The sequence below is a fragment of the Oncorhynchus nerka genome, linkage group LG22 (assembly GCF_034236695.1).
Source record: "Oncorhynchus nerka isolate Pitt River linkage group LG22, Oner_Uvic_2.0, whole genome shotgun sequence".
NCBI classification, from domain to species: Eukaryota; Metazoa; Chordata; class Actinopteri; order Salmoniformes; family Salmonidae; genus Oncorhynchus; species Oncorhynchus nerka.
In genome coordinates this window covers 6,669,892-6,741,980 of record NC_088417.1, presented here as the reverse complement: position 1 = coordinate 6,741,980, position 72,089 = coordinate 6,669,892, and the positions used below count along the sequence as shown (strand labels likewise).

The following is a 72,089-nucleotide window of genomic DNA, read 5'->3' as shown; positions in this document are numbered from 1 at the left end:
CGCTAACCAAAACACAGGGGGTGGTCCGCCCAGGTCTTACCTAGCCTTCAGCACCACCTGGAGCGCTAACCAAAACACAGGGGGTGGTCCGCCCAGGTCTTACCTAGCCTTCAGCACCACCTGGAGCGCTAACCAAAACACAGGGGGTGGTCCGCCCAGGTCTTACCTAGCCTTCAGCACCACCTGGCGCGCTAACCAAAACACAGGGGGTGGTCCGCCCAGGTCTTACCTAGCCTTCAGCACCACCTGGCGCGCTAACCAAAACAAAGGGGGTGGTCCGCCCAGGTCTTACCTAGCCTTCAGCACCACCTGGCGCGCTAACCAAAACACAGGGGGTGGTCCGCCCAGGTCTTACCTAGCCTTCAGCACCACCTGGAGCGCTAACCAAAACACAGGGGGTGGTCCGCCCAGGTCTTACCTAGCCTTCAGCACCACCTGGCGCGCTAACCAAAACACAGGGGGTGGTCAGCCCAGGTCTTACCTAACCTTCAGCACCACCTGGCGCGCTAAGCAAAACACAGGGGGTGGTCCGCCCAGGTCTTACCTAGCCTTCAGCACCACCTGGCGCGCTAACCAAAACACAGGGGGTGGTCCGCCCAGGTCTTACCTAGCCTTCAGCACCACCTGGCGCGCTAACCAAAACACAGGGGGTGGTCCACCAGCTCTTACCTAGCCTTCAGCACCACCTGGCGCGCTAACCAAAACACAGGGGGTGGTCCACCAGGTCTTCCCTAGCCTTCAGCACCACCTGGAGCGCTAACCAAAACACAGGGGGTGGTCCGCCCAGGTCTTACCTAGCCTTCAGCACCACATGGCGCGCTAACCAAAACACAGGGGGTGGTCCGCCCAGGTCTTACCTAGCCTTCAGCACCACCTGGCTCGCTAACCAAAACACAGGGGGTGGTCCGCCCAGGTCTTACCTAGCCTTCAGCACCACCTGGCGCGCTAACCAAAACACAGGGGGTGGTCCGCCCAGGTCTTACCTAGCCTTCAGCACCACCTGGCGCGCTAACCAAAACACAGGGGGTGGTCCGCCCAGGTCTTACCTAGCCTTCAGCACCACCTGGCGCGCTAACCAAAACACAGGGGGTGGTCCGCCCAGGTCTTACCTAGCCTTCAGCACCACCTGGCGTGCTAACCAAAACACAGGGGGTGGTCCGCCCAGGTCTTACCTAGCCTTCAGCACCACCTGGCGCGCTAACCAAAACACAGGGGGTGGTCCGCCCAGGTCTTACCTAGCCTTCAGCACCACATTGCGCGCTAACCAAAACACAGGGGGTGTTCAGCCCAGGTCTTACCTAACCTTTAGTACCACCTGGCTCGCTAACCAAAACACAGGGGGTGGTCAGCCCAGGTCTTACCTAACCTTTAGCACCACCTGGTGCACTAACAGGTCTTACCTAGAGTGCATGAACAGATTAAATACTACGGGCTATGTATGCCCGCAGGCCTCTTACCTAAACACTCCCAAGGTGCGTACCCCCTGGGAACAAATGAAACAGAATCATTTACTAGTACGTGAACAACTTAAATTACCCAAAAACACTAAGTCCTGTTGGCATACACATACCTCTGATGGAGCGGCTACATAATAATATCAACCAAATTGTCAATAACCAACACAGGACATAAAAATTAAAAAAAAGTTATCCTCTCCGACAAAGGAACACTGGCTTTTATCAAGCTGGAGAAGGAGTTGGTCATTGAAGAAACAGCTGTTTCCCCTGACGAGAGGGAGGGGTCAGAGCTCCAATCAGAGATGGGGCCGACCAATCAGCTGCTTTAGGATTGCGGGAGGCCATTTCCTGAAATACACACACATACAAACCCACAACAACACAGAAACTGGGGAACGTAACAATACCATAATCCAATTGGTAGCATATTACATGGGGAATTCATGCTTAGTTTATCGTTTCCAATGATTTAATGTGTGTTACTGATGATTTCTATCCTTTGGTGGGTAAATTTCACAATTTGGTGGCTTTGATTACAGTTCTGAGGTTCAGGTTGCTTGATGTTCATAGCTAGCAGGCAGCACAAGCAAACATTGTTGTGAAAATCTCTCTTCACCCACCGTCAACACCAACAATCTCTGCAATTTTCCACCATGCCACATTGACCTTATGATTTTGTCTCTGTATTCTAAATTGAAAAAGGAGCTATCTTTGTTGTATCATGGTAACAGTTAAATAAAATGAGAAAAAAGAAGAAACCAGAACACTGCTCTTTAAATACACTTTACATATCGGCCTCAAGGCCATCTTTGTAGTTTTACATTTTGCAATGCAAAATCATATAGAATTGGAAAATGAGACACAGTGATGATTGGCTTTCCTCCATCTTGTTTTGGTTGTGCTTGCCTGGAACTAATAACAGGCTCCATCTTGTTTTGGTTGTGCTTGCCCTGGAACGAATAACAGGCTCCATCTTGTTTTGGTTGTGCTTACCCTGGAACGAATAACAGGCTCCATCTTGTTTTGGTTGTGCTTACCCTGGAACTAATAACAGGCTCCATCTTGTTTTGGTTGTGCTTGCCCTGGAACGAATAACAGGCTCCATCTTGTTTTGGTTGTGCTTGCCCTGGAACGAATAACAGGCTCCATCTTGTTTTGGTTGTGCTTGCCTGGAACTAATAACAGGCTCCATCTTGTTTTGGTTGTGCTTGCCCTGGAACTAATAACAGGCTCCATCTTGTTTTGGTTGTGCTTACCCTGGAACGAATAACAGGCTCCATCTTGTTTTGGTTGTGCTTACCCGGAACTAATAACAGGCTCCATCTTGTTTTGGTTGTGCTTGCCCTGGAACGAATAACAGGCTCCATCTTGTTTTGGTTGTGCTTGCCCTGGAACTAATAACAGGCTCCATCTTGTTTTGGTTGTGCTTACCCTGGAACGAATAACAGGCTCCATCTTGTTTTGGTTGTGCTTGCCCTGGAACGAATAACAGGCTCCATCTTGTTTTGGTTGTGCTTGCCCTGGAACGAATAACAGGCTCCATCTTGTTTTGGTTGTGCTTGCCCTGGAACGAATAACAGGCTCCATCTTGTTTTGGTTGTGCTTGCCCGGGAACGAATAACAGGCTCCATCTTGTTTTGGTTGTGCTTGCCCTGGAACTAATAACAGGCTCCATCTTGTTTTGGTTGTGCTTGCCCTGGAACGAATAACAGGCTCCATCTTGTTTTGGTTGTGCTTGCCCTGGAACGAATAACAGGCTCCATCTTGTTTTGGTTGTGCTTGCCCTGGAACGAATAACAGGCTCCATCTTGTTTTGGTTGTGCTTGCCCTGGAACGAATAACAGGCTCCATCTTGTTTTGGTTGTGCTTGCCCTGGAACGAATAACAGGCTCCATCTTGTTTTGGTTGTGCTTGCCCCGGAACTAATAACAGGCTCCAACTTGTTTTGGTTGTGCTTGCCCTGGAACGAATAACAGGCTCCATCTTGTTTTGGTTGTGCTTGCCCTGGAACGAATAACAGGCTCCATCTTGTTTTGGTTGTGCTTGCCCTGGAACTAATAACAGGCTCCATCTTGTTTTGGTTGTGCCTGCCCTGGAACGAATAACAGGCTCCATCTTGTTTTGGTTGTGCTTGCCCTGGAACGAATAACAGGCTCCATCTTGTTTTGGTTGTGCTTGCCCTGGAACGAATAACAGGCTCCATCTTGTTTTGGTTGTGCTTGCCCTGGAACGAATAACAGGCTCCATCTTGTTTTGGTTGTGCTTGCCCTGGAACGAATAACAGGCTCCATCTTGTTTTGGTTGTGCTTGCCCCGGAACTAATAACAGGCTCCAACTTGTTTTGGTTGTGCTTGCCCTGGAACGAATAACAGGCTCCATCTTGTTTTGGTTGTGCTTGCCCTGGAACGAATAACAGGCTCCATCTTGTTTTGGTTGTGCTTGCCCTGGAACTAATAACAGGCTCCATCTTGTTTTGGTTGTGCTTACCCGGAACTAATAACAGGCTCCATCTTGTTTTGGTTTTGCTTGCCCTGGAACTAATAACAGGCTGAACTAGGTTTCATGAACGGAAGATTTTCAAGCTAAAATCTGCTCCTCCCCTGATTGGTTAACGGCAGCGGTGGCAGCATGTTATTTGCATAAAATAGAGCAGAGCTTTAACTTGAATATTTAATATTTTTAATAACTTTTACATTTAATATTTTTAATAACTTCTACATTTTATATTTTTAATAACTTCTACATTTTATATTTTTAATAACTTTTATATTTTATATTTTTATTAACTTTTATATTTTAAATAACTTTTTTCTATCGGTCCGATAGCAGGGTTTGTGCCGCTCACCTTCCCACAATCCCCTCTTCTTTGTCTACACCCATTCAGCATCGTTCACACCCTCTAAAGCTTTAGCCCCACCCATCTCATTAAGGATTCACATGTGAGGCCATGTACTAAACAACCAAACATTTCAAGACTAAAGGCTGGTTTATACTACAAGGAAGAGAGCATCGTGACTGGTTGCATCACTGCCTTGTATGGCAACTGCTCGGCCTACGACCGCAAGGCACTACAGAGGGTAGTGCGTACGGCCCAGTACATCACTGGGGCCAAGCTCCCTGCCATCCAGGACCTCTATACCAGGCGATGTCAGAGGAAGGCCCTAAACATTGTCAAAGATTCCAGCCACCCAAGTCATAGACTGTTCTCTCTGCTTCCACTCGGCAAGCAGGACCGGATCGCCAAGTATAGGTCCAAGAGGCTTCTAAACAGCTTCTACCCCAAACCCATAAGATTCCTGAACATCTAACCAAATGGCTACCCAGACTATTTGCATTGCCCCCCCCCCATCTTTTACACCACTGCTACTCTCTGTTATTATCTATGCGTAGTCACTTTAATAACTCTACCTACATGTACATATTACCTCAATTACCTCGACTAACCGATGCCACCGCACATTGACTCTGTACTGGTACCCCCTGTATATAGCCTCCACATTGACTCTGTACCGGTACCCCCTGTATATAGCCTCCACATTGACTCTGTACCGGTACCCCCTGTATATAGCCTCCACATCGACTCTGTACCGGTACCCCCTGTATATATCCTCCACATTGACTCTGTACAGGTACCCCCTGTATATAGCCTCCACATTGACTCTGTACTGGTACCCCCTGTATATAGACTCCACATTGACTCTGTACCGGTACCCCCTGTATATAGCCTCCACATTGACTCTGTACCGGTACCCCTTGTATATAGCCTCCACATTGACTCTGTACCGGTACCCCCTGTATATAGCCTCCACATTGACTCTGTACTGGTACCCCCTGTATATAGCCTCCACATTGACTCTGTACCGGTACCCCCTGTATATAGCCTCCACATTGACTCTGTACCGGTACCCCTTGTATATAGCCTCCACATTGACTCTGTACTGGTACCCCCTGTATATAGACTCCACATTGACTCTGTACCGGTACCCCCTGTATATAGCCTCCACATTGACTCTGTACCGGTACCCCTTGTATATAGCCTCCACATTGACCCTGTACCGGTACCCCCTGTATATAGCCTCCACATTGACTCTGTACCGGTACCCCCTGTATATAGCCTCCACATTGACTCGGTACCGGTACCCCCTGTATATAGCCTCCACACTGACTCTGTACCGGTACCCCCTGTATATAGCCTCCACATTGACTCTGTACCGGTACCCCCTGTATATAGCCTCCACATTGACTCTGTACCGGTACCCCTGTATATAGCCTCCACATTGACTCTGTACCGGTACCCCCTGTATATAGCCTCCACATTGACTCTGTACCGGTACCCCCTGTATATAGCCTCCACATTGACTCTGTACCGTAATACCCTGTATATAGCCTCCACATTGACTCTGTACCGTAATACCCTGTATATAGCCTCCACATTGACTCTGTACTGGTACCCCCTGTATATAGCCTCCACATTTACTCTGTACCGGTACCCCCTGTATATAGCCTCCACATTGACTCTGTACCGTAACACCCTGTATATAGCCTCCACATTGACTCTGTACCGGTACCTCCTGTATATAGCCTCCACATTGACTCTGTACCTGTACCCCCTGTATATAGCCTCCACATTGACTCTGTACCGGTACCCCCTGTATATAGCCTCCACATTGACTCTGTACCGGTACCCCCTGTATATAGCCTCCACATTGACTCTGTACCGTAATACCCTGTATATATATAAGGTGAATGCACCAATTTGTAAGTCGCTCTGGATAAGAGCGTCTGCTAAATGACTTAAATGTAAATGTAAATGTATAGCCTCCACATTGACTCTGTACCGGTACCCCCTGTATATAGCCTCCACATTGACTCTGTACTGGTACCCCCTGTATATAGCCTCCACATTGACTCTGTACCGGTACCCCCTGTATATAGCCTCCACATTGACTCTGTACCGGTACCCCCTGTATATAGCCTCCACATTGACTCTGTACCGGTACCCCCTGTATATAACCTCCACATTGACTCTGTACCGGTACCCCCTGTATATAGCCTCCACATTGACTCTGTACCGGTACCCCTGTATATAGCCTCCACATTGACTCTGTACAGGTACCCCTGTATATAGCCTCCACATTGACTCTGTACAGGTACCCCTGTATATAACCTCCACATTGACTCTGTACCGGTACCCCTGTATATAGCCTCCACATTGACTCTGTACCGGTACCCCCTGTATATAGCCTCCACATTGACTCTGTACCGGTACCCCCTGTATATAGCCTCCACATTGACTCTGTACCGGTACCCCCTGTATATAGCCTCCACATTGACTCTGTACCGGTACCCCCTGTATATAGCCTCCACATTGACTCTGTACCGGTACCCCCTGTATATAGCCTCCACATTGACTCTGTACTGGTACCCCCTGTATATAGTCTCCACATTGTTATTTTACTGCTGCTCTTTAATTATTTGTTGCTTTTATTTCTATTTTTGTTGTATTTTTCTTAAAACTGCATTGTTAGATAAGAACTTGTAAGTAAGCATTTCACTGTTGTATTCGGCGCCATGCGACAAATAAAATTAGATTTGATTCAATACACGTAACGTTAGCTAGCGAGCCAGACAGCTAACGTTAGCTAGCTACCTAACAGTACGCTTTAACTTGAAACGAAAACAACTTTCTGACAATAAAAATAATTTTAAGTGTCATTTTTGAAAATGACGCTAGCTAGACTACAGTATCTTACCTGTATAAATAGATAGATGGATGCCATGGTAACCCTTAGTCTAGCCCGTCCATTATCTCAGCCAATCATGGCTAGCGGGGAGGTTTCTGGTTTCTTCCATGGATAAACCATCTCGGCATGTAATTTAACAACTTTATTCGTATTTACAGATGGCGTACAAGTTTGTTATTAAGGCACATGAAAGTTCACATGTTCTAGAAGGCATTTCTGCCCTTAAAAAAAAACGCATTTTGATAAAAAGAAGAAGTTTTCGTTCAAACGGTTCCCCTGTGAAGTAGATACGCCTAGTTTCCTGAAACGAGTCGCATATTTTATATCAGGAAATGTATATAGTGAACGAGGTTAATAACACCTGTACACATTGTAAATACATAAATAAATAAATAAATACATAGAATATAGTATTTCAGAACCTCTTGAATTATCAGACACCCATTAAATCTAGTGGTCCAAAACGGAAATGGTTCCAATTGTTTTTTTCACCATTAATTTTTCACATCAGTCTGGCCACGTGGAGAAGACCACTAGAAGTCTGGCCATGTGGAGAAGACCACTAGATGTCTGGCCATGTGGAGAAGACCACTAGATGTCTGGCCATGTGGAGAAGACCACTAGAAGTCTGGCCATGTGGAGAAGACCACTAGATGTCTGGCCATGTGGAGAAGACCACTAGATGTCTGGCCATGTGGAGAAGACCACTAGATGTCTGGCCATGTGGAGAAGACCACTAGAAGTCTGGCCATGTGGAGAAGACCACTAGATGTCTGGCCATGTGGAGAAGACCACTAGAAGTCTGGCCATGTGGAGAAGACCACTAGATGTCTGGCCATGTGGAGAAGACCACTAGATGTCTGGCCATGTGGAGAAGACCACTAGATGTCTGGCCATGTGGAGAAGACCACTAGATGTCTGGCCATGTAGTGAGGGGTAACTTACCAGTTTAATCAGGGCCAGCATGAGGGACAAAGTTTATTCTGTGTCGGTGAGTGTAGCTAGTAAGTTAAGTCTGAGCATCTTAGCAATGCATTGTGTTCTATACAGCTGTCCACATTCTACGAGGAAAGAGACACTTAATAATCAATTATATAATCATTAACCCGATTACCACGGAAACCAGACTTTGATGAGTGATCACTCAGTTCTAGAATGTTGTCATTGTTGAGAATGAATCTAAACATCTTTGGACATTTAGATTGTACTTAGTTTAGACAACCAGCCTGTATTGTCGTTTCATGACCAGAGACACATCTTTAAAGACACAGTATTTATTTATTCAGAGTGGTACGTGCATTCACACAGTCTGGATCTATAGGATCCTTCCCACTATATGACTGATATGTTAAGTGAGAAAATCACAAATTATTAATTAAACTGCACCTGTCCTCATGTAATATTATTTTAATGTAATTTTTTTTACAGTTTAAATGAAATATTCTACAGATGTAATGTCATGAATCAAATCAAACGTTATTTATAGAGCACATTTCTTTGCATTTCAAGTTGTTTAAAGTCTTGAATTAAAATGCGTGAGGCACTTAACCTCCTTCCTGTTTATAGGTCTCTATAGGTGACCACTTCCTGTTGGGAGGTCTCTATATGTGACCACTTCCTGTTGGCAGGTCTCTATAGGTGACCAGGGGATTCTCTCTATAACATGTAACACCTAACCTCCTTCCTGTTGGCAGGTCTCTATAGGTGACCACTTCCTGTTGGGAGGTCTCTATAGGTGACCAGGGGATTCTCTCCATAACATGTAACACTTAACCTCCTTCCTGTTGGCAGGTCTCTATAGGTGACCACTTCCTGTTGGGAGGTCTCTATAGGTGACCAGGGGATTCTCTCTATAACATGTAACACTTAACCTCCTTCCTGGTGGCAGGTCTCTATAGGTGACCACTTCCTGTTGGGAGGTCTCTATAGGTGACCAGGGGATTCTCTCTCCAACATGTAACACCTAACCTCCTTCCTGTTGGCAGGTCCCGGCTGAAGACTACAACTCTCTGTCCCGGGCCATGTTATAGTGGTTAGGACCACGTTATAGTGGTTAGGGCCATGTTATAGTGGTTAGGACCATGTTATAGTGGTTAGGGCTATGTTATAGTGGGTAGGGCCATGTTATAGTGGTTAGGACCATGTTATAGTGGTTAGGGCCAAGTTATAGTGGTTAGGGCCATGTTATAGTGGTTAGGACCATGTTATAGTGGTTAGGACCATGTTATAGTGGTTAGGACCATGTTATAGTGGTTAGGGCCATGTTATAGTGGTTAGGACCATGTTATAGTGGTTAGGACCATGTTATTGTGGTTAGGGCCATGTTATAGTGGTTAGGACCATGTTATATTGGTTAGGACCATGATATAGTGGTTAGAGCCATGTTATAGTGGTTAGGACCATGTTATAGTGGTTAGGACTATGTTATAGTGGTTAGGACCATGTTATAGTGGTTAGGACCATGTTATAGTGGTTAGGGCTATGTTATAGTGTTTAGGGCCATATTATAGTGGTTAGGACCATGTTATAGTGGTTAGGGCCATGTTATAGTGGTTAGGACCATGTTATAGTGGTTAGGGCCATGTTATAGTGGTTAGGGCCATGTTATAGTGGTTAGGACCATTTTATAGTGGTTAGTGCCATGTTATAGTGGTTAGGACCATGTTATAGTGGTTAGGACCATGTTATAGTGGTTAGGGCCATGTTATAGTGGTTAGGACCATGTTATAGTGGTTAGGGCCATGTTATAGTGGTTAGGGCCATGTTATAGTGGTTAGGACCATTTTATAGTGGTTAGGGCCATGTTATAGTGGTTAGGACCATGTTATAGTGGTTAGGGCCATGTTATAGTGGTTAGGGCCATGTTATAGTGGTTAGGACCATGTTATAGTGGTTAGGACCATGTTATAGTGGTTAGGACCATGTTATAGTGGTTAGGACCATCCAGGAGGAGGGAGGGTCTTACCGCCTCTGTGAAGACCATCCTTACTGGCACCAGGTCTGAGGTCAACTCCACATCACTGGAAGGGACATCTGCTTCTTTGTTGGACCACCAAAGCCTCCTTCACCGTCCAGCGTGACGACCTCTGACAGACTCATATCGCTCCTCCTGCTTCCTCTGACAGACTCATATCGCTCCTCCTGCTTCCTCTGATAGACTCATATCGCTCCTCCTGCTTCCTCTGACAGACTCATATCGCTCCTCCTGCTTCCTCTGACAGACTCATATCGCTGCTCCTGCTTCCTCTGACAGACTCATATCCCTCCTCCTGCTTCCTCTGACAGACTCATATCTCTCCTCCTGCTTCCTCTGACAGACTCATATCGCTCCTCCTGCTTCCTCTGACAGACTCATATCGCTCCTCCTGCTTCCTCTGACAGACTCATATAGCTCCTCCTGCTTCCTCTGACAGACTCATATCGCTCCTCCTGCTTCCTCTGACAGACTCATATCCCTCCTCCTGCTTCCTCTGACAGACTCTTATCGCTCCTCCTGCTTCCTCTGATAAACTCATATCGCTCCTCCTGCTTCCTCTGACAGACTCATATCGCTCCTCCTGCTTCCTCTGACAGACTCATATCGCTCCTCCTGCTTCCTCTGACAGACTCATATCGCTCCTCCTGCTTCCTCTGACAGACTCATATCGCTCCTCCTGCTTCCTCTGATAGACTCATATCCCTCCTCCTGCTTCCTCTGACAGACTCATATCCCTCCTCCTGCTTCCTCTGACAGACTCATATCGCTCCTCCTGTCAGTACCTGCTTCCGGGAAACCAATGGTCAAAAAATATTGCACGTTCAGTACCAGTCAAAAGTTTGGACACACCGACTCATTCGAGGGTTGTTCTTTATAATTGACTATTTTCTACATTGTAGAATAATAGTGAAGACATCAAAACTATGAAATAACACATATGGAGTCATGTAGTAACCCAAAAAGTGTTAAACAAATCTAAATATATTTCGATTTTTAGATTCTTCAAAAGTAGCAAACGTTTGCCTTGATGACAGCTTTGCACACTCTTGGCATTCTCTCAACCAGCTTTCATGAGAAATGCTTTTCCAACAGTCTTGAAGGAGTTCCCACATATGCTGAGCACTTCTTGGCACAGACCATATATGAAGTAGTTCTAAAAGCCAAGGAAAAATATTTCCTGTTATTAACGCTAGGTTTTATGACTCATACTGTGTTACTCAATAGCCCAGCTATACTGTGTTACTCAATAGCCCAGGCATACTGTGACACTCAATAGCCCAGGCATACTGTGTCACTCAATAGCCCAGGCATACTGTGACACTCAATAGCCCAGGCATACTGTGACACTCAATAGCCCAGCCATACTGTGACACTCAATAGCCCAGGCATACTGTGTCACACAATAGCCCAGGCATACTGTGTCACTCAATAGCCCAGGCATACTGTGACACTCAATAGCCCAGGCATACTGTGTCACTCAATAGCCCAGGCATACTGTGTCACTCAATAGCCCAGGCATACTGTGTCACTCAATAGCCCAGGCATACTGTGACACTCAATAGCCCAGGCATACTGTGTCACTCAATAGCCCAGGCATACTGTGACACTCAATACCCCAGGCATACTGTGACACTCAATAGCCCAGGCATACTGTGTCACTCAATAGCCCAGGCATACTGTGACACTCAATAGCCCAGGCATACTGTGTCACTCAATAGCCCAGGCATACTGTGTCACTCAATAGCCCAGGCATACTGTGTCACGGTACGTAGGCAGCACGGTACGTAGGCAGCATCGCCAGCAGCATACCACCCTGCATACCACTGCTGGTTTGCTTCTGAAGATAAGCAGGGTTGGTCCTGGTCAGTACCTGGATGGGAGACCAGATGCTGCTGGAAGTGGTGTTGGAGGGCCAGTAGGAGGCACTCTTTCCTTTGGTCTAAAAAAATAAATATCCCAATGCCCCAGGGCAGTGATTGGGGACACCGCCCTGTGTAGGGGGACGTTAAACGGGTGTCCTGACTCTCTGAGGTCATTAAAGATCCCATGTTCACTTATCATAAGAGTAGGGGTGTTAATCCCGGTGTCTTGGCTAAATTCCCAATCTGGCCCTCAAACCATCACGGTCACCTAATAATCCCCAGTTTATAATTGGATCATTCATCCCCCTCCTCTCCCCTGTAACTATTCCCCAGGTCATTGCTGCAAATGAGAATGTGTTCTCAGTCAATTTACCTGGTAAAATAAAAAAATAAAAAAGTAGGAACTATAGTTTTTGTCAGTGTTTCCCCTGGGAACAACGACATTAAAAAAAAGCCCACCTTTTATTCCTGAAGGTTCAACGTAGAGGGTTCTGTGTTATTACTGTGAGGGTGTATTTCGTTGAGAGCAACCATTTCCATTTTTTAATAAATAAATAACTGCCTTTTAAATAGAATATCCTGATATATGACTGTTTTATTTTTCTGTTTCCCAATACAGTGCATTCAAAAAAGTATTCAGACCCCTTGACTTTTTCCACGTTCTGTTACGTTACAGACTTATCGTACATGGCTTAAATTGTTTGTGGTTTTTTCACTCATCGATCTACACACAATACCGCATAATGACAAAGCAAAAACAGGTTTTTATACATTTTTGCAAATTTAAACAAAAAATAAACTGAAATATGACATTTCTATAAGTATTCAGACCCTTTACTCAGTACTTTGTTGAAGCACCTTTGGCAGCGATTACAGCCTTGAGTCTTCTTGGGTATGACGCTACAAGCTTGGCACACCTGTATTTGGGGAGTTTCTCCCATTCTTCTCTGCAGATCCTCTCAAGCTCTGTCAGGTTGGATGGGGAGCGTCAGTGCACAGCTATTTTCAGATCTCTCCAGAGATGTTTGATCGGGTTCAAGTCTGGGCTCTGGCTGGGCCGCTCAGTGGACAATCAGAGACTTGTCCCGAAGCCACTCCTGCGTTGTCTTGGCTGTGTACTCAGGGTTGTTGTCCTGTTAGAAGGTGAACCTTCGCCCCCCAGTATTGAGGTCCTGAGGGCTCTGGAGCAGGTTTTTCTCATGGTCTGAGAGTCCTTTAGAAGCCTTTTAACAAACTCCAAGCGGGCTGTCATGTGACATTTACTGAGGAGTGGCTTCCGTCTGACCACTCTACCAGAAAGGCCTGATGGGTTGAGTGCTGCAGAGATGGAAGGTTCTCCCAGTTTGGCTGGTCGGCCAGCTCTAGTAAGAGTCTTAGTGGTTCCAAACTTCAATTTAAGAGTGATGGAGGCCACTGTGTTCTTGGGGACCTTCAATACTGCAGAAATGTTTTGGTATCCTTCACCAGATCTTTGCCTCGAGACAATCCTGTCTTGGAGCTCTAAGGACAATTCCTTCGACCTCATGGTTTGGTTTTTGCTCTGACATGCACTGGGAACTGTCAGACCTTATATAGACAGGTGTGTCCCTTTCCAAATCAAATCAAATCAAATGTATTTATAAAGCCCTTCGTACATCAGCTGATATCTCAAAGTGCTGTACAGAAACCCAGCCTAAAACCCCAAACAGCAAGCAATGCAGGTGTAGAAGCACGGTGGCTAGGAAAAACTCCCTAGAAAGGCCAAAACCTAGGAAGAAACCTAGAGAGGAACCAGGCTATGTAAATCATGTCCAATCCATTTACGACAAGTGTCCTCCAATCAAGTTGTAGAAACATCTCAAGCATGATCCAAACATGATGCACCTGAGCTCAATTTCGAGTCTCATAGCAAAGGGTTTGAATACTTATGTAAATAAGGTATTTCTGTTTTTGTTTATGCATTATAGAGTATTTAGTGTAGATTGCTGAGGGGAAAAAAATATTTGATCAATTTTAGAGTAAGGCTGTAATGTAACAAAATGTGGAAAAAGTCAAGGGGTCTGAATACTTTCCGAATGCACAGTGTACGGTTCTGGAACCTGTGGTTTTAATAGGTGTTACGGTACTGACCCGAGTCTTCTGTGTGACCCAGAACAAGGTGAATTTGAGAAGATTAGAACATTTGAATCAAGTTCTGTTGGTTTGTGCACAAAGGAAATATTTAAGTTTACTCTTTAATTTCCTTGATCAAATTAATTAGGGTCAGAGTCTTGGAAACTAAGTATTAATATGATGGACAGATAGACAGACAGGCACACACACACACACACACACACACGCACACACGCACACACGCACGCACGCACGCACGTACACACACACACACACACACACACACGTTATGTTTAAAGAATAGTTCTGGCAGAGTGGAGACAGAAGCTCCACCTGAATGTGGACTTTGATTACTGCTGTATGTCTGCAGTAGTTAACTCCTATCAACACACACACACACACACACACACGCACACACGCACACACGCACGCACGCACGCACGTACACACACACACACACACACACACTCACACACACACACACACACACACACACACACACACACACACACACACACACACACACAGCCCAGTCGTTGAATCAATTATGTCATATGATTGCTTGCTAGGTGTGTGGGTTACAGTTAACACTAGGGTGGAGCTATTGTCACATGAGTTTGGAGAAAAGAAAGAGGCTGTGGAGTAGTGTGCTTGGTGACCTGTTTCCCTGACTGTAGACTGTGGAGTAGTGTGCTTGGTGACCTGTTTCCCTGACTGTAGACTGTAGACTGTAGACTGTGGAGTAGTGTGCTTGGTCACCTGTTTCCCTGACTGTAGACTGTGGAGTAGTGTGCTTGGTCACCTGTTTCCCTGACTGTAGACTGTAGACTGTAGACTGTGGAGTAGTGTGCTTGGTCACCTGTTTCCCTGACTGTAGACTGTGGAGTAGTGTGCTTGGTGACCTGTTTCACTGACTGTAGACTGTGGTGTAGTGTGCTTGGTCACCTGTTTCACTGACTGTAGACTGTGGAGTAGTGTGCTTGGTGACCTGTTTCACTGACTGTAGACTGTGGTGTAGTGTGCTTGGTCACCTGTTTCCCTGACTGTAGACTGTAGGCTGTGGAGTAGTGTGCTTGGTCACCTGTTTCCCTGACTGTAGACTGTAGGCTGTGGAGTAGTGTGCTTGGTGACCTGTTTCCCTGACTGTAGACTGTGGAGTAGTGTGCTTGGTGACCTGTTTCCCTGACTGTAGACTGTGGTGTAGTGTGCTTGGTGACCTGTTTCCCTGACTGTAGACTGTGGAGTAGTGTGCTTGGTGACCTGTTTCACTGACTGTAGACTGTGGTGTAGTGTGCTTGGTCACCTGTTTCACTGACTGTAGACTGTGGAGTAGTGTGCTTGGTGACCTGTTTCACTGACTGTAGACTGTGGTGTAGTGTGCTTGGTCACCTGTTTCCCTGACTGTAGACTGTAGACTGTGGAGTAGTGTGCTTGGTGACCTGTTTCACTGACTGTAGACTGTGGTGTAGTGTGCTTGGTCACCTGTTTCCCTGACTGTAGGCTGTGGAGTAGTGTGCTTGGTGACCTGTTTCACTGACTGTAGACTGTGGAGTAGTGTGCTTGGTGACCTGTTTCACTGACTGTAGACTGTGGAGTGTAGACTGTGGAGTAGTGTGCTTGGTCACCTGTTTCACTGACTGTAGACTGTGGAGTAGTGTGCTTGGTGACCTGTTTCCCTGACTGTAGACTGTGGAGTAGTGTGCTTGGTCACCTGTTTCACTGACTGTAGACTGTGGAGTAGTGTGCTTGGTGACCTGTTTCCCTGACTGTAGACTGTGGAGTAGTGTGCTTGGTGACCTGTTTCACTGACTGTAGACTGTGGTGTAGTGTGCTTGGTCACCTGTTTCACTGACTGTAGACTGTGGAGTAGTGTGCTTGGTGACCTGTTTCACTGACTGTAGACTGTGGTGTAGTGTGCTTGGTCACCTGTTTCCCTGACTGTAGACTGTAGACTGTGGTGTAGTGTGCTTGGTGACCTGTTTCCCTGACTGTAGACTGTGGAGTAGTGTGCTTGGTCACCTGTTTCCCTGACTGTAGACTGTAGACTGTGGAGTAGTGTGCTTGGTGACCTGTTTCCCTGACTGTAGACTGTGGAGTAGTGTGCTTGGTGACCTGTTTCACTGACTGTAGACTGTGGTGTAGTGTGCTTGGTCACCTGTTTCACTGACTGTAGGCTGTGGAGTAGTGTGCTTGGTCACCTGTTTCCCTGACTGTAGACTGTGGAGTAGTGTGCTTGGTGACCTGTTTCACTGACTGTAGACTGTGGTGTAGTGTGCTTGGTCACCTGTTTCACTGACTATAGACTGTGGAGTAGTGTGCTTGGTGACCTGTTTCACTGACTGTAGACTGTGGAGTAGTGTGCTTGGTGACCTGTTTCACTGACTGTAGACTGTGGAGTAGTGACTACAAGTCAGTGAGTATCGCAGGGTAGCTTAGTGGTTAGAGCGTTGGACTAGTAACCGGAAGGTTGTGAGTTCAAACCCCCGAGCTGACAAGGTACAAATCTGTCGTTCTGCCCCTGAACAGGCAGTTAACCCACTGTTCCTAGGCCATCATTGAAAATAAGAATTTGTTCTTAACTGACTTGCCTGGTTAAATAAAGGTAAAATAAAAATCCCTTGGAGTTCCAACAAGGACGTGTAATGTGGGGGGAGATGTAAAGAGACAGATGGTTGACTAGCGTGATGTAGAACCATAGTCGACTGACCCACGCGTTAATCTAGTCAGCCTAATAAATAAAAATCCATTAAATCCGTCAGTTTTAAGAACACATATTTCCCACCGATGTCGGAGCTACAGAACGATGTTTGGCAGAACGGTTTGAAAACTAATATGGAATTATGGAATGACGAGACTCTCATGAACATGGTGATGTGCTCCGTTTCAGTTCTCTGACACAAGTGTCCCGGGACTCGTCTGAAGGTAACCCAGTACTGGGCTCATAAATGAATGGAAGTAAATGGATCATTTCACAGTAAAAAAAATAATCATTTTGAAACGTGTTTATTTTTTTCAGATCTTATTTTTAATACCGCGCAGATAGAGGACTGATACTTCAAAGCATACTTCCTTTTCATTATTGTTTTATTTATTTTTTTACCATTTGTTTTTCCGTGTATATGTTATTCAACGTGTTTCTGCGGACTAATAGCAGTAAGACCAAATTCAATGTTTGATCAAATCATTTGAAGATATTTTCTCAAAAGCAAATAGCTAAATGATCCTTGGTAAGACCTTCTTAAAACAATTCCTGTAATGAGGTCTGTGTGTAGCTGGTGTAGAGGAGTCAGGCGCAGGTGTCAGAGTCGTGTGTGTATAGGTGGCAGGGAAGTCAGGCGCAGGTGTCAGAGTCGTGTGTGTATAGGTGGCAGGGAAGTCAGGCGCAGGTGTCAGAGTCGTGTGTGTATAGGTGGCAGGAAGTCAGGCGCAGGTGTCAGAGTCGTGTGTGTATAGGTGGCAGGAAGTCAGGCGCAGGTGTCAGAGTCGTGTGTGTATAAGTGGCAGGGAAGTCAGGCGCAGGTGTCAGAGTCGTGTGTGTATAGGTGGCAGGGAAGTCAGGCGCAGGTGTCAGAGTCGTGTGTGTATAGGTGGCAGGGAAGTCAGGCGCAGGTGTCAGAGTCGTGTGTGTATAGGTGGCAGGGAAGTCAGGCGCAGGTGTCAGAGTCGTGTGTGTATAGGTGGCAGGGAAGTCAGGCGCAGGTGTCAGAGTCGTGTGTGTATAGGTGGCAGGGAAGTCAGGCGCAGGTGAATCAAACTGAGTGTAATGGAGTATTTAATAACAATAAACAAAACATACTCCAAACACTAAATGTAAACAATAAACAATAACAATAAACAATAACAATAAACAAAACATACTCCAAACACTAAATGTAAACAATAAACAATAACAATAAACAATAACAATAAACAAAACATACTCCAAACACTAAATGTAAACAATAAACAATAACAATAAACAATAACAATAAACAAAACATACTCCAAACACTAAATGTAAACAATAAACAAAGTGGGTACGAGGACGCGCCGCGCACCAACACAAAACAACACAACCCTGAAATAACAAACAATCTCTGACAAAGACATGAGGGGAAACAGAGGGTTAAATACACAACAGGTAATGAATGGGATTGAAACCAGGTGTGTGGGAAGACAAGACAAAACCAATAGAAAATGAAAAATAGATCAATGATGGCTAGAAGACCGGTGACGTCGACTGCCGAGCATCGCCCGAACAAGGAGAGGCTTCGACTTCGGCAGAGGTCGTGACAGCAGGACAGCAGATATGAGTAAATAAACGTACTTTACTCAACATGTACAAAAAAGCGAGCCCACATTAACGGAGCCTACTACATACAAACAATTACTCACAAACAGACATGGGGGAACAGAGAGTTAAATAATGAACAAGTAATTGGGGAATTGAAACCAGGTGTGTAAGACAAAGACAAAACAAATGGAAAATGGAAAAAGTGGATCGGCGATGGCTAGAAGGCCCGGTGACGTCGACCACCGAACGTCGCCCGAACAAGGAGAGGGACCGAATTCGGCAGAAGTCGTGACAATTCCATATGTCACTGTAGTAGAACCCCAGCCCTAGGCCCTTAGACTCTTGACCTTGAATTCAGAATAACTTGCCATATGGTTGTTGGGATTGTTTGAAAAGGCTTTAGTTTGAAAAATGACACATCCAACAGAACTAGTTGCTACAGTAGGTTATGGAATTGTTCAGGACAGGGAGAGAGTGCTCAACTGTTAGATGAAACTGATTGGCTGTGAGTGCTCTACTCACCTGTTAGATGAACCAACCTGATTGGCTGTGTGTGCTCTACTCACCTGTTAGATGAACCTGATTGGCTGTGTGTGCTCTACTCACCTGTTAGATGAACCTGATTGGCTGTTGTGTGCTCTACTCACCTGTTAGATGAAACTGATTGGCTGTGTGTGCTCTACTCACCTGTTAGATGAACCTGATTGGCTGTTGTGTGCTCTACTCACCTGTTAGATGAACCAACCTGATTGGCTGTTGTGTGCTCTACTCACCTGTTAGATGAACCAACCTGATTGGCCGTGTGTGCTCTACTCACCTGTTAGATGAACCAACCTAATTGGCTGTGTGCGCTCTACTCACCTGTTAGATGAAACTGATTGGCTGTTGTGTGCTCTACTCACCTGTTAGATGAACCAACCTAATTGGCTGTGTGCGCTCTACTCACCTGTTAGATGAACCTGATTGGCTGTTGTGTGCTCTACTCACCTGTTAGATGAAACTGATTGGCTGTTGTGTGCTCTACTCACCTGTTAGATGAACCTGATTGGCTGTGTGTGCTCTACTCACCTGTTAGATGAACCTGATTGGCTGTTGTGTGCTCTACTCACCTGTTAGATGAAACTGATTGGCTGTGTGTGCTCTACTCACCTGTTAGATGAACCTGATTGGCTGTTGTGTGCTCTACTCACCTGTTAGATGAACCAACCTGATTGGCTGTGTGTGCTCTACTCACCTGTTAGATGAACCAACCTGATTGGCTGTGTGTGCTCTACTCACCTGTTAGATGAACCTGATTGGCTGTGTGTGCTCTACTCACCTGTTAGATTAAACAGATTGGCTGTTGTGTGCTCTACTCACCTGTTAGATGGAACTGATTGGCTGTGTGTGCTCTACTCACCTGTTAGATGAACCTGATTGGCTGTTGTGTGCTCTACTCACCTGTTAGATGAACCAACCTGATTGGCTGTGTGTGCTCTACTCACCTGTTAGATGAACCTGATTGGCTGTGTGTGCTCTACTCACCTGTTAGATGAAACTGATTGGCTGTTGTGTGCTCTACTCACCTGTTAGATGAAACTGATTGGCTGTGTGTGCTCTACTCACATGTTAGATGAACCAACCTGATTGGCTGTGTGTGCTCTACTCACCTGTTAGATGAATCTGATTGGCTGTGTGTGCTCTACTCACCTGTTAGATGAACCTGATTGGCTGTTGTGTGCTCTACTCACCTGTTAGATGAACCAACCTGATTGGCTGTGTGTGCTCTACTCACCTGTTAGATGAACCTGATTGGCTGTGTGTGCTCCACTCACCTGTTAGATTAAACTGATTGGCTGTTGTGTGCTCTACTCACCTGTTAGATTAAACTGATTGGCTGTTGTGTGCTCTACTCACCTGTTAGATGAACCTGATTGGCTGTTGTGTGCTCTACTCACCTGTTAGATGAAACTGATTGGCTGTTGTGTGCTCTACTCACCTGTTAGATGAACCTGATTGTCTGTTGTGTGCTCTACTCACCTGTTAGATTAAACTGATTGGCTGTTGTGTGCTCTACTCACCTGTTAGATGAACCTGATTGGCTGTTGTGTGCTCTACTCACCTGTTAGATGAACCTGATTGGCTGTGTGTGCTCTACTCACCTGTTAGATGAACCAACCTGATTGGCTGTTTTGTGCTCTACTCACCTGTTAGATGAACCAACCTGATTGGCTGTGTGTGCTCTACTCACCTGTTAGATGAACCTGATTGGCTGTGTGTGCTCTACTCACCTGTTAGATGAACCTGATTGGCTGTTGTGTGCTCTACTCACCTGTTAGATGAACCAACCTGATTGGCTGTGTGTGCTCTACTCACCTGTTAGATGAAACTGATTGGCTGTGTGTGCTCTACTCACCTGTTAGATGAAACTGATTGGCTGTGTGTGCTCTACTCACCTGTTAGATGAAACTGATTGGCTGTTGTGTGCTCTACTCACCTGTTAGATGAACCTGATTGGCTGTTGTGTGCTCTACTCACCTGTTAGATGAAACTGATTGGCTGTTGTGTGCTCTACTCACCTGTTAGATGAACCTGCTTGTCTGTTGTGTGCTCTACTCACCTGTTAGATGAACCAACCTGATTGGCTGTTGTGTGCTCTACTCACCTGTTAGATGAACCTGATTGGCTGTGTGTGCTCTACTCACCTGTTAGATGAACCTGATTGGCTGTGTGTGCTCTACTCACCTGTTAGATGAACCAACCTGATTGGCTGTGTGTGCTCTACTCACCTGTTAGATGAACCTGATTGGCTGTGTGTGCTCTACTCACCTGTTAGATGAACCTGATTGGCTGTTGTGTGCTCTACTCACCTGTTAGATGAACCAACCTGATTGGCTGTGTGTGCTCTACTCACCTGTTAGATGAAACTGATTGGCTGTGTGTGCTCTACTCACCTGTTAGATGAAACTGATTGGCTGTGTGTGCTCTACTCACCTGTTAGATGAACCAACCTGATTGGCTGTTGTGTGCTCTACTCACCTGTTAGATGAACCAACCTGATTGGCTGTGTGTGCTCTACTCACCTGTTAGATGAACCTGATTGGCTGTTGTGTGCTCTACTCACCTGTTAGATGAACCTGATTGGCTGTGTGTGCTCTACTCACCTGTTAGATGAAACTGATTGGCTGTTGTGTGCTCTACTCACCTGTTAGATGAACCAACCTGATTGGCTGTGTGTGCTCTACTCACCTGTTAGATGAAACTGATTGGCTGTGTGTGCTCTACTCACCTGTTAGATGAAACTGATTGGCTGTTGTGTGCTCTACTCACCGGTTAGATGAACCTGTTTGGCTGTTGTGTGCTCTACTCACCTGTTAGATGAACCTGATTGGCTGTGTGTGCTCTACTCACCTGTTAGATGAAACTGATTGGCTGTTGTGTGCTCTACTCACCTGTTAGATGAACCAACCTGATTGGCTGTGTGTGCTCTACTCACCTGTTAGATGAACCAACCTGATTGGCTGTGTGTGCTCTACTCACCTGTTAGATGAACCAACCTGATTGGCTGTGTGTGCTCTACTCACCTGTTAGATGAACCAACCTGATTGGCTGTTGTGTGCTCTACTCACCTGTTAGATGATCCTGATTGGCTGTGTGTGCTCTACTCACCAGTTAGATTAACCTGATTGGCTGTTGTGTGCTCTACTCACCTGTTAGATGAAACTGATTGGCTGTTGTGTGCTCTACTCACCTGTTAGATGAACCAACCTGATAGGCTGTTTGTGCTCTGCTCACCTGTTAGATGAACCTGATTGGCTGTGTGTGCTCTACTCACCTGTTAGATGAACCTGATTGGCTGTGTGTGCTCTACTCACCTGTTAGATGAACCTGATTGGCTGTGTGTGCTCTACTCACCAGTTAGATTAACCTGATTGGCTGTTGTGTGCTCTACTCACCTGTTAGATGAAACTGATTGGCTGTTGTGTGCTCTACTCACCTGTTAGATGAACCTGATTGGCTGTTGTGTGCTCTACTCACCTGTTAGATTAAACTGATTGGCTGTGTGTGCTCTACTCACCTGTTAGATGAATCAACCTGATTGGCTGTGTGTGCTCTACTCACCTGTTAGATGAATCAACCTGATTGGCTGTGTGTGCTCTACTCACCTGTTAGATTAAACTGATTGGCTGTTGTGTGCTCTACTCACCTGTTAGATTAATCAAACTGATTGGCTGTGTGTGCTCTACTCACCTGTTAGATGAACCTGATTGGCTGTTGTGTGCTCTACTCACCTGTTAAATGAACCTGATTGGCTGTTGTGTGCTCTACTCACCTGTTAGATGAACCTGATTGGCTGTTGTGTGCTCTACTCACCTGTTAGATGAACCAACCTGATTGGCTGTGTGTGCTCTACTCACCTGTTAGATGAACCAACCTGATAGGCTGTGTGTGCTCTGCTCACCTGTTAGATTAACCTGATTGGCTGTGTGTGCTCTACTCACCTGTTAGATGAACCTGATTGGCTGTTCATTAACTGAGTGACTTACAGGAGCATTAGGGTTAAGTGGACCAGCTCACTGGTCACCATAGCAGCACCCACCTGTATCACGCGCTCCAGCAGGTATATCTCACTGGTCATCCCCCAAAGCCAATTCCCCCTTTGGTCGTCTTTCCTTCCAGTTCTCTGCTGCCAATGACTGGAACAAACTGCAAAAATCTCTGAGGCTGGAGACTCACATCTCCCTCACTAACTTTAAGCACCAGCTGTCAGAGCAGCTCACAGATCACTGCACCTGCACATAGCCCATCTGTAAACAGCCCGTCTATCTACCTACCTCATCCCCATACTGTATTATTTATTTATCTTGATCCTTTGCACCCCAGTATCTCTACTTGCACATTCATCTTCTGCACATCTACCATTCCAGTGTTTAATTGCTATATTATAATTACTTCTCCACTATGGCCTATTTATTGCCTTACCTCCCTTATCCTACCTCATTTCCACTCACTGTATATAGACTTTTCTTTTTTCTACTGTGTTATTGACTGTATGTTTTGTTTATTCCATGTGTAACTCTGTGTTGTTGTATGTGTCGATCTGCTGTGCTTTATCTTGGCCAGGTCGCAGTTGTACATGAGAACTTGTTCTCAACTTGCCTAAAAATAAATAAATAAAGAATTGCCTTGCTCAGGGAGATACAAACCAGTGAACTTTCGGTTACTGGCCCAATGCTCTTTAACTGCTAGAATGCCTGCCACCCCGTCAGCAGTTCATTATCAAGAGTTTACGATGAGAGAAGAGAAGGCAAAGGGTATTGTGAAATCAGAGAAACAGGACACATCATCCGAGCTCAAGTACAGTCAAGGCAATGTATGGACTGTTTTATTTACACGTGAATAGTTTCAGGGTTTAAACATCATTTATGCATGTGACTAAAATTGTATTTATGATGTGTCTGATTTCTGGTCCTAAAATAATTCTGTAGTCTTCTTTTACAGGGTATTGAGATGTTCTCAAACGTTCTCGTGGACTGTATAATCTCGGAAATTCCAGACCTGACGGGAAGTGTTGTTCATATGGGAGGCAGGCAACTTCGCGTGATTAAAGGACGAACCATTCCTTCCCATAGCAACTATGCAAATAAGTAATTCCAGAACCAACAACCCCCCCCCCCCCCCCCCAAAATAAAAAACTAGCTCAATCAATCACCCAGAAGATTTACATTGACAGAATTCTCACTTTAGTCATTGACTTAGCGACTTATTTGCCATTGAGTGAAAACCTGAGTAGCCAAAACATGCTTCAAACAGACTCGGAGTTCACTAAAACGCGATGGATCTGTACCCTCATCGGACTGGGCTTTTACCTGGTGGACATTGTGACAGACGTTGGACTAGCAGTGAATTACTTCCTGGTCGGAGACCTGGTCTGGGCTGGACTGACTCTGCTCTCTGTGGTGGTCGCATCGGCAGCCACACAGGTCTTCAGCTACACCTGGTACAGAGATGACATGAGAAAACCCCTTGTTAACCCAGGTGGAGATGGGCTGATATGTGAGATGAATAGAGGAGGACTGATTGGACTCCATGTCATGCAGACGGGCATCTTCACCAGGTATGTGAAGGTATTAGGTGACTTATATGAATATTGAATATTATATTTATTCTCAACTTCACAGTGACGTTAGATTGACATGTTCACAACATATACACACGATAGTACACTTCCCCGAGGGGGATGACGAAATCATCCAAAACTATTTTCATCTTTGACAATTATTTAGCCTTTGTATCCTGGTATCTTTTGAAATCAGATCTTTAGATGCAGGTTAGTGTTATAAAGTCAGACTTATTTAACACAAAGACAAGTTCAATGACAGATAAGACTGTTCTCTTGCATGGGAATGAAACTCCATGTCCTAATATTCTTTACACATCATCTGGCATTCTCAGGAAGTGCGAGGGAGTTGTCAACAGTCCTTATATTCTCTCTGTCTTTACACATCATCTGTCATTCTCAGGAAGTGAGAGACAGTTGTCAACAGTCCTTATATTCTCTCTGTCTTTACACATCATCTGTCATTCTCAGGAAGTGCGAGGGAGTTGTCAACAGTCCTTATATTCTCTCTGTCTTTACACATCATCTGTCATTCTCAGGAAGTGCGAGGGAGTTGTCAACAGTCCTTATATTCTCTCTGTCTTTACACATCATCTGTCATTCTCAGGAAGTGCGAGGGAGTTGTCAACAGTCCTTATATTCTCTCTGTCTTTACACATCATCTGTCATTCTCAGGAAGTGCGAGGGAGTTGTCAACAGTCCTTATATTCTCTCTGTCTTTACACATCATCTGTCATTCTCAGGAAGTGCGAGGGAGTTGTCAACAGTCCTTATATTCTCTCTGTCTTTACACATCATCTGTCATTCTCAGGAAGTGCGAGGGAGTTGTCAACAGTCCTTATATTCTCTCTGTCTTTACACATCATCTGTCATTCTCAGGAAGTGCGAGGGAGTTGTCAACAGTCCTTATATTCTCTCTGTCTTTACACATCATCTGTCATTCTCAGGAAGTGCGAGGGGGTTGACAACAGTCCTTATATTCTCTCTGTCTTTACACATCATCTGGCATTCTCAGGAAGTGCGAGGGAGTTGTCAACAGTCCTTATATTCTCTCTGTCTTTACACATCATCTGTCATTCTCAGGGAGTTGTTGACATTCTTCAGGTAAAATGAATGGCATCTCAAGTATGTTCCTTGGGCATAGTGGTAATGTTATGTGCGGACTGTAAATACCACATAATGGTCTTTCTGTCTGTCTCTAACGCGCCTTCCGAAAGTGTTCACATCCCTTGACGTTTTCCATATTGTGTTGTGTTATAGTCTGAATTTAAAATGGATACAATTGAGATTTTGTGTCACTGATCTACACACAAAAACCCCATAATGTCTAAGTAGAATAATGTTTTTAGACATTTTCACAAATTAATTAAAAATGTAAAAGCTGAAATGTCTTGAGTCAATAAGTATTCAACCTCTTTGTTATGGTAAGGAGCCTAAATAAGTTCAGGAGTAGACATGTGCTTAACAAGTCATGTAATAAGTTGCATGGACTCACTCAGTGTGCAATAAAAGTGTTTAACATGATGTTTGAATGATTATCTCATCTCTGTACCCCACACATACAATTATCTGTACAGATTTAATCACAAAGACCAGGGAGGTTTTTCAATGCTTTTGCAATGAAGGGCACCGATTGGTAGAGGTGGAAAGAGGAAGACGGGAATACCCCTTTGATCATGGTGAAGTTATCAATCACACTTTGGATGGTATATCAATACACCCAGCCACTACAAAGATACAGGCCTCCTTCCTAACTCAGTTGCCGGAGAGGAAGGAAACCACTCAGGGATTTCACCATGAGGCCTATGGTGACTTTAAAACAGTTACAGAGTTTAATGGCTGTGATAATTGAGAATGTGCGATGGGAGAAAACTGAGGATGGATCAACAACGTTGTAGTTTCTCTACAATACTAAACATAATCGACAGAGTGAAAAGAAGGAAGCCTTTTACAGAACACAAATATTCCAAAACAATACATCCTCTTTGCAACAAGTCACTTAAAGAGTCAATCAGCTGTTTAAACAATAACAAAATGTCCTCCACTGTTTGGGTACAACGATACAGAGAGAAACATAGAAACATAATAACGAGGAATAAATGCACAATGAGTAATGATAACCAGGCTATATACAGTGAGTACCAGTACTGAGTCAATGAGTAATGATAACTAGGCTATATACAGTGAGTACCAGTACTGAGTCAATGAGTAATGATAACTAGGCTATATATAGTGAGTACCAGTACTGAGTCAATGAGTAATGATAACTAGGCTATATACAGTGAGTACCAGTACTGAGTCAATGAGTAATGATAACTAGGCTATATATAGTGAGTACCAGTACAGAGTCTATGAGTAATGATAACTAGGCTATATACAGTGAGTACCAGTACTGAGTCAATGAGTAATGATAACTAGGCTATATACAGTGAGTACCAGTACTGAGTCAATGAGTAATGATAACTAGGCTATATACAGTGAGTACCAGTACTGAGTCAATGAGTAATGATAACTAGGCTATATACAGTGAGTACCAGTACTGAGTCAATGAGTAATGATAACCAGGCTATATATAGTGAGTACCAGTACAGAGTCTATGAGTAATGATAACTAGGCTATATACAGTGAGTACCAGTACTGAGTCAATGAGTAATGATAACTAGGCTATATACAGTGAGTACCAGTACTGAGTCAATGAGTAATGATAACTAGGCTATATACAGTGAGTACCAGTACTGAGTCAATGAGTAATGATAACCAGGCTATATATAGTGAGTACCAGTACAGAGTCTATGAGTAATGATAACTAGGCTATATACAGTGAGTACCAGTACTGAGTCAATGAGTAATGATAACTAGGCTATATACAGTGAGTACCAGTCCCGAGTTGATGTGTTCAGTTATTACCATCTGTTGAAGGCTGGTTTCAGAGCGTCTGTCTGTCTGTCTGTCTGTCTGTCTGTCTGTCTGTCTGTCTGTCTGTCTGTCTGTCTGTCTGTCTGTCTGTCTGTCTGTCTGTCTGTCTGTCTGTCTGTCTGTCTGTCTGTCTGTCTGTCTGTCTGTCTGTCTGTCTGTCTGTCTCTATACCAATACACTTCTCTCCTTCTGTTAGGTACTACGACCTGTTGAGGGTGGGATACAGGGCTGTGTTTTCCAAGCCTCTTGGGCCTGTTGAATGCCCCAGAGATGTGCACCTGGCCCTGTTTGGCCGAGCGACTGATCTGAGCATGCTCAAACTGTTTGAGACGTTCCTTGAGAGCGTTCCACAGCTAGTCCTCCAACTCTACATTATGCTGGGCCACGGACACAGGTCCATACTACAATGTGAGTACTGTAGCAACGATCATCAGAATTGATAAAAGGTTTTAAAAAACAAGGTTTTAAAAACTTATAAAGGCAACAGTTGAAGATTCTCCAAACTTTTAGATTTGTTATAAAATCCATCAGATATTGACAGAATTATATCATATAAACAATTTTACTGGAACAGACAAGTAATAAATGGAGTTATTAAATTGACTGAAACATATATATATATATTTTTTTTTTTTCTGTACATTTGGAAAGTATTCAGACCCCTTGACTTTTTCCACATTTTGTTACGTTACAGCCTTATTCTAAAATTGATTAAATAGTTTATTTCCCTCATCAATCTGCAGACAATACCCCATAATGACATCCCAATACCCCATAATGACAAAGCAAAAACTTTTTTTTTTTAAAGATATTTTTGCAAATGAAACATTTACATAAGTATTCAGACTCTTTACTCAGTACTTTGTTGAAGCACCTTTGGCAGCGATTACAGCCTCGAGTTTTGTTGGGTATGATGCTACAAGCTTGGCACACCTGTATTTGGGGAGGTTCTCTCTTTCTTCTCTGTCAGCTTGGATGGGGAGCGTTGCTGCACCGCTATCTTCAGGTCTCTCCAGTGATGTTAAATCGGGTTCAAGTCCGGTCTCTGGCTGGGCCACTCAAGGACATTCAGAGACTTGTCCCAAAGCCACTCCTCCCTTGTCTTGGCTGTGTGCTTAGGGTCGTTGTCCTGTTGGAAGGTGAACCTTCGCCCCCAGTCTGAGGTCCTGAGCGCTCTGGAGCAGGTTCTCATCAATGATCTCTCTGTACTTTGCTCCTTTCATCTTTCTCTCAAACCTGACTAGTCTCTTCATCAGACCAGATAATCTTGTTTCTCATGGTATCAGAGTCCTTTAGGAGCCTATTGGCAAACTCCAAGCGCGCTGTCATGTGTCATGTGCCTTTAACTGAGGAGTGGCTTCCGTCTGGCCACTACAATAAAGTCCTGATTGATGGAGAGCTGCAGAGATGGTTGTCCTTCTGGAAGGTTTTCCCATCTCCAGAGAGGAACTCTGGAGTTCTGTCAGAGTGACCATCAGGTTCTTGGTCACCTCCCTGACCAAGGCCCTTCTCCCCTGATTGCTCAGTTTGGAGCAACATTTCTTCCATTAAAGAATGATGGAGACCACTGTGTTCTTGGGGACCTTCAATGCTGCAGACATTTTTTGGTACCTTTTCCCAGATCTGTGCCTCGTCACAATCCTGTCTCGGAGCTCTATGGACAATTTCTTCGACCTCATGGCTTGGTTTTTGCTCTGACATGCACTGTCAACTGTGGGACCTTATATAGACAGGTGTGTGCGTTTCCAAATCATGTCCAATCTATTGAATTTACCACAGGTGGACTCCAATCAAGTTGTAGAATTTTTATTTCCCCTTTATTTTATTTAACCAGGTAGGCTAGTTGAGAACACCTTTATTTAACCAGGTAGGCTAGTTGAGAACACCTTTATTTAACCAGGTAGGCTAGTTGAGAACACCTTTATTTAACCAGGTAGGCTAGTTGAGAACACCTTTATTTAACCAGGTAGGCTAGTTGAGAACACCTTTATTTAACCAGGTAGGCTAGTTGAGAACACCTTTATTTAACCAGGTAGACTAGTTGAGAACACCTTTATTTAACCAGGTAGGCTAGTTGAGAACACCTTTATTTAACCAGGTAGGCTAGTTGAGAACACCTTTATTTAACCAGGTAGGCTAGTTGAGAACAAGTTCTCATTTGCAACTGCGACCTGGCCAAGATAAAGCATAACAGTTCGACACATACAACAACCCAGAGTTACACATGGAATAAACAAAACATAGTCAATAATATAGTTGAACAAAAGAAAACAAAAAGTCTATATACAGTGAGTGGAAATGAGGTAAGAAAAGGGAGTTAAGGCAATAAATAGGCCATGGTGGCAAAGTAATTACAATATAGCAATTAAACACTGGAATGGTAGATGTGCAGAAGATGAATGTGCAAGTAGAGATACTGGGGTGCAAAGGAGCAAGATAAATAAATAAATACAGTATGGGGATGAGGCAGGTAGATAGATGGGCTGTTTACAGATGGGCTATGTGCAGGTGCAGTGATCTGTGAGCTGCTCTGACAGCTGGTGCTTAAAGCTAGTGAGGGAGATGTGAGTCTCCTGCCTCAGAGATTTTGCAGTTCGTTCCAGTCATTGGCAGCAGAGAACTGGAAGGAAAGACGACCAAAGGGGGAATTGGCTTTGGGGGATGACCAGTGAGATATACCTGCTGGAGCGCATGCTACGGGTGGGTGCTGCTATGGTGAGCAGTGAGATATACCTGCTGGAGCGCGTGCTACGGGTGGGTGCTGCTATGGTGACCAGTGAAATATACCTGCTGTAGCGCGTGCTACGGGTGGGTGCTGCTATGGTGACCAGTGATATATACCTGCTGGAGCGCGTGCTACGGGTGGGTGCTGCTATGGTGACCAGTGAGATATACCTGCTGGAGCGCGTGCTACGGGTGGGTGCTGCTATGGTGACCAGTGATATATACCTGCTGGAGCGCGTGCTACGGGTGGGTGCTGCTATGGTGACCAGTGAGATATACCTGCTGGAGCGCGTGCTACGGGTGGGTGCTGCTATGGTGACCAGTGATATATACCTGCTGGAGCGCGTGCTACGGGTGGGTGCTGCTATGGTGACCAGTGATATATACCTGCTGGAGCGCGTGCTACGGGTGGGTGCTGCTATGGTGACCAGTGATATATACCTGCTGGAGCGCGTGCTACGGGTGGGTGCTGCTATGGTGACCAGTGAGATATACCTGCTGGAGCGCGTGCTACGGGTGGGTGCTGCTATGGTGACCAGTGAGATATACCTGCTGGAGCGCGTGCTACGGGTGGGTGCTGCTATGGTGACCAGTGAGATATACCTGCTGGAGCGCGTGCTACGGGTGGGTGCTGCTATGGTGACCAGTGAGATATACCTGCTGGAGCGCGTGCTACGGGTGGGTGCTGCTATGGTGACCAGTGAGCTGACATAAGGTGGGGCTTTACCTAGCAGAAACATCTCAATGATGATCAATGGAAACAGGATGCACCTCAGCTCAATTTTGAGTCTCATAGCAAAGGGTCTGAATACTTAGGTAAATAAGCTATTTCTGTTTTTTTATTTTTAATAGAAAACGTGTTTGCGCTTTGTCATTATGGGGTATTGTGATGTCATTATTGGGTATTGTGATGTCATTATGGGGTATTGTGTGTAGATTGATGAGGATTGATGATGTATTTAATCAATTTCAGAAAAAGGCTGTAACATAACAACATTTGGAAAAAGTGAATACTGAATACTCTCCGAATTCACAGTATAACACATTTTCATATTGAATCAGGAATTTGTGAAAACATTTTCTATTAAAATAAAGAAAATTATATTTGCCTCATATATGAAAACATTAATACAAAGGGTTAAAACAGGGCTGAAACCACGAAACAAACACCTGTTCTGTCTACCCTACCTGTATTTACCTGTTCTGTCTACTCTACCTGTATTTACCTGTTCTGTCTACTCTACCTGTATTTACCTGTTCTGTCTACCCTACCTGTATACACCTGTTCTGTGTACTCTACCTGTATACACCTGTTCTGTCTACTCTACCTGTATTTACCTGTTCTGTCTACCCTACCTGTATTCACCTGTTCTGTCTACCCTACCTGTATTTACCTGTTCTGTCTACCCTACCTGTATTTACCTGTTCTGTCTACCCTACCTGTATACACCTGTTCTGTCTACCCTACCTGTATTTACCTGATCTGTCTACCCTACCTGTATACACCTGTTCTGTTTACCCTACCTGTATTTACCTGTTCTGTCTACTCTACCTGTATTTACCTGTTCTGTCTACCCTACCTGTATACACCTGTTCTGTTTACCCTACCTGTATTTACCTGTTCTGTCTACTCTACCTGTATTTACCTGTTCTGTCTACTCTACCTGTATCTACCTGTTCTGTCTACTCTACCTGTATTTACCTGTTCTGTCTACCCTACCTGTATTTACCTGTTCTGTCTACTCTACCTGTATTTACCTGTTCTGTCTACCCTACCTGTATTTACCTGTTCTGTCTACTCTACCTGTATTTACCTGTTCTGTCTACTCTACCTGTATTTACCTGTTCTGTCTACTCTACCTGTATTTACCTGTTCTGTCTACTCTACCTGTATTTACCTGTTCTGTCTACCCTACCTGTATTTACCTGTTATGTCTACCCTACCTGTATTTACCTGTTCTGTCTACCCTACCTGTATTTACCTGTTCTGTCTACCCTACCTGTATTTACCTGTTCTGTCTACTCTACCTGTATTTACCTGCTCTGTCTACCCTACCTGTATTTACCTGTTCTGTCTACTCTACCTGTACCTGTTCTGTCTACCCTACCTGTATTTACCTGTTCTGTCTACCCTACCTGTATTTACCTGTTCTGTCTACTCTACCTGTATTTACCTGTTCTGTCTACCCTACCTGTATTTACCTGTTCTGTCTATCCTACCTGTATTTACCTGTTCTGTCTACCCTACCTGTATTTACCTGTTCTGTCTACTCTACCTGTATTTACCTGTTCTGTCTACTCTACCTGTATTTACCTGTTCTGTCTACCCTACCTGTATTTACCTGTTCTGTCTACTCTACCTGTATTTACCTGTTCTGTCTACTCTACCTGTATTTACCTGTTCTGTCTACCCTACCTGTATAAACCTGTTCTGTCTACCCTACCTGTATTTACCTGTTCTGTCTACTCTACCTGTATTTACCTGTTCTGTCTACTCTACCTGTATTTACCTGTTCTGTCTACCATACCTGTATTTACCTGTTCTGTCTACCCTACCTGTATTTACCTGTTCTGTCTACTCTACCTGTATTTACCTGTTCTGTCTACCCTACCTGTATTCACCTGTTCTGTCTACTCTACCTGTATTCACCTGTTCTGTCTACTCTACCTGTATTTACCTGTTCTGTCTACTCTACCTGTATTTACCTGTTCTGTCTACTCTACCTGTATTTACCTGTTCTGTCTACCCTACCTGTATTTACCTGTTCTGTCTACCCTACCTGTATTTACCTGTTCTGTCTACTCTACCTGTATTTACCTGTTCTGTCTACTCTACCTGTATTTACCTGTTCTGTCTACTCTACCTATATACACCTGTTCTGTCTACCCTACCTGTATTCACCTGTTCTGTCTACCCTACCTGTATTTACCTGTTCTGTCTACTCTACCTGTATTCACCTGTTCTGTCTACCCTACCTGTATTTACCTGTTCTGTTTACCCTACCTGTATTTACCTGTTCTGTCTACCCTACCTGTTCCTGTTCTGTCTACTCTACCTGTATTTACCTGTTCTGTCTACTCTACCTGTATTTACCTGTTCTGTCTACCCTACCTGTATTTTCCTGTTCTGTCTACCCTACCTGTATTTACCTGTTCTGTCTACTCTACCTGTATTTACCTGTTCTGTCTACCCTACCTGTATTTACCTGTTCTGTCTACTCTACCTGTATTTACCTGTTCTGTCTACCCTACCTGTATTTACCTGTTCTGTCTACTCTACCTGTATTTACCTGTTCTGTCTACTCTACCTGTATTTACCTGTTCTGTCTACTCTACCTGTATTTACCTGTTCTGTCTACTCTACCTGTATTTACCTGTTCTGTCTACCCTACCTGTATTTACCTGTTCTGTCTACCATACCTGTATTTACCTGTTCTGTCTACCCTACCTGTATTTACCTGTTCTGTCTACTCTCCCTGTATTCACCTGTTCTGTCTACCCTACCTGTATTTACCTGTTCTGTCTACTGTACTTGTATTCACCTGTTATGTATACCCAACCTGTATTTACCTGTTCTGTCTACTCTACCTGTATTTACCTGTTCTGTCTACTCTACCTGTATTTACCTGTTCTGTCTACTCTACCTGTATTTACCTGTTCTGTCTACTCTACCTGTATTTACCTGTTCTGTCTACCCTACCTGTATTTACCTGTTCTGTCTACCCTACCTGTACCTGATCTGTCTACCCTACCTGTATTTACCTGTTCTGTCTACTCTACCTGTATTTACCTGTTCTGTCTACTCTACCTGTATTTACCTGTTCTGTTTACTCTACCTGTATTTACCTGTTCTGTCTACTCTACCTGTATTTACCTGTTCTGTCTACCCTACCTGTATTTACCTGTTCTGTCTACCCTACCTGTATTTACCTGTTCTGTCTACTCTACCTGTATTTACCTGTTATGTCTACCCTACCTGTTCCTGTTATGTCTACCCTACCTGTATTTACCTGTTCTGTCTACTCTACCTGTATTCACCTGTTCTGTCTACCGTACCTGTATTTACCTGTTCTGTCTACCCTACCTGTATTTACCTGTTATGTCTACCCTACCTGTATTTACCTGTTCTGTCTACCCTACCTGTATTTACCTGTTCTGTCTACCCTACCTGTATTTACCTGTTCTGTCTACCCTACCTGTATACACCTGTTATGTCTACTCTACCTGTACCTGTTCTGTCTACCCTACCTGTATTTACCTGTTCTGTCTACCCTACCTGTATTTACCTGTTCTGTCTACTCTACCTGTATTTACCTGTTCTGTCTACTCTACCTGTATTTACCTGTTCTGTCTACTCTACCTGTATTTCCCTGTTCTGTCTACCCTACCTGTATTTACCTGTTCTGTCTACCCTACCTGTATTTACCTGTTCTGTCTACTCTACCTGTATTTACCTGTTCTGTCTACCCTACCTGTATTCACCTGCTCTGTCTACCCTACCTGTATTTACCTGTTCTGTCTACCCTACCTGTATTTACCTGTTCTGTCTACTCTACCTGTATTTACCTGATCTGTCTACCCTACCTGTATTTACCTGTTCTGTCTACCCTACCTGTATTTACCTGTTCTGTCTACCCTACCTGTATTTACCTGTTCTGTCTACTCTACCTGTATTTACCTGTTCTGTCTACTCTACCTGTATTTACCTGTTCTGTCTTCTCTACCTGTATTTACCTGTTCTGTCTACCCTACCTGTATTTACCTGTTCTGTCTACCCTACCTGTATTTACCTGTTCTGTTTACCCTACCTGTACCTGTTCTGTCTACCCTACCTGTATTTACCTGTTCTGTCTACCCTACCTGTATTTACCTGTTCTGTCTACTCTACCTGTATTTACCTGTTCTGTCTACTCTACCTGTATTCACCTGTTCTGTCTACCCTACCTGTATTTACCTGTTCTGTCTACCCTACCTGTATTTACCTGTTCTGTCTACCCTACCTGTATTTACCTGTTCTGTCTACCCTACCTGTATTCACCTGATCTGTCTACCCTACCTGTATTTACCTGTTCTGTCTACCCTACCTGTATTTACCTGTTCTATCTACCGTACCTGTATTTACCTGTTCTGTCTACTCTACCTGTATTTACCTGTTCTGTCTACTCTACCTGTATTCACCTGTTCTGTCTACTCTACCTGTATTTACCTGTTCTGTCTACTCTACCTGTATTCACCTGTTCTGTCTACCCTACCTGTATTTACCTGTTCTGTCTACCCTACCTGTATTTACCTGTTCTGTCTACCCTACCTGTATTCACCTGTTCTGTCTACCCTACCTGTATTTACCTGTTCTGTCTACCCTACCTGTATTCACCTGTTCTGTCTACCCTACCTGTATTTACCTGTTCTGTCTACTCTACCTGTATTTACCTGTTCTGTCTACCCTACCTGTATTTACCTGTTCTGTCTACCCTACCTGTATTTACCTGTTCTGTCTACCCTACCTGTATACACCTGTTCTGTCTACCCTACCTGTATTTACCTGTTCTGTGTACCCTACCTGTATTTACCTGTTCTGTCTACCCTACCTGTATACACCTGTTCTGTCTACTCTACCTGTATTTACCTGTTCTGTCTACCCTACCTGTATTTACCTGTTCTGTCTACTCTACCTGTATTTACCTATTCTGTCTACCCTACCTGTATTTACCTGTTCTGTGTACCCTACCTGTATTTACCTGTTCTGTCTACCCTACCTGTATACACCTGTTCTGTCTACTCTACCTGTATTTACCTGTTCTGTCTACCCTACCTGTATTTACCTGTTCTGTCTACTCTACCTGTATTTACCTGTTCTGTCTACCCTACCTATATACACCTGTTCTGTCTACCCTACCTGTATTTACCTGTTCTGTCTACCCTACCTATATACACCTGTTCTGTCTACCCTACCTGTATTTACCTGTTCTGTCTACCCTACCTGTATACACCTGTTCTGTCTACCCTACCTGTACCTGTTCTGTCTACCCTACCTGTATTTACCTGTTCTGTCTACCCTACCTGTATTTACCTGTTCTGTCTACCCTACCTGTATTTACCTGTTCTGTCTACCCTACCTGTATTTACCTGTTCTGTCTACCCTACCTGTATTTACCTGTTCTGTCTACTATACCTGTATTCACCTGTTCTGTCTACTGTACCTGTATTCACCTGATCTGTCTACCCTACCTGTATTTACCTGTTCTGTCTACCCTACCTGTATTTACCTGGTCTGTCTACTCTACCTGTATTCACCTGTTCTGTCTACTCTACCTGTACCTGTTCTGTCTACTCTACCTGTATTCACCTGTTCTGTCTACCCTACCTGTACCTGTTCTGTCTACCCTACCTGTACCTGTTCTGTCTACTCTACCTGTACCTGTTCTGTCTACCCTACCTGTACCTGTTCTGTCTACCCTACCTGTACCTGTTCTGTCTACCCTACCTGTACCTGTTCTGTCTACCCTACCTATATTCACCTGTTCTGTCTACCCTACCTGTATTTACCTGTTCTGTCTACCCTACCTGTATTTACCTGTTCTGTCTACCCTACCTGTATTTACCTGTTCTGTCTACCCTACCTGTATTCACCTGATCTGTCTACCCTACCTGTATTTACCTGTTCTGTCTACCCTACCTGTATTTACCTGTTCTATCTACCGTACCTGTATTTACCTGTTCTGTCTACTCTACCTGTATTTACCTGTTCTGTCTACTCTACCTGTATTCACCTGTTCTGTCTACTCTACCTGTATTTACCTGTTCTGTCTACTCTACCTGTATTCACCTGTTCTGTCTACCCTACCTGTATTTACCTGTTCTGTCTACCCTACCTGTATTTACCTGTTCTGTCTACCCTACCTGTATTCACCTGTTCTGTCTACCCTACCTGTATTTACCTGTTCTGTCTACCCTACCTGTATTCACCTGTTCTGTCTACCCTACCTGTATTTACCTGTTCTGTCTACTCTACCTGTATTTACCTGTTCTGTCTACCCTACCTGTATTTACCTGTTCTGTCTACCCTACCTGTATTTACCTGTTCTGTCTACCCTACCTGTATACACCTGTTCTGTCTACCCTACCTGTATTTACCTGTTCTGTGTACCCTACCTGTATTTACCTGTTCTGTCTACCCTACCTGTATACACCTGTTCTGTCTACTCTACCTGTATTTACCTGTTCTGTCTACCCTACCTGTATTTACCTGTTCTGTCTACTCTACCTGTATTTACCTATTCTGTCTACCCTACCTGTATTTACCTGTTCTGTGTACCCTACCTGTATTTACCTGTTCTGTCTACCCTACCTGTATACACCTGTTCTGTCTACTCTACCTGTATTTACCTGTTCTGTCTACCCTACCTGTATTTACCTGTTCTGTCTACTCTACCTGTATTTACCTGTTCTGTCTACCCTACCTATATACACCTGTTCTGTCTACCCTACCTGTATTTACCTGTTCTGTCTACCCTACCTATATACACCTGTTCTGTCTACCCTACCTGTATTTACCTGTTCTGTCTACCCTACCTGTATACACCTGTTCTGTCTACCCTACCTGTACCTGTTCTGTCTACCCTACCTGTATTTACCTGTTCTGTCTACCCTACCTGTATTTACCTGTTCTGTCTACCCTACCTGTATTTACCTGTTCTGTCTACCCTACCTGTATTTACCTGTTCTGTCTACCCTACCTGTATTTACCTGTTCTGTCTACTATACCTGTATTCACCTGTTCTGTCTACTGTACCTGTATTCACCTGATCTGTCTACCCTACCTGTATTTACCTGTTCTGTCTACCCTACCTGTATTTACCTGGTCTGTCTACTCTACCTGTATTCACCTGTTCTGTCTACTCTACCTGTACCTGTTCTGTCTACTCTACCTGTATTCACCTGTTCTGTCTACCCTACCTGTACCTGTTCTGTCTACCCTACCTGTACCTGTTCTGTCTACTCTACCTGTACCTGTTCTGTCTACCCTACCTGTACCTGTTCTGTCTACCCTACCTGTACCTGTTCTGTCTACCCTACCTGTACCTGTTCTGTCTACCCTACCTATATACACCTGTTCTGTCTACTCTACCTGTATTTACCTGTTCTGTCTACCCTACCTGTATTTACCTGTACTGTCTACCCTACCTGTATTTACCTGTTATGTCTACCCTACCTGTATTTACCTGTTCTGTCTACTCTACCTGTATTTACCTGTTCTGTCTACCCTACCTGTATTTACCTGTTCTGTCTACCCTACCTGTATACACCTGTTCTGTCTACCCTACCTGTATTTACCTGTTCTGTGTACCCTACCTGTATTTACCTGTTCTGTCTACCCTACCTGTATACACCTGTTCTGTCTACTCTACCTGTATTTACCTGTTCTGTCTACCCTACCTGTATTTACCTGTTCTGTCTACTCTACCTGTATTTACCTGTTCTGTCTACCCTACCTGTATTTACCTGTTCTGTGTACCCTACCTGTATTTACCTGTTCTGTCTACCCTACATGTATACACCTGTTCTGTCTACTCTACCTGTATTTACCTGTTCTGTCTACCCTACCTGTATTTACCTGTTCTGTCTACTCTACCTGTATTTACCTGTTCTGTCTGCCCTACCTGTATTCACCTGCTCTGTCTACCCTACCTGTATTTACCTGTTCTGTCTACCCTACCTGTATTTACCTGTTCTGTCTACTCTACCTGTATTTACCTGATCTGTCTACCCTACCTGTATTTACCTGTTCTGTCTACCCTACCTGTATTTACCTGTTCTGTCTACCCTACCTGTATTTACCTGTTCTGTCTACTCTACCTGTATTTACCTGTTCTGTCTACTCTACCTGTATTTACCTGTTCTGTCTACTCTACCTGTATTTACCTGTTCTGTCTACCCTACCTGTATTTACCTGTTCTGTCTACCCTACCTGTATTTACTTGTTCTGTTTACCCTACCTGTACCTGTTCTGTCTACCCTACCTGTATTTACCTGTTCTGTCTACCCTACCTGTATTTACCTGTTCTGTCTACTCTACCTGTATTTACCTGTTCTGTCTACTCTACCTGTATTCACCTGTTCTGTCTACCCTACCTGTATTTACCTGTTCTGTCTACCCTACCTGTATTTACCTGTTCTGTCTACCCTACCTGTATTTACCTGTTCTGTCTACCCTACCTGTATTCACCTGATCTGTCTACCCTACCTGTATTTACCTGTTCTGTCTACCCTACCTGTATTTACCTGTTCTATCTACCGTACCTGTATTTACCTGTTCTGTCTACTCTACCTGTATTTACCTGTTCTGTCTACTCTACCTGTATTCACCTGTTCTGTCTACTCTACCTGTATTTACCTGTTCTGTCTACTCTACCTGTATTCACCTGTTCTGTCTACCCTACCTGTATTTACCTGTTCTGTCTACCCTACCTGTATTTACCTGTTCTGTCTACCCTACCTGTATTCACCTGTTCTGTCTACCCTACCTGTATTTACCTGTTCTGTCTACTCTACCTGTATTTACCTGTTCTGTCTACCCTACCTGTATTTACCTGTTCTGTCTACCCTACCTGTATTTACCTGTTCTGTCTACCCTACCTGTATACACCTGTTCTGTCTACCCTACCTGTATTTACCTGTTCTGTGTACCCTACCTGTATTTACCTGTTCTGTCTACCCTACCTGTATACACCTGTTCTGTCTACTCTACCTGTATTTACCTGTTCTGTCTACCCTACCTGTATTTACCTGTTCTGTCTACTCTACCTGTATTTACCTGTTCTGTCTACCCTACCTGTATTTACCTGTTCTGTGTACCCTACCTGTATTTACCTGTTCTGTCTACCCTACCTGTATACACCTGTTCTGTCTACTCTACCTGTATTTACCTGTTCTGTCTACCCTACCTGTATTTACCTGTTCTGTCTACTCTACCTGTATTTACCTGTTCTGTCTACCCTACCTATATACACCTGTTCTGTCTACCCTACCTGTATTTACCTGTTCTGTCTACCCTACCTATATACACCTGTTCTGTCTACCCTACCTGTATTTACCTGTTCTGTCTACCCTACCTGTATACACCTGTTCTGTCTACCCTACCTGTACCTGTTCTGTCTACCCTACCTGTATTTACCTGTTCTGTCTACCCTACCTGTATTTACCTGTTCTGTCTACCCTACCTGTATTTACCTGTTCTGTCTACCCTACCTGTATTTACCTGTTCTGTCTACCCTACCTGTATTTACCTGTTCTGTCTACTATACCTGTATTCACCTGTTCTGTCTACTGTACCTGTATTCACCTGATCTGTCTACCCTACCTGTATTTACCTGTTCTGTCTACCCTACCTGTATTTACCTGTTCTGTCTACTCTACCTGTATTCACCTGTTCTGTCTACTCTACCTGTACCTGTTCTGTCTACTCTACCTGTATTCACCTGTTCTGTCTACCCTACCTGTATACACCTGTTCTGTCTACCCTACCTGTACCTGTTCTGTCTACCCTACCTGTACCTGTTCTGTCTACTCTACCTGTACCTGTTCTGTCTACCCTACCTGTACCTGTTCTGTCTACCCTACCTGTACCTGTTCTGTCTACCCTACCTGTACCTGTTCTGTCTACCCTACCTATATACACCTGTTCTGTCTACTCTACCTGTATTTACCTGTTCTGTCTACCCTACCTGTATTTACCTGTACTGTCTACCCTACCTGTATTTACCTGTTATGTCTACCCTACCTGTATTTACCTGTTCTGTCTACTCTACCTGTATTTACCTGTTCTGTCTACCCTACCTGTATTTACCTGTTCTGTCTACCCTACCTGTATACACCTGTTCTGTCTACCCTACCTGTATTTACCTGTTCTGTGTACCCTACCTGTATTTACCTGTTCTGTCTACCCTACCTGTATACACCTGTTCTGTCTACTCTACCTGTATTTACCTGTTCTGTCTACCCTACCTGTATTTACCTGTTCTGTCTACTCTACCTGTATTTACCTGTTCTGTCTACCCTACCTGTATTTACCTGTTCTGTGTACCCTACCTGTATTTACCTGTTCTGTCTACCCTACATGTATACACCTGTTCTGTCTACTCTACCTGTATTTACCTGTTCTGTCTACCCTACCTGTATTTACCTGTTCTGTCTACTCTACCTGTATTTACCTGTTCTGTCTACCCTACCTATATACACCTGTTCTGTCTACCCTACCTGTATTTACCTGTTCTGTCTACCCTACCTATATACACCTGTTCTGTCTACCCTACCTGTATTTACCTGTTCTGTCTACCCTACCTGTATACACCTGTTCTGTCGACCCTACCTGTACCTGTTCTGTCTACCCTACCTGTATTTACCTGTTCTGTCTACCCTACCTGTATTTAACTGTTCTGTCTACCCTACCTGTATTTACCTGTTCTGTCTACCCTACCTTTATTTACCTGTTCTGTCTACCCTACCTGTATTTACCTGTTCTGTCTACCCTACCTGTATTTACCTGTTCTGTCTACTATACCTGTATTCACCTGTTCTGTCTACTCTACCTGTATTCACCTGATCTGTCTACCCTACCTGTATTTACCTGTTCTGTCTACCCTACCTGTATTTACCTGTTCTGTCTACTCTACCTGTATACACCTGTTCTGTCTACCCTACCTGTACCTGTTCTGTCTACCCTACCTATATACACCTGTTCTGTCTACTCTACCTGTATTTACCTGTACTGTCTACCCTACCTGTATTTACCTGTTATGTCTACCCTACCTGTATTGACCTGTTCTGTCTACTCTACCTGTATTTACCTGTTCTGTCTACCCTACCTGTATTTACCTGTTCTGTCTACCCTACCTGTATACACCTGTTCTGTCTACCCTACCTGTATTTACCTGTTCTGTGTACCCTACCTGTATTTACCTGTTCTGTCTACCCTACCTGTATACACCTGTTCTGTCTACTCTACCTGTATTTACCTGTTCTGTCTACCCTACCTGTATTTACCTGTTCTGTCTACTCTACCTGTATTTACCTGTTCTGTCTACCCTACCTGTATTTACCTGTTCTGTGTACCTACCTGTATTTACCTGTTCTGTCTACCCTACATGTATACACCTGTTCTGTCTACTCTACCTGTATTTACCTGTTCTGTCTACCCTACCTGTATTTACCTGTTCTGTCTACTCTACCTGTATTTACCTGTTCTGTCTACCCTACCTGTACCTGTTCTGTCTACCCTACCTGTACCTGTTCTGTCTACCCTACCTATATACACCTGTTCTGTCTACTCTACCTGTATTTACCTGTACTGTCTACCCTACCTGTATTTACCTGTTATGTCTACCCTACCTGTATTTACCTGTTCTGTCTACTCTACCTGTATTTACCTGTTCTGTCTACCCTACCTGTATTTACCTGTTCTGTCTACCCTACCTGTATACACCTGTTCTGTCTACCCTACCTGTATTTACCTGTTCTATCTACCGTACCTGTATTTACCTGTTCTGTCTACTCTACCTGTATTTACCTGTTCTGTCTACTCTACCTGTATTCACCTGTTCTGTCTACTCTACCTGTATTTACCTGTTCTGTCTACTCTACCTGTATTCACCTGTTCTGTCTACCCTACCTGTATTTACCTGTTCTGTCTACCCTACCTGTATTTACCTGTTCTGTCTACCCTACCTGTATTCACCTGTTCTGTCTACCCTACCTGTATTTACCTGTTCTGTCTACTCTACCTGTATACACCTGTTCTGTCTACTCTACCTGTATTTACCTGTTCTGTCTACCCTACCTGTATTTACCTGTTCTGTCTACTCTACCTGTATTTACCTGTTCTGTCTACCCTACCTATATACACCTGTTCTGTCTACCCTACCTGTATTTACCTGTTCTGTCTACCCTACCTGTATACACCTGTTCTGTCTACTCTACCTGTATTTACCTGTTCTGTCTACCCTACCTGTATTTACCTGTTCTGTCTACTCTACCTGTATTTACCTGTTCTGTCTACCCTACCTGTATTTACCTGTTCTGTGTACCCTACCTGTATTTACCTGTTCTGTCTACCCTACCTGTATACACCTGTTCTGTCTACTCTACCTGTATTTACCTGTTCTGTCTACCCTACCTGTATTTACCTGTTCTGTCTACTCTACCTGTATTTACCTGTTCTGTCTACCCTACCTATATACACCTGTTCTGTCTACCCTACCTGTATTTACCTGTTCTGTCTACCCTACCTATATACACCTGTTCTGTCTACCCTACCTGTATTTACCTGTTCTGTCTACCCTACCTGTATACACCTGTTCTGTCTACCCTACCTGTACCTGTTCTGTCTACCCTACCTGTATTTACCTGTTCTGTCTACCCTACCTGTATTTACCTGTTCTGTCTACCCTACCTGTATTTACCTGTTCTGTCTACCCTACCTGTATTTACCTGTTCTGTCTACCCTACCTGTATTTACCTGTTCTGTCTACTATACCTGTATTCACCTGTTCTGTCTACTGTACCTGTATTCACCTGATCTGTCTACCCTACCTGTATTTACCTGTTCTGTCTACCCTACCTGTATTTACCTGTTCTGTCTACTCTACCTGTATTCACCTGTTCTGTCTACTCTACCTGTACCTGTTCTGTCTACTCTACCTGTATGCACCTGTTCTGTCTACCCTACCTGTATACACCTGTTCTGTCTACCCTACCTGTACCTGTTCTGTCTACCCTACCTGTACCTGTTCTGTCTACTCTACCTGTACCTGTTCTGTCTACCCTACCTGTACCTGTTCTGTCTACCCTACCTGTACCTGTTCTGTCTACCCTACCTGTACCTGTTCTGTCTACCCTACCTATATACACCTGTTCTGTCTACTCTACCTGTATTTACCTGTTCTGTCTACCCTACCTGTATTTACCTGTACTGTCTACCCTACCTGTATTTACCTGTTATGTCTACCCTACCTGTATTTACCTGTTCTGTCTACTCTACCTGTATTTACCTGTTCTGTCTACCCTACCTGTATTTACCTGTTCTGTCTACCCTACCTGTATACACCTGTTCTGTCTACCCTACCTGTATTTACCTGTTCTGTGTACCCTACCTGTATTTACCTGTTCTGTCTACCCTACCTGTATACACCTGTTCTGTCTACTCTACCTGTATTTACCTGTTCTGTCTACCCTACCTGTATTTACCTGTTCTGTCTACTCTACCTGTATTTACCTGTTCTGTCTACCCTACCTGTATTTACCTGTTCTGTGTACCCTACCTGTATTTACCTGTTCTGTCTACCCTACATGTATACACCTGTTCTGTCTACTCTACCTGTATTTACCTGGTCTGTCTACCCTACCTGTATTTACCTGTTCTGTCTACTCTACCTGTATTTACCTGTTCTGTCTACCCTACCTATATACACCTGTTCTGTCTACCCTACCTGTATTTACCTGTTCTGTCTACCCTACCTATATACACCTGTTCTGTCTACCCTACCTGTATTTACCTGTTCTGTCTACCCTACCTGTATACACCTGTTCTGTCGACTCCTACCTGTACCTGTTCTGTTCTGTCTGTCTGTTCTGTCTACCCTACCTGTATTTACCTGTTCTGTTCTACCCTACCTGTATTTACCTGTTCTGTCTACCCTACCTGTATTTACCTGTTCTGTCTACTATACCTGTATTCACCTGTTCTGTCTACTCTACCTGTATTCACCTGATCTGTCTACCCTACCTGTATTTACCTGTTCTGTCTACCCTACCTGTATTTACCTGTTCTGTCTACTCTACCTGTATACACCTGTTCTGTCTACCCTACCTGTACCTGTTCTGTCTACCCTACCTATATACACCTGTTCTGTCTACTCTACCTGTATTTACCTGTACTGTCTACCCTACCTGTATTTACCTGTTATGTCTACCCTACCTGTATTTACCTGTTCTGTCTACTCTACCTGTATTTACCTGTTCTGTCTACCCTACCTGTATTTACCTGTTCTGTCTACCCTACCTGTATACACCTGTTCTGTCTACCCTACCTGTATTTACCTGTTCTGTGTACCCTACCTGTATTTACCTGTTCTGTCTACCCTACCTGTATACACCTGTTCTGTCTACTCTACCTGTATTTACCTGTTCTGTCTACCCTACCTGTATTTACCTGTTCTGTCTACTCTACCTGTATTTACCTGTTCTGTCTACCCTACCTGTATTTACCTGTTCTGTGTACCCTACCTGTATTTACCTGTTCTGTCTACCCTACATGTATACACCTGTTCTGTCTACTCTACCTGTATTTACCTGTTCTGTCTACCCTACCTGTATTTACCTGTTCTGTCTACTCTACCTGTATTTACCTGTTCTGTCTACCCTACCTGTACCTGTTCTGTCTACCCTACCTGTACCTGTTCTGTCTACCCTACCTATATACACCTGTTCTGTCTACTCTACCTGTATTTACCTGTACTGTCTACCCTACCTGTATTTACCTGTTATGTCTACCCTACCTGTATTTACCTGTTCTGTCTACTCTACCTGTATTTACCTGTTCTGTCTACCCTACCTGTATTTACCTGTTCTGTCTACCCTACCTGTATACACCTGTTCTGTCTACCCTACCTGTATTTACCTGTTCTATCTACCGTACCTGTATTTACCTGTTCTGTCTACTCTACCTGTATTTACCTGTTCTGTCTACTCTACCTGTATTCACCTGTTCTGTCTACTCTACCTGTATTTACCTGTTCTGTCTACTCTACCTGTATTCACCTGTTCTGTCTACCCTACCTGTATTTACCTGTTCTGTCTACCCTACCTGTATTTACCTGTTCTGTCTACCCTACCTGTATTCACCTGTTCTGTCTACCCTACCTGTATTTACCTGTTCTGTCTACTCTACCTGTATTTACCTGTTCTGTCTACCCTACCTGTATTTACCTGTTCTGTCTACCCTACCTGTATTTACCTGTTCTGTCTACCCTACCTGTATACACCTGTTCTGTCTACCCTACCTGTATTTACCTGTTCTGTGTACCCTACCTGTATTTACCTGTTCTGTCTACCCTACCTGTATACACCTGTTCTGTCTACTCTACCTGTATTTACCTGTTCTGTCTACCCTACCTGTATTTACCTGTTCTGTCTACTCTACCTGTATTTACCTGTTCTGTCTACCCTACCTGTATTTACCTGTTCTGTGTACCCTACCTGTATTTACCTGTTCTGTCTACCCTACCTGTATACACCTGTTCTGTCTACTCTACCTGTATTTACCTGTTCTGTCTACCCTACCTGTATTTACCTGTTCTGTCTACTCTACCTGTATTTACCTGTTCTGTCTACCCTACCTATATACACCTGTTCTGTCTACCCTACCTGTATTTACCTGTTCTGTCTACCCTACCTATATACACCTGTTCTGTCTACCCTACCTGTATTTACCTGTTCTGTCTACCCTACCTGTATACACCTGTTCTGTCTACCCTACCTGTACCTGTTCTGTCTACCCTACCTGTATTTACCTGTTCTGTCTACCCTACCTGTATTTACCTGTTCTGTCTACCCTACCTGTATTTACCTGTTCTGTCTACCCTACCTGTATTTACCTGTTCTGTCTACCCTACCTGTATTTACCTGTTCTGTCTACTATACCTGTATTCACCTGTTCTGTCTACTGTACCTGTATTCACCTGATCTGTCTACCCTACCTGTATTTACCTGTTCTGTCTACCCTACCTGTATTTACCTGTTCTGTCTACTCTACCTGTATTCACCTGTTCTGTCTACTCTACCTGTACCTGTTCTGTCTACTCTACCTGTATTCACCTGTTCTGTCTACCCTACCTGTATACACCTGTTCTGTCTACCCTACCTGTACCTGTTCTGTCTACCCTACCTGTACCTGTTCTGTCTACTCTACCTGTACCTGTTCTGTCTACCCTACCTGTACCTGTTCTGTCTACCCTACCTGTACCTGTTCTGTCTACCCTACCTGTACCTGTTCTGTCTACCCTACCTATATACACCTGTTCTGTCTACTCTACCTGTATTTACCTGTTCTGTCTACCCTACCTGTATTTACCTGTACTGTCTACCCTACCTGTATTTACCTGTTATGTCTACCCTACCTGTATTTACCTGTTCTGTCTACTCTACCTGTATTTACCTGTTCTGTCTACCCTACCTGTATTTACCTGTTCTGTCTACCCTACCTGTATACACCTGTTCTGTCTACCCTACCTGTATTTACCTGTTCTGTGTACCCTACCTGTATTTACCTGTTCTGTCTACCCTACCTGTATACACCTGTTCTGTCTACTCTACCTGTATTTACCTGTTCTGTCTACCCTACCTGTATTTACCTGTTCTGTCTACTCTACCTGTATTTACCTGTTCTGTCTACCCTACCTGTATTTACCTGTTCTGTGTACCCTACCTGTATTTACCTGTTCTGTCTACCCTACATGTATACACCTGTTCTGTCTACTCTACCTGTATTTACCTGTTCTGTCTACCCTACCTGTATTTAACTGTTCTGTCTACCCTACCTGTATTTACCTGTTCTGTCTACCCTACCTTTATTTACCTGTTCTGTCTACCCTACCTGTATTTACCTGTTCTGTCTACCCTACCTGTATTTACCTGTTCTGTCTACTATACCTGTATTCACCTGTTCTGTCTACTCTACCTGTATTCACCTGATCTGTCTACCCTACCTGTATTTACCTGTTCTGTCTACCCTACCTGTATTTACCTGTTCTGTCTACTCTACCTGTATACACCTGTTCTGTCTACCCTACCTGTACCTGTTCTGTCTACCCTACCTATATACACCTGTTCTGTCTACTCTACCTGTATTTACCTGTACTGTCTACCCTACCTGTATTTACCTGTTATGTCTACCCTACCTGTATTTACCTGTTCTGTCTACTCTACCTGTATTTACCTGTTCTGTCTACCCTACCTGTATTTACCTGTTCTGTCTACCCTACCTGTATACACCTGTTCTGTCTACCCTACCTGTATTTACCTGTTCTGTGTACCCTACCTGTATTTACCTGTTCTGTCTACCCTACCTGTATACACCTGTTCTGTCTACTCTACCTGTATTTACCTGTTCTGTCTACCCTACCTGTATTTACCTGTTCTGTCTACTCTACCTGTATTTACCTGTTCTGTCTACCCTACCTGTATTTACCTGTTCTGTGTACCCTACCTGTATTTACCTGTTCTGTCTACCCTACATGTATACACCTGTTCTGTCTACTCTACCTGTATTTACCTGTTCTGTCTACCCTACCTGTATTTACCTGTTCTGTCTACTCTACCTGTATTTACCTGTTCTGTCTACCCTACCTGTACCTGTTCTGTCTACCCTACCTGTACCTGTTCTGTCTACCCTACCTATATACACCTGTTCTGTCTACTCTACCTGTATTTACCTGTACTGTCTACCCTACCTGTATTTACCTGTTATGTCTACCCTACCTGTATTTACCTGTTCTGTCTACTCTACCTGTATTTACCTGTTCTGTCTACCCTACCTGTATTTACCTGTTCTGTCTACCCTACCTGTATACACCTGTTCTGTCTACCCTACCTGTATTTACCTGTTCTGTGTACCCTACCTGTATTTACCTGTTCTGTCTACCCTACCTGTATACACCTGTTCTGTCTACTCTACCTGTATTTACCTGTTCTGTCTACCCTACCTGTATTTACCTGTTCTGTCTACTCTACCTGTATTTACCTGTTCTGTCTACCCTACCTGTATTTACCTGTTCTGTGTACCCTACCTGTATTTACCTGTTCTGTCTACCCTACATGTATACACCTGTTCTGTCTACTCTACCTGTATTTACCTGTTCTGTCTACCCTACCTGTATTTACCTGTTCTGTCTACTCTACCTGTATTTACCTGTTCTGTCTACCCTACCTATATACACCTGTTCTGTCTACCCTACCTGTATTTACCTGTTCTGTCTACCCTACCTATATACACCTGTTCTGTCTACCCTACCTGTATTTACCTGTTCTGTCTACCCTACCTGTATACACCTGTTATGTCTACCCTACCTGTACCTGTTCTGTCTACCCTACCTGTATTTACCTGTTCTGTCTACCCTACCTGTATTTAACTGTTCTGTCTACCCTACCTGTATTTACCTGTTCTGTCTACCCTACCTTTATTTACCTGTTCTGTCTACCCTACCTGTATTTACCTGTTCTGTCTACTATACCTGTATTCACCTGTTCTGTCTACTCTACCTGTATTCACCTGATCTGTCTACCCTACCTGTATTTACCTGTTCTGTCTACCCTACCTGTATTTACCTGTTCTGTCTACTCTACCTGTATTCACCTGTTCTGTCTACTCTACCTGTACCTGTTCTGTCTACTCTACCTGTATTCACCTGTTCTGTCTACACTACCTGTATACACCAGTTCTTTCTACCCTACCTGTACCTGTTCTGTCTACCCTACCTGTACCTGTTCTGTCTACCCTACTTGTACCTGTTCTGTCTACCCTACCTGTACCTGTTCTGTCTACCCTACCTGTACCTGTTCTGTCTACCCTACCTATATACACCTGTTCTGTCTACCCTACCTGTATTTAACTGTTCTGTCTACACTACCAGTATTTACCTGTTCTGTCTACCCTACCTGTATTTACCTGTTATGTCTACCCTACCTGTATTTACCTGTTCTGTCTACTCTACCTGTATTTACCTGTTCTGTCTACCCTACCTGTATTTACCTGTTATGTCTACCCTACCTGTATTTACCTGTTCTGTCTACTCTACCTGTATTTACCTGTTCTGTCTACCCTACCTGTATTTACCTGTTCTGTCTACCCTACTTGTATACACCTGTTCTGTCTACCCTACCTGTTCCTGTTCTGTCTACCCTACCTATATTTACCTGTTCTGTCTACTCTACCTGTATTTACCTGTTCTGTCTACTCTACCTGTATTTACCTGATCTGTCTACCCTACCTGTATTTACCTGTTCTGTCTACTCTACCTGTATTCACCTGTTCTGTCTACTCTACCTGTACCTGTTCTGTCTACCCTACCTGTACCTGTTCTGTCTACCCTACCTGTATACACCTGTTCTGTCTACTCTACCTGTATTTACCTGTTCTGTCTACTCTACCTGTATTTACCTGTTCTGTCTACTCTACCTGTATTTACCTGATCTGTCTACCCTACCTGTATTTACCTGTTCTGTCTACTCTACCTGTATTCACCTGTTCTGTCTACTCTACCTGTACCTGTTCTGTCTACCCTACCTGTACCTGTTCTGTCTACCCTACCTGTATTCACCTGTTCTGTCTACCCTACCTGTAATTACCTGATCTGTCTACCCTACCTGTATTCACCTGTTCTGTCTACACTACCTGTATTCACCTGTTCTGTCTACCCTACCTGTATTCACCTGTTCTGTCTACTCTACCTGTATGTACCTGTTCTGTCTACCCTACCTGTATTTACCTGCTCTGTCTACCCTACCTGTATTTACCTGCTCTATCTACCCTACCTGTATTCACCTGTTCTGTCTACCCTACCTATATTAACCTGTTCTGTCTACCCTACCTGTACCTGTTCTGTCTACCCTACCTGCACCTGTTCTGTCTACCCTACCTGTACCTGTTCTGTCTACCCTACCTGTTCCTGTTCTGTCTACCCTACTTGTATACACCTGTTCTGTCTACCCTACCTGTACCTGTTCTGTCTACTCTACCTGTATTTACCTGTTCTGTCTACCCTACCTGTATTTACCTGTTCTGTCTACCCTACCTGTATTTACCTGTTCTGTCTACCCTACCTGTATACACCTGTTCTGTCTACCCTACCTGTATTCACCTGTTCTGTCTACTCTACCTGTATTTACCTGTTCTGTCTACCCTACCTGTATTTACCTGTTCTGTCTACCCTACCTGTATTTACCTGTTCTGTCTACCCTACCTGTATTAACCTGTTCTGTCTACCCTACCTGTACCTGTTCTGTCTACCCTACCTGTACCTGTTCTGTCTACCCTACCTGTTCCTGTTCTGTCTACCCTACCTGTAATTACCTGTTCTGTCTAGACTGCCTGCTTTTACCTGCTCTGTCTAGACTGCCTGCACTCACCTGCTCTGTCTAGACTGCCTGCACTCACCTGCTCTGTCTAGACTGCCTGCACTGACCTGCTCTGTCTAGACTGCCTGCACTGACCTGCTCTGTCTAGACTGCCTGCAGTGTCCTGCTCTGTCTAGACTGCCTGCACTCACCTGCTCTGTCTAGACTGCCTGCACTCACCTGCTCTGTCTAGACTGCCTGCACTGACCTGCTCTGTCTAGACTGCCTGCACTGACCTGCTCTGTCTAGACTGCCTGCACTGACCTGCTCTGTCTAGACTGCCTGCACTCACCTGCTCTGTCTAGACTGCCTGCACTGACCTGCTCTGTCTAGACTGATTTCAGTCTCCTGCTCTGTCTAGACTGCCTGCACTGACCTGCTCTGTCTAGACTGCCTGCACTCACCTGCTCTGTCTAGACTGCCTGCACTGACCTGCTCTGTCTAGACTGCCTGCAGTCTCCTGCTCTGTCTAGACTGCCTGCAGTCTCCTGCTCTGTCTAGACTGCCTGCACTCACCTGCTCTGTCTAGACTGCCTGCAGTCTCCTGCTCTGTCTAGACTGCCTGCAGTCACCTGCTCTGTCTAGACTGCCTGCACTCACCTGCTCTGTCTAGACTGCCTGCAGTCTCCTGCTCTGTCTAGACTGCCTGCACTCACCTGCTCTGTCTAGACTGCCTGCACTGACCTGCTCTGTCTAGACTGCCTGCAGTCTCCTGTTCTGTCTAGACTGCTTGCAGTCTACTGCTCTGTCTAGACTGCCTGCACTGACCTGCTCTGTCTAGACTGCCTGCAGTCTCCTGCTCTGTCTAGACTGCCTGCACTCACCTGCTCTGTCTAGACTGCCTGCACTGACCTGCTCTGTCTAGACTGCCTGCAGTCTACTGCTCTGTCTAGACTGCCTGCACTGACCTGCTCTGTCTAGACTGCTTTCAGTCTCCTGCTCTGTCTAGACTGCCTGCACTGACCTGCTCTGTCTAGACTGCCTGCACTGACCTGCTCTGTCTAGACTGCCTGCAGTCTCCTGTTCTGTCTAGACTGCTTTCAGTCTCCTGCTCTGTCTAGACTGCCTGCACTCACCTGCTCTGTCTAGACTGCCTGCACTGACCTGCTCTGTCTAGACTGCCTGCACTGACCTGCTCTGTCTAGACTGCTTTCAGTCTACTGCTCTGTCTAGACTGCCTGCACTGACCTGCTCTGTCTAGACTGCCTGCAGTCTCCTGCTCTGTCTAGACTGCCTGCACTCACCTGCTCTGTCTAGACTGCCTGCACTGACCTGCTCTGTCTAGACTGCCTGCAGTCTACTGTTCTGTCTAGACTGCCTGCACTGACCTGCTCTGTCTAGACTGCCTGCAGTCTCCTGCTCTGTCTAGACTGCCTGCACTGACCTGCTCTGTCTAGACAGCCTGCACTGACCTGCTCTGTCTAGACAGCCTCAGTAATTACCTTTGTCGCGTCCTGTTTCAAAATTCAACAAGTGTATCAACAGCCAAGAGAGAGAGAGACTATCTGTATTAGAGAGAGCAACAGAGAGAGAGAGAGAGAGAGAGAGAGAGAGAGAGAGAGAGAGAGAGAGAGAGAGAGAGAGAGAGAGAGACTGGACTCCCCAATTACTCACCAGGAGCTCTATAAGAAACTTCAGGCTCTCAAATTTAAAAAGCATGCGGACCTGATGGCATCCTAAATGAGATGCTCAAACTCACCAGACCAAAATGTCAATTGGCTATATTAAAACTGTTTAATTTGATCCGGAGTGTAGGTTATTTCCCTGACATCTGGAATCAAAGACTCATAACCACAATCTTTAAGAATAGAGACAATTTTGACCCTAACAATTCCAGAGACATTTGTGTTAACGGTAACCTGAGGAAGGTTTTCTGTAGTATTATAAATGTAAGAGTTCTAAACTTCCTTAATAAACACAATGTCTTGAGTAAAAGCCACATTGGATTTATACCAAAACATCGCATGACTGATCATATTTACACCCTACACACCCTGATAGATCAACATGTCCACCAAAATAATACCAAAATATACGCTCGATTTATCGACTTCCAAAAAGCATTTGATTCTATGTGGCATACAGGACTGTTCTACAAAGTTATTGAAACTGGTATAGGGGGTAAAACATATTACATAATTAAATCAATGTATACAGGCAATACATGCAGCATTAAAATTGGTAAGAAAAAACAGAATTCTTTAACCAGGGGCGTGGCCTTCGCCAGGGTTGCAATCTGAGCCCTGCACTCTTCAATATTTACATAGACAAATTGGCCACTATTCTAGAAAAATCCTCAGCCTCTGGTGTTCTTCTCCACAATTCAGAGGTTAAATGCCTGCTTTTCGCAGATGACCTATGCCTGCTGTCACCCACAGCACATGGCCTACAACAGAGCCTGGACCTGCTAGAGCCGTACTGCCAGAACTGGGCCCTGGCAGTAAACCCCAGAAAGACTAAAATAATGATTTTCCAGAGAAGTTACAGATCTCAGGGAATTAGACCAAAGTTCTCAATTGGTACAAAATATATAGAGTATTGCACACACTACAATTACTGAGGTTTAAATATATATAGAGTACTGCACACACTACAATTACTGAGGTTTAAATATATATAGAGTACTGCACACACTACAATTACTGAGGTTTAAATATATATAGAGTACTGCACACACTACAATTACTGAGGTTTAAATATATATAGAGTACTGCACACACTACAATTACTGAGGTTTAAATATATATAGAGTACTGCACACACTACAATTACTGAGGTTTAAATAGATATAGAGTACTGCACACACTACAATTACTGAGGTTTAAATATATATAGAGTACTGCACACACTACAATTACTGAGGTTTAAATATATATAGAGTACTGCACACACTACAATTACTGAGGTTTAAATATATATAGAGTACTGCACACACTACAATTACTGAGGTTTAAATATATATAGAGTACTGCACACACTACAATTACTGAGGTTTAAATATATATAGAGTACTGCACACACTACAATTACTGAGGTTTAAATAGATATAGAGTACTGCACACACTACAATTACTGAGGTTTAAATATATATAGAGTACTGCACACACTACAATTACTGAGGTTTAAATATATATAGAGTACTGTACACACTACAATTACTGAGGTTTAAATATAGAGAGTACTGTACACACTACAATTACTGAGGTTTAAATATATATAGAGTACTGCACACACTACAATTACTGAGGTTTAAATATATATAGAGTACTGCACACACTACAATTACTGAGGTTTAAATATATATAGAGTACTGTACACACTACAATTACTGAGGTTTAAATATAGAGAGTACTGTACACACTACAATTACTGAGGTTTAAATATAGAGAGTACTGTACGCACTACAATTACTGAGGTTTAAATATAGAGAGTACTGTACACACTACAATTACTGAGGTTTAAATATAGAGAGTACTGTACGCACTACAATTACTTAGGTTTAAAAATAAGCTCAACTGGACACCTTAATGAGGCAGTGAATGAACTGAGAGAGAAAGCACGCAGGGCATTCTACGCCATTAAAAAGCTAATTCAAATTGAAATACCTATTACAAATGGCTAAAAAGAATTGAATATGTCATTGAACCAATGGCACTTTAGGGCAGCGAGGTGTGGGGTCCACTTGCAAAACAAGATTTCATCAAATGGGACAAACACCCCATTGAAACCCTGCATGCAGAGTTCTGTAAGATTCTCCTACATGTCCAGAGGAAAACTACAGAGCAGAGAATTAGGCCAATATCCACTACTAATAAAAACTCAACAAAGAGCGATTAAGTTTTGGAAACATCTAAAATACAGTGACCCCCTCTCATATCATTACCAAGCCCTGCAATGCCAAGAGCTGAGCAAAGAAAAGAGTCCCCTCATCCAGCTGGTCCTGGGGCTGAGTTCACAAACCTGTTCTACGAACGCACTGAAGCCTCAGGACCAGAACATCCAATCAATCAGGATAAACCAAATTACAACACAGTCAAAACAAAACTATATTGCTTATTGGGAAACACAAACACAAAGCAAAATGCAATGCTACCTGGCCCTAAATCAACAGTACACTGTGGGTAAATATTTGACCATGGTTACTGATAAAAACCTTAGAAAAACCTTGACAAAGTACAGGCTCAGTGAGCACAGCCTTGCCATTGAGAAGGGTAGACACAGGAAAACCTGGCTCCCTGTAGAGGAGAGGCTGTGGCAACCACTGCACCACAGCAGAACCTGGCTCCCTGTAGAGGAGAGGCTGTGGCAACCACTGCATCACAGCAGAACCTGGCTCCCTGTAGAGGAGAGGCTGTGCAACCACTGCACCACAGCAGAACCTGGCTCCCTGTAGAGGAGAGGCTGTGGCAACCACTGCACCACAGCAGAACCTGGCTCCCTGTAGAGGAAAGGCTGTGCAACCACTGCACCACAGCAGAACCTGGCTCCCTGTAGAGGAAAGGCTGTGCAACCACTGCACCACAGCAGAACCTGGCTCCCTGTAGAGGAAAGGCTGTGTAACCACTGGACCACAGCAGAACCTGGCTCCCTGTAGAGGAAAGGCTGTGCAACCACTGCCCAACATCAGAACCTGGCTCCCTGTAGAGGAAAGGCTGTGTAACCACTGCCCAACATCAGAACCTGGCTCCCTGTAGAGGAAAGGCTGTGCAACCACTGCACCACAGTAGAACCTGGCTCCCTGTAGAGGAAAGGCTGTGCAACCACTGCATCACAGCAGAACCTGAGACGGAGCTGCATTTCCTGACAAAATGTAACAAATATAAAACAATTAGAGAGTGTCATTTTCCCAAATTTGAAACCCTTATTCAAGGTTTCAAAGACCTCTCTGATGAGAAAAGGCTACCCGTCCTGTTGGGGGAGGACGCAGAGTGCTGTGGGTTGGCAGCGCACTACATTGCTGCCTGCCATAAGATGAGGGACAGTGTCTGACAGACCAATCAACCTGCACATGTCCTCTACTGTATGTTTATTATTATTATTATTATTATTTAATAACTTATTGTTATTGTTCAATGGATGGTTATTGTTGTTACTGTTGACCCGTTGACAATTTGATTCTCATTTTATTTATTTTATATTGTAAATATGCAAAATAAGCTTTGGCAATACGTACATTGTTACGTCATGCCAATAAAGCACATTTAATTGAATTGAATTGAATTGCGAGAGAGACTATATGTGTGTTAGAGAGAGCAACCAAGAGAGAGAGAGAGAGACAGAGAGAGAGAAACTGAGAGAGAGAGAGAGAGAGAGAGAGAGAGAGTTTAATTTAATTGAATTGAATTGAGAGAGAGACTATATGTGTGTTAGAGAGAGCAACCGAGAGAAAGAGAGAGAGACTGTGAGTGTGAGAGAGAGAGAGAGAGAGAGAGAGAGAGAGAGAGAGAGAGAGAGAGAGAGAGAGAGAGAGAGAGAGCAACCGAGAGAGAGACTGTGAATGTGTGAGAGACAGGCACAGAGAGCGAGAGACTGCAGCCACTGCCACAACTTGACTCTCACATGCCTGTCTGTCACATGTCTGTCTGTCACATGTCTGTCTGTCACATGCCTGTCTTTCACATGCCTGTCTCTCACATGCCTGACTCTCACATGTCTGTCTCTCACATGTCTGTCTCTCATATGCCTGTCTCTCACATTCCTGTCTCTCACATGCCTGTCTCTCTCATGTCTGTCTCTCACATGTCTGTCTCTCACATGCCTGTCTCTTACATGTCTGTCTCTCACATGCCTGTCTCTCACATGCCTGTCTCTCACATGCCTGTCTCTCACATGTCTGTCTGTCACATGTCTGTCTCTAATGTGTGCCTCGTCTTCCCCTGTGCAGGCATCTGCATGGTGGGCTCATTCATCAACATCGCCTGGGCTATAGTGGACTACCGCCGGTGTCTCCGTCGATCCTTACCCCAGGTAATATAATAATAATATATAATAACATAATCATATGATCATATAGTGATACATATATAATAATGAATATGACATCCCCAGCTCCGAGAGATGCCTTCTGGCCTCCCTACCTTCGTCTACCTCCTATACAAGCTGTTGACCATCACCGCTCACATCCTCAGCCTCAGCCTCTTCCTCGTCCTCAGCCCCTACAGTACCCTGGGAATGGCTGTCGTCTGGCTGGCCGGAACCCTCTGGGCCCATTGGGTCCGTACTGATTTCTGCATGTCTAAAGGTCTAGAGAGGCTCTATCGGATCATCGTGGGAGTCGTCCTCATATTCACCTTCTTTAACGTGAAAGGACAGGATACCAGATGGCCGATGGCTGTGTACTACGTTCTCTTTGCGTTAGTGAACCTCTCTGGTCCTTTGCTGCTGGTTCTGGTGAGGCCAGAGGTTAACGCTACTGAGTACTTCTGGCCGGTGACTCTGCTGATATTTGGAGGGACCGTTCTAGGGCTGGTCTGTCTGCTCCTGTATTATACTGTCTGCCACCCCAGAGGGAGGAGTCTACAGGCAGATGAGGTGGATGGACACATGGGACAGGAGAGAGAAACAGATACGCCACACAACATGGTGAGAGGTAGGAACTACCTACAGCCCTGAGCCTCGTTTCCTGCTCCACTCTGAACGACCTGAACGACCTGAAAGACCTGAAAGACCTGATAGACCTGAAAGACCTGACAGACCTGAAAGACCTGATAGACCTGAAAGACATGATAGACCTGAAACCTGAATGACCTGAACGACCTGAAAGACCTGAAAGACCTGAAAGACCTGAATGACCTGAAATACCTGAATGACCTGATAGATCTGAAAGACCTGAAAGACCTGATAGACCTGAATGACCTGAACAGTTAAAAAGGAGTTTGATGTTTGACCTTTCAGGTCTGGTTCCTTCAGCTGAGATGAAGGAGAGGACATAAGGGAGTCACTTCACGCTAGTGAAACACAGCCCCTATCTGTGGATTCAGGATGTGCAACGCAAAACAGAGAACACAAGGTGGCACTGTTGTCTCTCTTTACAGGCTATGGCCATCTAGCATTTTAGAGTAAAGTGAAGAGGAAGACGTTGCCACGGACGTTGCCGTTGCTATGATGACGTTACTATGGACTTTCTCTTTGATATGTTAAAGACTCTTTTACTGACCTGCCAATAACTGAAAGATGTCTAATTTATTTTAATCTCTGACACTCTTTCCACTGTTCCTGCTAGTTTAACTGTCTTTTAACCTCTATAAGTATTCTGATGTTCTGTGTAATGTTCTGTGTAACATTCATCTGTGAATGAACTTTAAAACTTTTAAATATCATATATTTAATAAATAAAAATGTACCATAACTACCTTTTATCCTTTATCCATTTATTACATTATTATTATTATTATTATTAATTATTATAGATGACATACTGTATGAATACCAGTTCAGAAATACCCCCAACACTAGTAAGGGTCATTTCAATGCTAATTAATCATAACAAACCGGGTTTCATTGGCTGAGGGGCGCTGACGTGTGCCTCTCTGATGACGTCTCAAATGGCACCCTATTCTCTATTCAATGCACTACTTTTGACCAGAGCCCTGAGATCTGGTCACAAGTAGTGCACTATATAGGGAATAGGGTGCCATTTTGTTACGCAGAGAGATGGTTTGTAGTAGACCAGCCTACTATAGTGAATGGACCAGACAGGGTTCAGGAGGGTTCAGGAGGGTTCAGGAGGTGGAGGTATCAGTGAGGAACAGTCCATATTAACACCCTATTCCTAAAAAGAGGACACTACTTTTTTTTTACTAGAGCACTATGGGAACATAAACTGGACAATAACTGAAAGTAAAAATCAAACTCAAGATTACAGAACTCTGAGTAGCACAGGCCTAAATCACATAATGCCTGTCTGTCACCGTTCATCCTGTCTAGTGGAATGACCCGGCTTATAACATCATTCATCCTGTCTAGTGGAATGACCCGGCTTATAACACCGTTCATCCTGTCTAGTGGAATGACCCGGCTTATAACACCGTTCATCCTGTCTAGTGGAATGACCCGGCTTATAACACCGTTCATCCTGTCTAGTGGAATGACCCGGCTTATAACACCGTTCATCCTGTCTAGTGGAATGACCCGGCTTATAACACTGTTCATCCTGTCTAGTGGAATGACCCGGCTTATAACATCGTTCATCCTGTCTAGTGGAATGACCCGGCTTTATAACACCGTTCATCCTGTCTAGTGACCCGATAACACTGTTCATCCTGTCTAGTGGAATGACTTATAACACTGTTCATCCTGTCTAGTGGAATGACCCGGCTTATAACACTGTTCATCCTGTCTAGTGGAATGACCCGGCTTATAACATCGTTCATCCTGTCTAGTGGAATGACCCGGCTTATAACACCGTTCATCCTGTCTAGTGGAATGACCCGGCTTATAACACCGTTCATCCTGTCTAGTGGAATGACCCGGCTTATAACACCGTTCATCCTGTCTAGTGGAATGACCCGGCTTATAACACCGTTCATCCTGTCTAGTGGAATGACCCGGCTTATAACACTGTTCATCCTGTCTAGTGGAATGACCCGGCTTTATAACACCGTTCATCCTGTCTAGTGGAATGAGCCGGCTTATAACACCGTTCATCCTGTCTAGTGGAATGACCCGGCTTATAACACTGTTCATCCTGTCTAGTGGAATGACCCGGCTTTATAACACCGTTCATCCTGTCTAGTGGAATGACCCGGCTTATAACACTGTTCATCCTGTCTAGTGGAATGACCCGGCTTATAACACTGTTCATCCTGTCTAGTGGAATGACCCGGCTTATAACACCGTTCATCCTGTCTAGTGGAATGACCCGGCTTATAACACTGTTCATCCTGTCTAGCGGAATGAGCTTCATGTAATGCAGTCCTACTGGGCAGAGAGCTTTAAAAAAAAAAAACATGGCTGAATTCCTTCTAGACCTGCCGACTACAATCACCTGAGATGGTTACTGTGTGCAGTCCAGTCGAGTGCAGTCCAGGGCCTGGAGTAGTGCACTAGAGAGAGAGAGAGATCACACAGGAGATTACAGAGCATTAAGGTATCTCTGCCAGAAGTGGAAATTACAGAGTGGTGCTGTTGTCAACGCCAGAGTTCTCTGCTGAGAGAGAAGAGAGAGCGAGAAGAGAGAGAGAGAGAGACAGAGAGAGAGAGAGAGAGAGAGAGAGAGAGAGAGAGAGAGAGAGAGAGAGAGAGAGACTAACGATGAGCCCCAAATGACAGCATATTCCCTCCATCTTTGATCAGAGCCCTATGGGGCCGCATGGTCAAAGGTAGTGCACGATGTAGGGAATAACGTGCCATTTAGGACAGAGACAGTGAAGGGGACACATGCAACTTCTCTCCCCAATAAAATATGTTCATGACGGTTTTATACAGCATTAGATGGGGGTCTGAAATCATCTGTTCCTGCTGGTTTTATACAGCATTAGCTGGGGCTGAAATCATGGAAAGATACAGTAGAGCTGAGAGGAAACATACATCATCTAGAGGTTAAAGATAATGTAGAGCTGAGAGGAGAACACCCATCATCTAGAGGTTAAAGATAATGTGGAGCTGAGAGGAGAACATCCATCATCTAGAGGTTAAAGATAAGGTAGAGCTGAAAGGAAAACATCCATCATCTAGAGGTTAAAGATAATGTGGAGCTGAGAGGAGAACACCCACCACCTAGAGGTTAAAGATAATGTAGAGCTGAGAGGAGAACACCCACCATCTAGAGGTTAAAGATAATGTAGAGATGAGACAAAAACATACATCATCTAGAGGTTAAAGATAATGTGGAGCTGAGAGGAGAACATCCATCATCTAGAGGTTAAAGACAATGTAGAGCTGAGACAAAAACATCCATCATTTAGAGGTTAAAGATAATGTAGCGCTGAGAGGAGAACACCCACCATCTAGAGGTTAAAGATAATGTGGAGCTGAGAGGAGAACATCCATCATTTAGAGGTTAAAGATAATGTAGCGCTGAGAGGAGAACATCCATCATCTAGAGGTTAAAGATAATGTAGAGCTGAGAGGAGAACATCCATCATCTAGAGGTTAAAGATAATGTAGAGCTGAGAGGAGAACATCCATCATCTAGAGGTTAAAGATAATGTAGAGCTGAGACAAAAACATCCATCATCTAGAGGTTAAAGATAATGTAGAGCTGAGACAAAAACACCCATCATCTAGAGGTTAAAGATAATGTAGAGCTGAGAGGAGAACATCCATCACCTAGAGGTTAAAGATAATGTAGAGCTGAGACAAAAAAGATAATGTGGAGCTGAGAGGAGAACATAATGTAGAGCTGAGACAAAAACATCCATCATTTAGAGGTTAAAGATAATGTAGCGCTGAGAGGAGAACATCCATCATCTAGAGGTTAAAGATAATGTAGAGCTGAGACAAAAACATCCATCATCTAGAGGTTAAAGATAATGTAGAGCTGAGACAAAAACATCCATCATCTAGAGGTTAAAGATAATGTAGAGCTGAGACAAAAACATCCATCATCTAGAGGTTAAAGATAATGTAGCGCTGAGAGGAGAACATGCATCATCTAGAGGTTAAAGATAATGTAGAGCTGAGAGGAGAACATACATCATCTAGAAGTTAAAGATAAGGTAGAGCTGAAAGGAAAACATCCATCATCTAGAGGTTAAAGATAATGTGGAGCTGAGAGGAGAACATCCATCATCTAGAAGAAATGAAGTATTTTGTTTTGTTCTACTCTAATGAAGAGCAACAGAGAGAGAGGAGAAGGTCCACCCCAGCGGGTGGCTAGGGTAAAGGGACGTCATACAACTACAATAGAGGCCCGGGGCATTTGGGATGCAGAGCCTCTGCTGACATCACCCTGACCAAAGATAGACCTCACTGCTTCAGTGGAAGGCCGTCAGAATAGAAACTTTCTAGACCCTACATGGGATTCTGTCCACTTGACCTTTAACCTTTAACTAGAGTTGTTCATTTCCATGAACTTTAATCAAATTCTCCAGGCGCCCTGGTCAAAAGTAGTGCACTATGTAGGGAATAGGGTACAGCCAGCGTGTGACCTCTCTCTCCAGATACCCAGCAGTCCTAGCTCTAGTCAGGCCTGGACTTACTCTCTACTTTATACCAAGTCTTGTCTTGATGTTTTCCATCAGCGTTTTCCTTTAAAAGGGGAATCAGCCGTTCAGCGGAGGGGCATTACAGTCGCAACCTCAATTTGTCGAGACACAATAAACCCTGCGAGCCGGTCTGCTTTTCATTAGATCTTCAAAGTCTGTATATAAACCCCATGATTAATGAACCTTCTCCATGTAGTACGTCCTTAATCATTATGACCTGACGGTCGCTTGCTGCACTGCCTCTAGAACACACACACACGCACGCACGCACGCACGCACACGCACGCACGCACGCACGCACGCACGCACGCACGCACGCACACACACACACACACACACACACACACACACACACACACACACTCAGATACATTAGCGGTGCCTTCTAGCTAGTCGATCAGTAAATGTCAGCCAGGCAAGTAGGGCGCTTAGTCTGACCGTCCCCTTTGCCTCATACTTGGAGAATTCCCCAAATTTAGAGGGTGAAGGGGAGGGGTGGGGGGATTGGTACGAGCTAGTATGATGCAAGGGCAATGAGGGTGAAGGGGGGGGGGTTGGTATGAGCTAGTATGATGCAAGGGCACTGAGGGTGAAGGAGGGGGTTGGTAGGAGCTAGTATGATGCAAGGGCACTGAGGGTGAAGGGGGGTTGGTAGGAGCTAGTATGATGCAAGGGCACTGAGGGTGAAGGGGGGTTGGTAGGAGCTAGTATGATGCAAGGGCACTGAGGGTGAAGGAGGGGGGTTGGTAGGAGCTAGTATGATGCAAGGGCACTGAGGGTGAAGGGGGGTTGGTATTTGTTATTTAAAGAATGAACACCGAACAAACTAACAAAATAACAAACGAAACGTGAAGCTATACAATATAGTGCTGACTGGCAAATACACATAGTCAAGATCCCACAAACACCAAAGGGGAAATGGCTACCTAAATATGATCCCCAATCAGAGACAACGATAAACAGCTGCCTCTGATTGGGAACCATATCAGGCCACCATCAACATGCAAATACCTAAACCTACAAAACCCTAGACATACAAAAACTCCTAGACAATACAACAACTAGCACATCCACCCGAGTCACACCCTGACCTAACCAGAATATAAAGAAAACAGAGATATCTCAGGTTAGGGCGTGACAGGTTTCCACACCATCTTCTGTTTCAACATTATGTTGGCATGTTCAAGGGCGTATAGCTACAGTAGACCCGAGATGGTTAGGGCGTGACAGGTTTCCACACCATCTTCTGTTTCAACATTATGTTGGCATGTTCAAGGGCGTATAGCTACAGTAGACCCGAGATGGTCAGGGTGTGACAGGTTTCCACACCATCTTCTGTTTTAACATTATGTTGGCATGTTCAAGGGCGTATAGCTACAGTAGACCCGAGATGGTTAGGGTGTGTCAGGTTTCCACACCATCTTCTGTTTTAACATTGGCATGTTCAAGGGCGTATAGCTACAGTAGACCCGAGATGGTTAGGGTGTGTCCAACATAGTATTTGATGCCATGTAGGGCACTACCTTTTAACCAGGGCCCAGAGAGAAATGGGGAATAGGGTGCCATTTTGGATTCAGACTTAGACTTAGCAGTGATCTTAACCCAGAGTACTTGAACAGCAGTGCTGCTGTTGGCTGACAGAGGTTTAAAGTAGGAGACTAAAGCAATCTGGGCTGTGGCAGACATATGGTGAGGTCAGTTATTACTAGAGACCTGACACAGACCTGGTCAGTTATTACTAGAGACCTGACAGACCTGGTCTGTTATTACTAGAGACCTGACAGACCTGGTCAGTTATTGCTAGAGACTTGACAGACCTGGTCAGTTATTACTAGAGACCTGACACAGGCCTGGTCAGTTATTACTAGAGACCTGACAGACCTGGTCAGTTATTACTAGAGACCTGACACAGACCTGGTCTGTTATTACTAGAGACCTGATAGACCTGGTCAGTTGTTGCTAGAGACTTGACAGACCTGGTCAGTTATTACTAGAGACCTGACACAGGCCTGGTCAGTTATTACTAGAGACCTGACAGACCTGGTCAGTTATTACTAGAGACCTGACACAGACCTGGTCTGTTATTACTAGATACCTGACAGACCTGGTCAGTTATTGCTAGAGACTTGACAGACCTGGTCAGTTATTACTAGAGACCTGACACAGGCCTGGTCAGTTATTACTAGAGACCTGACAGACCTGGTCAGTTATTACTAGAGACCTGACAGAACTGGTCAGCTATTACTAGAGACCGGACACAGACCTGGTCAGTTATTACTAGAGACCTGACAGACCTGGTCAGTTATTACTAGAGACCTGACGGACCTGGTCAGTTATTACGAGGGACCTGACAGAACTGGTCAGCTATTACTAGAGACCGGACACAGACCTGGTCAGTTATTACTAGAGACCTGACAGACCTGGTCAGTTATTACTAGAGACCTGACAGACCTGGTCAGTTATTACTAGAGACCTGACACAGACCTGGTCTGTTATTACTAGAGACCTGACAGACCTGGTCAGTTATTACTAGGGACCTGACAGACCTGGTCAGTTATAACTAGAGACCTGACAGACCTGGTCAGTTATTACTAGGGACCTGACGGACCTGGTCAGTTATTACTAGGGACCTGTCAGACCTGGTCAGTTATAACTAGGGACCTGACAGACCTGGTCAGTTATTACTAGAGACCTGACAGACCTGGTCAGTTATTACTAGGGACCTGACAGACCTGGTCAGTTATTACTAGAGACCTGACAGACCTGGTCAGTTATTACTAGAGACCTGACAGACCTGGTCAGTTATAACTAGAGACCTGACAGACCTGGTCAGTTATTACTAGAGACCTGACACAGACCTGGTCTGTTATTACTAGAGACCTGACAGACCTGGTCAGTTATTACTAGGGACCTGACAGACCTGGTCAGTTATAACTAGAGACCTGACAGACCTGGTCAGTTATTACTAGAGACCTGACAGACCTGGTCAGTTATTACTAGGGACCTGACAGACCTGGTCAGTTATTACTAGAGACCTGACAGACCTGGTCAGTTATTACTAGAGACCTGACAGACCTGGTCAGTTATTACTAGAGACCTGACGGACCTGGTCAGTTATAACTAGGGACCTGACAGACCTGGTCAGTTATTACTAGAGACCTGACAGACCTGGTCAGTTATTACTAGAGACCTGACAGACCTGGTCAGTTATTACTAGGGACCTGACAGACCTGGTCAGTTATTACTAGAGAGACCTGATAGACCTTGTCAGTTATTACTAGAGACCTGACAGACCTGGTCAGTTATAACTAGAGACCTGACAGACCTGGTCAGTTATAACTAGGGACCTGACAGACCTGGTCAGTTATAACTAGAGACCTGACAGACCTGGTCAGTTATTACTAGAGATCTGACACAGGCCTGGTCAGTTATTACTAGGGACCTGACAGACCTGGTCAGTTATTACTAGAGACCTGACAGAGACCTGGTCAGTTATTACTAGAGACCTGACAGACCTGGTCAGTTATTACTAGAGACCTGACAGACCTGGTCAGTTATTACTAGAGACCTGACGGACCTGGTCAGTTATAACTAGGGACCTGACAGACCTGGTCAGTTATTACTAGAGTCCTGACAGACCTGGTCAGTTATTACTGGAGACTGACAGACCTGGTCAGTTATTACTAGGGACCTGACAGACCTGGTCAGTTATTACTAGAGACCCGACAGACCTGGTCAGTTATTACTAGAGACCTGACAGACCTGGTCAGTTATTAATAGAGACCTGACAGACCTGGTCAGTTATTACTAGAGACCTGACAGACCTGGTCAGTTATAACTAGAGACCTGACAGACCTGGTCAGTTATTACTAGAGAACTGACAGACCTGGTCAGTTATTACTAGAGACCTGACAGACCTGGTCAGTTATTACTAGAGACCTGACTGACCTGGTCAGTTATTACTAGGGACCTGACAGACCTGGTCAGTGATTACTAGAGACCTGACAGACCTGGTCAGTTATTACTAAAGACCTGACTGACCTGGTCAGTTATTACTAGAGACCTGACAGAACTGGTCAGCTATTACTAGAGACCGGACACAGACCTGGTCAGTTATTACTAGAGACCTGACAGACCTGGTCAGTTATTACTAGAGACTTGACAGAGACCTGGTCAGTTATTACTAGAGACCTGACAGACCTGGTCAGTTATTACTAGAGACCTGACAGACCTGGTCAGTTATTACTAGAGACCTGACGGACCTGGTCAGTTATAACTAGGGACCTGACAGACCTGGTCAGTTATTACTAGAGACCTGACAGACCTGGTCAGCTATTACTAGAGACCTGACAGACCTGGTCAGTTATTACTAGCGACCTGACAGACCTGGTCAGTTATTACTAGAGACCTGATAGACCTGGTCAGTTATTACTAGAGACCTGACAGACCTGGTCAGTTATAACTAGAGACCTGACAGACCTGGTCAGTTATTACTAGAGACCTGACAGAACTGGTCAGCTATTACTAGAGACCGGACACAGACCTGGTCAGTTATTACTAGAGACCTGACAGACCTGGTCAGTTATAACTAGGGACCTGACAGACCTGGTCAGTTATTACTAGAGATCTGACACAGGCCTGGTCAGTTATTACTAGGGACCTGACAGACCTGGTCAGTTATTACTAGAGACCTGACAGACCGGGTCAGTTATTACTAGAGACCTGACAGACCTGGTCAGTTATAACTAGGGACCTGACAGACCTGGTCAGTTATAACTAGAGACCTGACAGACCCGGTCAGTTATTACTAGAGACCTGACAGTGACCTGGTCAGTTATTAAAAGAGACCTGACAGACCTGGTCAGTTATAACTAGGGACCTGACAGACCTGGTCAGTTATAACTAGAGACCTGACAGACCTGGTCAGTTATTACTAGAGACCTGACACAGGCCTGGTCAGTTATAACTAGAGACCTGATAGACCTGGTCAGTTATTACTAGAGACCTGACAGACCTGGTCAGTTATTACTAGAGACCCGACACAGGCCTGGTCAGTTATTACTAGAGACCTGACAGACCTGGTCAGTTATTACTAGAGACCTGACAGTGACCTGGTCAGTTATTAAAAGAGACCTGACAGACCTGGTCAGTTATAACTAGGGACCTGACAGACCTGGTCAGTTATTACTAGAGACCTGACAGACCTGGTCAGTTATAACTAGGGACCTGACAGACCTGGTCAGTTATAACTAGAGACCTGACAGACCTGGTCAGTTATTACTAGAGACCTGACAGTGACCTGGTCAGTTATTAAAAGAGACCTGACAGACCTGGTCAGTTATAACTAGGGACCTGACAGACCTGGTCAGTTATAACTAGAGACCTGACAGACCTGGTCAGTTATTACTAGAGACCTGACACAGGCCTGGTCAGTTATAACTAGAGACCTGATAGACCTGGTCAGTTATTACTAGAGACCTGACAGACCTGGTCAGTTATTACTAGACACCCGACACAGGCCTGGTCAGTTATTACTAGAGACCTGATAGACCTGGTCAGTTATTAAAAGAGACCTGACAGACCTGGTCAGTTATAACTAGGGACCTGACAGACCTGGTCAGTTATAACTAGAGACCTGACAGACCTGGTCAGTTATTACTAGGGACCTGACACAGGCCTGGTCAGTTATTACTAGAGACCTGACAGACCTGGTCAGTTATTACTAGGGACCTGACAGACCTGGTCAGTTATTACTAGAGACCTGACAGACCTGGTCAGTTATTACTAGAGACCCGACACAGGCCTGGTCAGTTATTACTAGAGACCTGATAGACCTGGTCAGTTATTAAAAGAGACCTGACAGACCTGGTCAGTTATAACTAGGGACCTGACAGACCTGGTCAGTTATAACTAGAGACCTGACAGACCTGGTCAGTTATTACTAGAGACCTGACAGTGACCTGGTCAGTTATTAAAAGAGACCTGACAGACCTGGTCAGTTATAACTAGGGACCTGACAGACCTGGTCAGTTATAACTAGAGACCTGACAGACCTGGTCAGTTATTACTAGGACCTGACAGGCCTGGTCAGTTATTACTAGAGACACAGGCCTGGTCAGTTATTACTAGAGACCTGACAGACCTGGTCAGTTATTACTAGGGACCTGACAGACCTGGTCAGTTATTACTAGGGACCTGACAGACCTGGTCAGTCATAACTAGGGACCTGACGGACCTGGTCAGTTATTACTAGAGACCTGACAGACCTGGTCAGTTATTACTAGAGACCTGACAGACCTGGTCAGTTATTACTAGAGACCTGACAAACCTGCTCAGTTATAACTAGGGACCTGACAGACCTGGTCAGTTATAACTAGGGACCTGACAGACCTGGTCAGTTATAACTAGAGACCTGACAGACCTGGTCAGTTATAACTAGGGACCTGACAGACCTGGTCAGTTATTACTAGAGACCTGACACAGGCCTGGTCAGTTATTACTAGAGACTTGACAGAGACCTGGTCAGTTATTACTAGAGACCTGACAGACCTGGTCAGTTATTACTAGAGAGCTGACAGACCTGGTCAGTTATTACTAGAGACCTGACGGACCTGGTCAGTTATAACTAGGGACCTGACAGACCTGGTCAGTTATTACTAGAGTCCTGACAGACCTGGTCAGTTATTACTAGAGACTGACAGACCTGGTCAGTTATTACTAGGGACCTGACAGACCTGGTCAGTTATTACTAGAGACCTGACAGACCTGGTCAGTTATTACTAGAGACCTGACAGACCTGGTCAGTTATTAATAGAGACCTGACAGACCTGGTCAGTTATTACTAGAGACCTGACAGACCTAGTCAGTTATAACTAGAGACCTGACAGACCTGGTCAGTTATTACTAGAGAACTGACAGACCTGGTCAGTTATTACTAGAGACCTGACAGACCTGGTCAGTTATTACTAGAGACCTGACTGACCTGGTCAGTTATTACTAGGGACCTGACAGACCTGGTCAGTGATTACTAGAGACCTGACAGACCTGGTCAGTTATTACTAAAGACCTGACTGACCTGGTCAGTTATTACTAGAGACCTGACAGAACTGGTCAGCTATTACTAGAGACCGGACACAGACCTGGTCAGTTATTACTAGAGACCTGACAGACCTGGTCAGTTATTACTAGAGACTTGACAGAGACCTGGTCAGTTATTACTAGAGACCTGACAGACCTGGTCAGTTATTACTAGAGACCTGACAGACCTGGTCAGTTATTACTAGAGACCTGACAGACCTGGTCAGTTATAACTAGAGACCTGACAGACCTGGTCAGTTATTACTAGGGACCTGACACAGGCCTGGTCAGTTATTACTAGAGACCTGACAGACCTGGTCAGTTATTACTAGGGACCTGACAGACCTGGTCAGTTATTACTAGGGACCTGACAGACCTGGTCAGTCATAACTAGGGACCTGACGGACCTGGTCAGTTATTACTAGAGACCTGACAGACCTGGTCAGTTATTACTAGAGACCTGACAGACCTGGTCAGTTATTACTAGAGACCTGACAAACCTGCTCAGTTATAACTAGGGACCTGACAGACCTGGTCAGTTATAACTAGGGACCTGACAGACCTGGTCAGTTATAACTAGAGACCTGACAGACCTGGTCAGTTATAACTAGGGACCTGACAGACCTGGTCAGTTATTACTAGAGACCTGACACAGGCCTGGTCAGTTATTACTAGAGACTTGACAGAGACCTGGTCAGTTATTACTAGAGACCTGACAGACCTGGTCAGTTATTACTAGAGAGCTGACAGACCTGGTCAGTTATTACTAGAGACCTGACGGACCTGGTCAGTTATAACTAGGGACCTGACAGACCTGGTCAGTTATTACTAGAGTCCTGACAGACCTGGTCAGTTATTACTAGAGACTGAGAGACCTGACAGACCTGTCAGTTATTACTAGGGACCTGACAGACCTGGTCAGTTATTACTAGAGACCTGACAGACCTGGTCAGTTATTACTAGAGACCTGACAGACCTGGTCAGTTATTAATAGAGACCTGACAGACCTGGTCAGTTATTACTAGAGACCTGACAGACCTGGTCAGTTATAACTAGAGACCTGACAGACCTGGTCAGTTATTACTAGAGAACTGACAGACCTGGTCAGTTATTACTAGAGACCTGACAGACCTGGTCAGTTATTACTAGAGACCTGACTGACCTGGTCAGTTATTACTAGGGACCTGACAGACCTGGTCAGTGATTACTAGAGACCTGACAGACCTGGTCAGTTATTACTAAAGACCTGACTGACCTGGTCAGTTATTACTAGAGACCTGACAGAACTGGTCAGCTATTACTAGAGACCTGGTCACAGACCTGGTCAGTTATTACTAGAGACCTGACAGACCTGGTCAGTTATTACTAGAGACTTGACAGAGACCTGGTCAGTTATTACTAGAGACCTGACAGACCTGGTCAGTTATTACTAGAGACCTGACAGACCTGGTCAGTTATTACTAGAGACCTGACGGACCTGGTCAGTTATAACTAGGGACCTGACAGACCTGGTCAGTTATTACTAGAGACCTGACAGACCTGGTCAGCTATTACTAGAGACCTGACAGACCTGGTCAGTTATTACTAGGGACCTGACAGACCTGGTCAGTTATTACTAGAGACCTGATAGACCTGGTCAGTTATTACTAGAGACCTGACAGACCTGGTCAGTTATAACTAGAGACCTGACAGACCTGGTCAGTTATTACTAGAGACCTGACAGAACTGGTCAGTTATTACTAGAGACCTGACAGACCTGGTCAGTTATTACTAGAGACCTGACAGACCTGGTCAGTTATAACTAGAGACCTGATAGACCTGGTCAGTTATAACTAGAGACCTGACAGACCTGGTCAGTTATAACTAGGGACCTGACAGACCTGGTCAGTTATTACTAGAGACCTGACACAGGCCTGGTCAGTTATTACTAGAGACTTGACAGAGACCTGGTCAGTTATTACTAGAGACCTGACAGACCTGGTCAGTTATTACTAGAGAGCTGACAGACCTGGTCAGTTATTACTAGAGACCTGACGGACCTGGTCAGTTATAACTAGGGACCTGACAGACCTGGTCAGTTATTACTAGAGTCCTGACAGACCTGGTCAGTTATTACTAGAGACCTGACAGACCTGGTCAGTTATTACTAGGGACCTGACAGACCTGGTCAGTTATTACTAGAGACCTGACAGACCTGGTCAGTTATTACTAGAGACCTGGTCACAGACAGACCTGGTCAGTTATTACTAGAGACCTGACAGACCTGGTCAGTTATTACTAGAGACCTGACAGACCTAGTCAGTTATAACTAGAGACCTGACAGACCTGGTCAGTTATTACTAGAGAACTGACAGACCTGGTCAGTTATTACTAGAGACCTGACAGACCTGGTCAGTTATTACTAGAGACCTGACTGACCTGGTCAGTTATTACTAGGGACCTGACAGACCTGGTCAGTTATTACTAGAGACCTGACAGACCTGGTCAGTTATTACTAAAGACCTGACTGACCTGGTCAGTTATTACTAGAGACCTGACAGAACTGGTCAGCTATTA

At 44.4% G+C, this 72,089-nt stretch overlaps 1 protein-coding gene and 1 long non-coding RNA gene across 2 annotated transcripts; both read left to right on the top strand.

The window, feature by feature from the left end:
* The first annotated feature begins 23,681 nt into the window (after positions 1-23,681).
* Positions 23,682-24,053, top strand: LOC135563731 (uncharacterized). The gene is made up of 2 exons (XR_010460443.1): positions 23,682-23,757; positions 23,886-24,053. It is a non-coding gene; the product is annotated as an uncharacterized LOC135563731 (long non-coding RNA).
* A 12-nt stretch (positions 24,054-24,065) lies between these two features.
* xkr9 (XK, Kell blood group complex subunit-related family, member 9) lies at positions 24,066-58,575 on the top strand. The gene is made up of 4 exons (XM_065006878.1): positions 24,066-24,501; positions 27,617-27,828; positions 57,194-57,276; positions 57,358-58,575. The coding sequence occupies exons 1-4, from the start codon at positions 24,185-24,187 to the stop codon at positions 57,919-57,921; spliced, it is 1,176 nt and encodes a 391-aa protein (XP_064862950.1). The 5' UTR covers positions 24,066-24,184; the 3' UTR covers positions 57,922-58,575.
* Positions 58,576-72,089: the final 13,514 nt, after the last annotated feature.

Coding starts and splice junctions, on each gene's coding strand:
- xkr9 (XM_065006878.1), top strand. CDS start 24,185: ATGCTTCAAACAGACTCGGAGTTCACTAAAACGCGATGGATCTGTACC. Junction 27,829..57,193: donor ACACAGGTCCATACTACAAT/GTGAGTACTGTA, acceptor TCCCCTGTGCAG/GCATCTGCATGGTGGGCTCA. Junction 57,277..57,357: donor TCCGTCGATCCTTACCCCAG/GTAATATAATAA, acceptor TGACATCCCCAG/CTCCGAGAGATGCCTTCTGG.